This window comes from Anabas testudineus, chromosome 5 (genome assembly GCF_900324465.2).
Source record: "Anabas testudineus chromosome 5, fAnaTes1.2, whole genome shotgun sequence".
Taxonomy (NCBI): domain Eukaryota; kingdom Metazoa; phylum Chordata; class Actinopteri; order Anabantiformes; family Anabantidae; genus Anabas; species Anabas testudineus.
This window is the reverse complement of record NC_046614.1, coordinates 5,371,639-5,431,397: the sequence shown is the minus strand read 5'-3', so window position 1 is coordinate 5,431,397 and position 59,759 is coordinate 5,371,639. Positions and strand designations below refer to the sequence as shown.

General features: G+C 39.7%; 4 protein-coding genes across 4 annotated transcripts; 2 read left to right on the top strand and 2 right to left on the bottom strand.

Moving 5' to 3' along the window:
- The first annotated feature begins 4,126 nt into the window (after window positions 1-4,126).
- On the top strand, window positions 4,127-17,287 carry mitfa (melanocyte inducing transcription factor a). Its single transcript, XM_026348639.1, has 10 exons — window positions 4,127-4,172; window positions 6,098-6,341; window positions 13,897-14,109; window positions 14,209-14,310; window positions 14,414-14,522; window positions 14,874-14,957; window positions 15,319-15,375; window positions 15,481-15,556; window positions 15,786-15,933; window positions 16,388-17,287. The coding sequence occupies exons 1-10, from the start codon at window positions 4,159-4,161 to the stop codon at window positions 16,778-16,780; spliced, it is 1,440 nt and encodes a 479-aa protein (XP_026204424.1). The 5' UTR covers window positions 4,127-4,158; the 3' UTR covers window positions 16,781-17,287.
- Window positions 17,288-18,171: 884 nt separating this feature from the next.
- On the bottom strand, window positions 18,172-21,581 carry eevs (2-epi-5-epi-valiolone synthase). Its single transcript, XM_026349211.1, has 5 exons — window positions 21,439-21,581; window positions 19,527-20,160; window positions 19,196-19,435; window positions 18,807-19,059; window positions 18,172-18,482 (listed from the first exon to the last, which is right to left on the bottom strand). The coding sequence occupies exons 1-5, from the start codon at window positions 21,579-21,581 to the stop codon at window positions 18,385-18,387; spliced, it is 1,368 nt and encodes a 455-aa protein (XP_026204996.1). The 3' UTR covers window positions 18,172-18,384.
- Window positions 21,582-23,572: 1,991 nt separating this feature from the next.
- zgc:113054 (uncharacterized protein LOC541322 homolog) lies at window positions 23,573-33,353 on the top strand. The gene is made up of 11 exons (XM_026347125.1): window positions 23,573-23,717; window positions 24,633-24,822; window positions 24,908-24,999; window positions 25,081-25,313; window positions 25,457-25,693; window positions 25,785-25,859; window positions 25,969-26,185; window positions 27,431-27,639; window positions 28,395-28,467; window positions 30,908-31,025; window positions 32,543-33,353. The coding sequence occupies exons 1-11, from the start codon at window positions 23,702-23,704 to the stop codon at window positions 32,736-32,738; spliced, it is 1,656 nt and encodes a 551-aa protein (XP_026202910.1). The 5' UTR covers window positions 23,573-23,701; the 3' UTR covers window positions 32,739-33,353.
- A 14,418-nt stretch (window positions 33,354-47,771) lies between these two features.
- On the bottom strand, window positions 47,772-52,084 carry LOC113153363 (myoD family inhibitor domain-containing protein 2-like). The gene is made up of 3 exons (XM_026346954.1): window positions 51,988-52,084; window positions 49,249-49,470; window positions 47,772-48,019 (listed from the first exon to the last, which is right to left on the bottom strand). Exons 1-3 carry the CDS (start codon window positions 52,082-52,084, stop codon window positions 47,772-47,774), a joined length of 567 nt encoding a protein of 188 aa, XP_026202739.1.
- Window positions 52,085-59,759: the final 7,675 nt, after the last annotated feature.

Sequence of the window (59,759 nt, the reverse complement as noted above, 5' to 3'; positions counted from 1 at the left end):
TTGCCAATTTTCATTCTTCCTTCTGAGGCAAACTTTATGCATTCATGCCTAGCTTCAGCTAAACAAAAGGATGGATGACAATAAGTACCATCAACAATAAGTGAGCACTGACCTCGACGTCCCATCTCATACTCTCTCAAGCAGGTCAGCTGTTGTGCTGTTGTCCCCGTGCCACCAGTCTTCATTCTTCTTGATAGCTTGATAGCCTTTTCAGTGTGTCTTTAGTATTTTCCAGGTCAGGGTGAATGAATTAAGTAGTTCTTCACCATGTGATATATACCCCACCCCCTATATTTTCTTAAAAAACTCAAGGGAAGTATATGTTGAAATGTAAAACGTTATTAATACAACCCACAGCTCACGTGTAGTGAAGTGTAAAGTGTTTATTATGGAAAACCTTGGAAGCTAAACTAAATTAGAAACCGTAATTAACAAGACACATGCAAAGACAGATTGCACCAGCACCTAACGCCTTGGTAGGAAGCCACCTGAGAACATCTGTCTCTAAAAACTGCAATTAAAAAAATATTTCAGCCTAGTGGTATATGGCTTAATCTAGTTAATCACCACTCAAAATGTGCTCCAGAGAGAACCAGTTAAAGGGTCGGTCTGATGTCTTGTCTGGAGGATTACCTTGTAAACAATAAAGTGAGTTCAAATATTCCAAATAAATCTTAATCACCATGTAAAGTTGAAATGAAAGCACATACATATTTGGTTTATTCAAAGTCAGGGTAAAAATGCTCATGATCTTGAACGTTACAGCTGAAATTAATTGAATTATCTTCCCCTTTATCTATACTTTGTGATCTGCATTTGGCAGATTAAAAATTTCTTGGATGTGATTAGTAACAAGAGATGAGTTTGTGATGTTTGGTCATGCCTGGACATGGATGTGTACCATCGGCCTGTGTGACTCTGCTTTGTATAGAGGCTCAAAGGACCTTGGGTCTGCGTCCTCAAGTGTCCCGACTCCTCACGTTGCCTTCATGTAATTATGCAGCGTGAGGCGAGAGTTAGAGGGCAGGCTGCGTGAGATGTGTGTAGGACCGATGCAGTGAGACGTTTCTGCTCAATCACGTGTCATGATTTTGACTTTACTTGACTGTTTGCCGCACACATTGTGATCACACTGTGATAGAAGTGAAAACTTCAAGAAAGTTTCAAGGTCAGCTGGAAAGAAAGTGCTACACCAGAAAGCTGAGGAAGGATTCACACATCTATATAAAACAAATATTAAGATATGTCTGTAAGAGTATTTCACAATATATATTAAATTCTTTTTAATTGTCTTTTTCTTTTGTAAAATGCAACCGTGTTTATCTATGTTCCACCTAAATGTCACAAAATCTATTCCACTCACAGAGATACTGAAGCCACTTGTTACTGAATGAGTGAGCTGATACAGTACCACCATGTGGACTATGCTGGTTGTGCAGCCTCTAACCGCAGACAAGATAATTTTAGACAGCTTCTGTTTATTTTTTATACTTCTAGCCTTCTTGTACAAATATTGTAGTATTTTAGAAATTTTTATACAAGCAGATATTGCTTTAGATTGAGGGGTCAGAAGTAAAATACACTGGGAGCCACTGTCCTGGGAAATATCTTTTTACAGTATGTACATGTTTAAAATCTTGGCTAAAAGAGGTTTGGCTCCACACTCTAAACTGAGACAAATAACCTTATTCGGTGGCAATTATTAGCAGGTAAAGAAGGTTTTGGCCTACTTTTATTCTTAATGAAATAATCTTTTAATGAATTAGACATCACTAAATCCTGTCTTTGGCACCCTCTGGTGAATATCTCATGTTATAACTGCAGCAAGCTGTAACAGTCACCGTACTGCCACCACAGCACTGTACTGTTAAACGAATCATCGAAATAAACCAAAACCTTTGGTCTGACCAGATTCCAAGCTGTGCACTACAAACATGGGTTTCAGCTGTCTAACCTACCCTAACATTTGACTTTTTAAAAGCTGCAGTCTGATTGACCCTCCACCTCAACCACCCAGACAGAAAAAGCTCTTAAGATCACGGTTGATCCTTGTATCTTGGTATCTGAGGCCCTGGGGTCGTGATCGACTATTAGATGAACTCACTGCTCTGTCACATGCAGTATATGCAGAGTGCTAAGTAGCAGTGGAGACACGTGACCAAACCTAAAGTCACAGGAACATACACAGTTTCAAACTATAACCCACATCTTTTCCAAAAATGTTCATGTTTCTTAAAAAAAAAAAGAAAACAACAGAACGTTTTTGTTCCTGTGACCCAAAAAGAAAAATAAACAGATACTGCATGTACCTTTTAGTATTTTGAGTTTTTTGCTATACTTGCTGTGGAGAGGTGCTGTCAAAGCCTCCGGTGACTCAGTGAACAGCACTGATACAGAGATATTTGCTTATTTAAAACAGGGGTAAATATCTGATTATTTCCAAAGTTAAAAATATACCTTTTTCAAAAAACCTTAGTGGAACTTTTCCAGATGCACTGATTTCACAACTAATGTAGCCAACTATGCTACTTTATAACCCAAACAGACCACAAACCCAATTTTTTTCATTAAGCAGGATAAACCTTTTTGCCCCAATCTGCTGTGGGGCCAAAATGACCAGCAAAAGTGGCCAGCAAAGAAAATCTCTAAGGTCTCAGCTTGTGGCAGTCAGTAAATATTATGTGTACTGTTATAAAGAGAACAAGATACAAGATATTGCTTTGAACTGGCCTTTTGTGTGCAGGCAACAAGCTAAGCAACAAATAACATCCTCGCATACCAACCAACAAAATTAATTTCAAGGCTTCATCCAGTTATGGGGTGGAGAAAAATGGGAGGGGGGCTCTGTAGGGGGGGGGGGGGGGGGGGAATCCTGCATGAAGCAAAAACACATCTGACAAGCAATCGTTTTTTTTAACTCCATACAGTTGGTTTCAGGCATTTTTGTTTTTTGAAGTTCTAAATGGCGATTTTTCTTGCACTGTGAAGGTTTTCTGCTGGTATTTAAAAATTAGAAAGGGTATTTAAAAACACTTTCCTGTGCCAAAATTGAATGTTTCTCTAATGTAAAATCTCAAAAACCTAATTTGTTGAATAAAGTTGAAATACTGATACTCCTCAAATTGGTTTAGGACTACAGCCGCGTTGTGAAATCCTTAGTAAAGGCTAGTCACCAGCATCTCAACTCTCGCAACTGAAAGAAGGTGATGAAACAGGCTGGAAAAGAAAACGCCAATTTTAGAGCAAGAGGTTTCAGTATGGAAATTACTGAATCACAACACATGCTTCCTGTTTTCAACTGTGCTACATTTACAGTCTTGGAAAATTTAAGTTTATATATATATATATATATGTGTATATATATATATATATATATTTATACATATCTTTTGAACCATAAAATAAAATTCAATGACACATCCCAAGGAACATGCTATTGTTGCTGATGACTAGCGAGAATTTGGACTGTTACCTTTGGACAAGGTTGTTCCTCCTTCTTTAACCCTTAATGCTTATTTAAGATAGCAGAGCTGTAGCTCCCTATGTATTTACTATGCAGATGTGACAGAGCATAGGTTATTTGTTCTAACTCTCAGCAAGACAGTTCATTATATAAATACATATATATGCAAAACTGTCATTTTTAAAGTGTTTATTCAATGACTATTTTGCACTTTTTTTGCAGGATTCTGAATTTTGATATCTGACGTTCGTTTTCAGTATAATTTGGGTCTCTTCATGGTAAAATACCAAAGCACAGTTGTGGTATTTTTAGATGCAGAAACAACTCAATAGCCACAGTCCATGAGACACTGTGGTGTTCAGATCTTATAAAACCTCTTAACTAAAATACTTGGGTACTTAATCCACCGCTCAAATACAGTGGCTCCTATTAACAGCAGCAGCGACTGGAGACAGTGTACAAAATAACTGCTCCTCTTGCAAAACAGCAGAACTACTCGACCTCCTTCCCTAGACTGACATGTCCAATTAAACCACAAATGTCAAGACATATGGGACTTTGTCACTGTGTCAACTGGCAAGTGAGACATTATTGTGTCACACCAGGAAGTTCTGACATCCTAGAGCATTTTAAAAGGGACTAATTCCTCAAACCACAGGAACATTGAAGCAGGCACCCGTGAATCCCTCAGAAACATGAAAATAAAAAGGTAAGAAACCTTCCTTATACTGTAGTCTGAAAATGTGCGCTTCATTTTTATATTTTGCATTCAGCATTAGCATTTATTTGTCTTTACTTCAATAAAGGTGACAGTTTGCATTTTTCCATGTTTTGTGATACAAGTGACTCGATAATTGTGTGCACTTCACATCAGCTGTGTGCCTGAGCCACATCATTGTCAATGACCCGTTAATGCTGACTGTAGAGAACTGGCTTTGTGTGGTTTTCATATGGTCAACAGACTCTTGCTTGGACAGTACAGGCTCCACTGAATTTTTCAAAATGTGGAAAACACAGTTGAAATAACGGTAATGCAAACAGTAAGAGCTCAGTATTCTTCAACAGATGAATCAACAAGATAAAGTGACCCTGTGTCACTCTTTATGTGAAGACCCTTAACCCAATGGAACTGAACCAAGTCAGCTTTATAAAGTCAGGAGAAAGGAAGGGGAGAGGGGGAAAGGAAAGAATAGCCTGGAAAATAAATACTTTAAATAATAATGCATGAACGGTGTTATCCACAATGTACAAAATTAAAAAAACGAGAAGAAAAGAAAATGATTATTGACACTGGGTCTGTAAAAGTGTAGAATTTGTACAAGAGAAGTGGCACAATTAATAAACATTTCTTTTTTTAAATTTTAAGAACAAGGTGCAAATTATTATGAAAAATGGAAATATTCACAAAAAAAACAAAAAAAAAACAAAAACCCAACAAAGATCATAGAGTTTCTCTGCTGGTCCTGAAGCGCTGCCACCGGTGGTGATGTTGAAGCGATGGCTATAGACTGGGGCTGGATTTGACATGCCAGGCTAATTAGTGCGATTATCACCCAGCTGCACAGGCTGAGAGGATTTGAAGAGGTTTTATCAAAAGGATCATTTTCCTGGGGAATGCCTCATCTTGACAGCGTGTGCACTGCCAGGTCCATTTCAGGCTGGGATGTGCGGGCTCTGTCTGCTCAAATATGCTGCGTGTTTGAAAGAGTGAACCTAGATCGGACAAGGCTGCGTTTTTTGCTCACTGCATTATTGCACATGGTTAAAACTGTGAAGTGACTCGAATGAGGCTCAGACCTCACAACAGATCATTTATTACTGGTCTGGTGGCACATAAGCACACCAGCTAATCATATTGTGAGCTGGTGTGAATTTAGGACTAATGATCTTACCAAACTGTTTAGCTGCTGACAATAGCTAATCAACAGAATTAACACTTGATCTAATGCCTTAGTTCAACTATAGTCTTGCCTTTCTTTCCTAATGAAATAGGGCTAATTTGGAATTAGGGCATCCAAATTGTAACTTGCTGCTCTAATCATTTTTTATAAATGCAACAGTGGACCAAAAGACTATGTGTGTGAAAGCAGTGAGCATCTAGTGATGATGAATAATAATATATCTCAGTTTCTGATGGACGTATAGATAGCAAATAGTGTAAACATCTTTCCAACATGTTAACCATATAAACTTTGTAAAAGTATTTGTAAGTTGTTCAACCACGAGACCAAAAATAAAAGAATGTTTTTGCGTAATTTGTGTGATGGACACATTATCTATATTTGTACTTTTTATATTAAGAAATTCAGTCAATTTAGTACAAATAACTAAAATCAATGTAACTAACATCAGATCTGTTATTTATTAACCTACCCTCGTATTGCATAAACTCTCGAACCATAAATGCATCTTTCACCCTCACTTAAAGAACAATAACATATTCTTAGGAAAAGAATCTCTGGCTTCCTTCTCCCTCAATCATGATATTGTACTCCACTACAATACCACATATTGCTCACTGACTCAGGATGGCTCAGAGAAATACCACTGCTCATAAACTCCAGCACATTATTTAGCCTTGTCTGTTTAACTCCTCCTTCCTCTCTTTGTCCTTGGGTGGGCTGGGGTCCTCAGTGCTCCCCCAGACCTGCGTGGCCTCTACAAGTGCTCCCAGAGTTCTTCCCCTCTGCTGGCTGTTACGTCACAGATCTGGCTCCAAGAGCAGCCGGTGCTTGCCCGTCACCAGGGTCAAGAGCACAGGGAGGATCGAAAAAGGAGGACCGGCGACCTCCTGCACCACAGAACCCAACACACCATTCGTGGCACGCCTTCCCCCAGCCAGGTTGTCGTGAGCCAGCTGCCCACGAAAGTTCTCAAGGTAAGCTCACCATCACTCTGATGTACCTGTATGAGGAACAGCCATGACGTAAAGGGTGACAAAGGGTCCTTTAGGCAGCATCTTGGTGGATACTCACTAGGTTTTTATTTTGATGTCTTCCAAACGGTTTTAATAAAAATGACATATCTCTAAAAAAGCAATAGAACAAAATTATGGACTATGGCTACAGAAATTCCTACATCTGCGTCAGCTCTGAGAGACAAACGCAGTTCTTTGAGAGTGGACTGTGTTAAATCCATAGTGGGGATTATCTCTTGACAGAATTCCTGTTTCCAGACATTTGGCATTCAACTCATTTAATCCTATTTGCTCCACTACACTGAAACATTTTCATTCATTCGAGTCCTGGTATAACCAAATGAACCCTGAAATGAGAGAGAATACAAAGATGAGAATGTTTTCTGAAAAAGAAATAGATAAATAACTTAATAACTAAGTTTAAAAACTTGTTACTGACATTAGATCATTAAGATGATCTAATCATTGGGTTTTGAGGGTGTTTAAGATCATGTCCGACTCCAGTCTTCACCCCTCCCTGGAAATATTTAACAGTCAGATACTTGATGTTTAGTTACAGTTACATATCATTAGGTTTAATTTGTATTTCTGCTGTTTGGTGATGGAGACCTGAGGTCATGAATGACATCAGTTCTAAACTGATTGCTAACAGACTAACATAATCCTAGAGCACCGTACCACTTTTAAGTTACTCCTGCATGGATATCTGTGCTCCAGGGGAAAGCTGCACTAATAAGAGAGCAGGGAAACATATTTAGAGGAACAGTTTCTTGTACTGTATCATTCTTGCTGTACAGAATCCAGACAGCGATGCCAGCTTACCAGACTGAACACTTTCTGACAGTTTGAACCCAACCTGTCTGTGGATTATGAAAGACCCCCCTAAAGCTGAGCAGGGAAGGCAAAATTAGCTTAGAAGTACCAGGCAGAGCTGCTGGGCCATGAAAGTGAAAACATAAAGCTCAGATGAGGTTGTTCAAAAGGGAAGGGGGACCCTTTATTAGCCAAGTTACCCTTTGACCCCTGTGAGAATTAAGTGATCAGGGATTAAGGAAAGACAGACAGATTTTTATTATATGTTCTGTTCATAGCTCAGCAACAAAGTGTAAAGAAAAAAACTAATTGATACACTACAAGAAAATGAAAATTTGGGAATTCCGTAGCTTTACAGTGCAGCCAGTGCAGAGTTCTGGTGTAACTGAGTATTCGGTTAAAAAACTTGAAAGGATAAAATTATTATTATCATTATTTCTAGATGCATGGTAACCTGCACAGAAGGATGTTTGTTGTCTAATTTCAACTGATACGTGCATGGAAAGAGCAGAAATTCTTCCCATTCGTCCAATAAGGAAGGCTGCAGTGCTTGGTTGTCACATCTCAGTCAGCGTTGGTGACGCTTTAACACACACACACACACACACACACACACACAACACAACAGAGAAACTCTACAGATCAAGCAATGAAATTCTGTGTCCATGGAAACTAACCAGAGAAACACCATGTCCAATTAACACGATACAGATATTTAACCATAATATATTACTGGGGGCTTTATTGTTTCTATATATTAAGTTTTTACAACAGACCCATCACAGAAAGAACTTTTAAACCTTTACCATAAAATTGCTGGTCGGGGTTAAATAAGATCTTACTTTAAACAATGGGATCTTTTCTGTGCTTCCACAGAGCTTCTGCAGCTTGGAAAGTTTTCTTGCTCGCGCACTGCAACTGACCTCCTTGAAGATGAGTTTTGTGTATACCCGGGCTATTTTAGATTTTATCGGGGATGTTATAGAACAATGACCGCGGTAGAGCTTTAGCTGTGACGCTAGCACTTGAACTAAAACATCTTTCAGACGAAGATGACACAAAATGAGAAGTAGCTTTTTGATGGCAGATATTTTGACTTGTCATAGCAAGAAAAAATGTTCCAGTATGCCATGACTTTGTTAGTGAGCCAGCCTGCATAGTAACCCACAGCCGTGGAATGCATAGATAATGTTATTAATTATATACCTGTACCTGTTTCCTGCCCTGACATGCCAGAATGTGAGCTGAGAAAAGGTCATAATTAACGTTCTCATGGAACTTACTGTAACTTACATGATTGCATTTCCTTAGTTAAGTTTAAGTAGTTGACACCTATGATTTGATTCACTGTCAAATCATACAACTTTAATGGCTGCACTGAGGTAATCGCCGTGCTTAGTATGTAGGTAACAATGTAGGCATTAAATGAGATCAAAGACAGTCTTATATTTTTGATGGCCCTAAAAAACCCTGACGTTTAAAAAAATATCAGATTCAACTCCACGTGCAGACGTTGGCGGTTTACACTGACCTTTTCCTCAAACTCCAGGCACTTTGGGTTGAATAATGCTGCATCTTTGTGCTCTTTGCTCTTCGGCAGAGACTCTGAGGTCTCAAACTGAACTGAGGCTGAGCTAAGAGAGCCTTTTGTTAAATTCGTCCGAGTATACCTAGACCTCTGTTCTCAATTTCTAGTAGACCAATAGATTTTTCAAGATAACATTTTTTAAGAGAGAGAGACGTCTGCACAGCAAGAATTCTGTTTTTTCTCATCGGATTTGTTTTACTGTTTCACACTGCTGAGGCAAACTGGTAGTTCTATATTGGGCATGATAATGAGGTGTGTCTGTGTGTTTATGTAAGTAGTAAATTCAACTTTATTGTTTGTCACTTAAGCAAGTGCAAGTTTCTAATCCCACACAGACTGAACAATGTGCCTCATTCTTGGAAAGGATGTTACATTCTTGTTAATGTTACCCTGTAGCCACAGGGGAAAGAGTAGAGAAGACATCTCTTTGTCACAAGCTCCTCCTTTTTAAGAAAGTGGTTTGTCTCTGCAGTATGTGCTATTTGCTGTAGAGAATTGTCACTAACGGCATTGGCTGGAGAGGACAATCTACTTCCTTGAAGCGACTGCGGAACTGCACATGCAGTAGTCACTCATCTTGAAATCCATTTTTTAATATCTCTTTGGAGTGTTCTCCTTTGATGTCAGCGAGTTAAACGTGGTGGAAAATAAACATTTTCTACGGTGTGTTTTTCACTTTCGCAAAATGGGAAAGTGTAACGCTGCTAAAAAGAGCAGCATTGAAGAGAAAGCTGAGGAGGAAGAGTTCTAACTTGGGACTAAGATAGAGATGTTCTAGTTGAAACAGATGATTCATTCAGTGTGGGAAAAGTAATTAAAAAACTAATAATCTGTTGTTGTCTTTAACATTGCCTTTGAAGGCAGAATCTCCTTTTTCAATACACAATGTAAAACGCATGGCCACACAAATCTAAATAGCTGCTGAGGGCTAACAAGCAGTGTTTAACTGTAAAGCAACAGGCTTTTTAAAGTTCAGTAAAGCTGTTACACTTTCAAATCCCAGAATCACTCTGCTGTTTCTAGTGTAGGATGTGTTTCGGTGGCTGTGAATTGCCACAGAGCAACCAAATACAGAAATGTGCTGCGGATGGATCTCTCTACTACTGGATGCACTACTAATCTGTCTATCACACTGTGATACACTACACCACACTGTGCACTTGTGTTATTGACTCCTGTTTGTCTTTGAATTGATTTAAAAGCGACATGTTAGTGGTCAATAGCTGTACTGTAGCCCTCTCTTTAGCTTGAGCACACAGTAAATGTTTACCATCATTCTTTGGCCAAATGCCCTCAAGTGTGCCTCGTTGCCAAGGAAGTGAGAAACACAGTGGAGCTGGTCGAGAGATATGAATGGATCTATTTCTTTTCAGGGGTCAGGGAGTGACGACTATCTCTTAAAATGTTATTGGTCCTCAGGGCATAAGCCTAAAACACGGACCCATGTGCTCTCCTTGAGAAGGTAATAAACCCCTGTCTCACAAAGAGTCTATGAATAAAGTGAGAGTTTGGCTTGCTGTAGGGATAAATGAAATACATCCCTTGTTAATAGTTCCCCCTCAACCCAAAGGTTTTGCTGAAGGAAAAGGCCACACTATGGAGTGGAAACAAAGAAAAGCTCTACTATGAGCTTACAAAGAATGCTTTGTCTGTTTTTTTTTTTATCATGTAAGGCTCTGTCCAGCCAGGGGGCACTTCCCCTGTGTTTGTGTTCACCTCTCCAGCTACTTCATGAATTTCCAATAATCCGGACAAAGATGCGATGCTCCGAGACCTAGCAGCACTACACGAGATGAACAAACAGATCTTTGCATTAATTAGCTGCGTGACTTATAGTGCTTCATCACGTGTGAGGATCCCTGATAGGCCGTCTAATTCCTTGGATAAATGTTGAATTTGGGATGTAGTTTACTATTCAACATCATGAATAAAAAAAGCATAAAATCAGCTTTCATTGCAGTGTACGAGCGATTGCTTCTGTGTGTGCTATGCTGGTTAAAGAAAATTCACATCACCATTCACAATGACAAAATGTACATTCAAATACTGTAAATAATCAATAATCAATGCTTCAGTTTTTGTAAAGGCAAAACATTTTATGTACTTTCATACAGTACATTAATAATCTGCAGTTCTGTGACAAAGTAGTCAATGGCTAAATAACAGATCCCAAATTGGGAAAGAATTTGGCATGACATTGATGTTATCCATCTGTGGAGTATTAATCATAGCCTAAAAAGCTAAATTATTGTGTTGGTGGCACAAAAGCATACACGACTCATTTAGTGGTGATTCAAGCTTATAACAATTAAACTATTATGAGTAAAATGTCCTAAATAAACATTTGCTGTCGCAAACTGTCACTATACTTAAATACAACTGAAAAGTAGTTGGAATTTATTTATCCTGAAAAATAAATTTAACAGCCAGACTTATGGGCTTGAGAATATGTAGCTACTAAAAAATCTGTAAGTTTTTATCACTACAAATCAGTAAGTTATTTTTTTTTTCAAGAATTTTCTAGGACATGACATGTGTAGGTTGGCTATATTCCATTATATATTGTGTGCACACAAAGCCTTATATATGGAAGCATGGCATGCTGAGTCATACTGGAGGAACCTGCTGGCTACAAGGAAAAAAAACAAACAAACATCAATGCATAGTTTGGTAAAAACTCATGCCATTGTGTCCATTTTTTACTTCATAATATGATACATTATTTTCATTTACCCAGTAAACTCACACAAAGTGTCATGTAGAATTTAGGGTCCTCTACAAAGGCTAGAACGTCATGACTTCCTACAGCTACTTATACCACATTTAAATAAATTAATAGGATGATGACTTTATCTGACAGTAACTGACTTTGGACCAAGCCACGGATGGTAAAGGCCTGATCGTCATTACTGTCACTTTACTGCCGCTGCTACCTTGTTTCTTTTTTGTTTCAAATTAAAGCTCCCTGGTTTTCCTGGATACGTTTCCGATGCAATCTTTTTTTTTTTTTTTCAAGAATTCAAACTGCCTTGCTTAGGAACAAGTATTATAGTACGCAACAGAGACGAAGCTTCACAATACAAATCTTTGTGCATCAGCCCAAGGCTCCTGCAGGAATTTCCCCTTTAATTGATAAACACTTTTACTACTACGACATAAATGACACATTACCTAAATACGCTGTTTATTATGTAATAAGACTATATGATAGCTATGACACTGTTACTGTAGTAGTGGTAAGTAAGTCTACCTTATCCTCGGTTCAAAAAGCTATAAAGATAGAACAAACATAATTGAGAATCTTTTTGTTTCTGTTCTCTTTCTGTCTAAAGCCATTAAACGTGTTTACACTGGGCTATTAAACTTGTTATATTCACCTATGCTGATTTCACTTACAGTGCCATTTTTCATTATAGTTTGTACTAATTCATCCTCCTCCTACACAATGGCATCAGTGTCTGTTTTGGGATAATATATTATCCCTTCACTTGGACGTGAAGTGATGGGTCATAATCCCACCTTGTTTCCTGCAGAGCTGCAGTTTCACCATCCTTTGGCCCGCAACATTTATTATTTAAAATTCACCACGCCCCGTGGGCACCTTGCAGCGAGCCATTGATGGTGCCACGATCAACTGATTCACAAAAATAAATCTCAGTGCTAATAAAAAACAAAGCAAAATACTTTTACTGCTGCTCTATTCATATCAGAGTGAAAACACAAAGAACCCTAACTGAATAGTCACGTTCAGTATGTTTCTGTGAACCTGGAAACGAGCTGTTCATCATCTTCACCCTACAAATGTGACTGCATAACAAGTGCTGGTTAAACGTAATTAACCGCTAAAAATCAAAGAAACGTGTGGAGTTCGTAAACACACCATGCATTAGGGTTTTCAAATGGCTAGTGTGTAGTGAGACAGTAGTGTCGCTTGTGCTCCTGCTGCTCAGAACAAATAATGGTTTATACCAGAAGAGCAGAACTAAAGATTAAACATTAGTTGGCCTGAAGCAAGCTTCATTTCGCAGATTATTGGCCAATAATTAGAAAGACCCCTTTGTGAGTGGGAGGCGGTGACGTCAAATGGGCTGTATAAAGACATAAATTCATAGCTAAACTGGAACAACACAGTGGGAGGATGAGTTTCAGTGTCCTCCTCCATTTCTTAACTTGCATAACTAATTAGCTTTAAGGTCTAGATAAATTAAACAGGACTAGTGACTGTTCCCAGATTTGCACAAGCTAGCCTGTTGTCAGCACTGTACTGTATGCCAACAAGATAAAGGGATTATATACTACATGTAAATTATTCTTTATCTATTACTACTCAGAGAACATGCTGGAGATGCTTCAATACAGCCACTACCAGGTGAGATGGGTTGAGTTTTATTCTATATTGTATAATTGATGTAAACTGAGGAGTCGAAAAAGAAGCGTATTTCTTCTCTAGGTTGTAGACAAATTACATATGATTTATTTATGAATTGTTTAATTCTGTGTCATTAACCATGCTAGACCATTAACTGCTGTACACTCACTAACCACACTTTTTCTATAGGAAAACACACTGATGCTATGGAAAAGCTAATGGATGCTAATGTATTTTTATATTGCTCTGTGAGTTGCTGCAGCCACTTTATCTGCTCATAGATTGAGTGCCACAACCACAATTCTCTACAGTGAAGTACAATTGACAAGTATTAGTGAAAAACATAAAAAAAAAAGAAGCTTATTAAGAGTGATCAAACTGTTTTTGTCTACATTTTTAAACTTAGCATTGTAATGCAAAATGTGTTTCAGTGTTAAGTAGTAATACTGTATGTTCTATATAACACAGCAGAAATTAGTAACTCAGCTACAACGTAAAAGTAATACTTCATTTATTATTAAGGACTGGACAGAAACCAGGTTTTACTTATTTTAATTATTCTTTCATCGTCACATTCAAACAGGTGTGAAGTATTATTTCAAATCACCTCCCTTCATCCATGCTTTCTTTAAAAATGTTTTGACAGCTCATGAAGCACTCAATCCTCATTTTTTACCCCACAATACTAAAAGCATGTGCTCAATTTGATGAATCCCTCCAAAACCTTGGTTGTCTTGCTCATGTAGGTGCAGTCCCACCTGGAGAATCCCACCAAGTACCACATCCAGCAGGACCAGAGGCAGCAGGTGAGGCAGTACCTGTCCACCACACTGAGCGGCAAGGCCGGCAGCCAGTGCCCCAGCCAGCCCCCCGAGCACGGCATGCCGCCCGGGCCCGGCAGCAGCGCTCCCAACAGTCCTATGGCCCTGCTAACCCTTAGCTCCAACTGTGAGAAAGAGGTGCATCTACTGATTACCAATCGCATTAGATTCCATTAGAGTCACATGCTCTGACTTTGGCTGGAACCATGAAGTCAAACGCTGTTTTGTTCCTCACAGATCCAGATGGATGATGTCATTGATGATATTATTAGCTTGGAGTCAAGTTACAATGAAGATGTTCTTGGACTGATGGACCCAGCATTGCATATTAACAACCCGGTAAGCAGCCGCTGTTAAAAGGACACCCTGCATATTGTAAAAGGGTTCTTTAAAATATATAAAAAACATGAATGTTGATATGTCTTTGAATTTACATCTGCAGCTCCCTGTGTCTGGTAACTTACTGGATGTGTACGGTAATCAAGGACTTCCAATTCCGGGCCTTGCCATCAGCAGCTCGTGTCCACCCAACATTAAAAGGGAATACACAGGTAAACTACTGAGAAAAAACATTCACACTGTACACATGTATTCGTTGTATTTGCATATTCTTTACATTGCTGATCTGCTCGGATGATATTTGGGTTGAGTTTAGGTGGGAGTTGTGGACAATGAATGCTGTAAAAAACACACTAAGTAATGTTTGTACTTTCACTATGGCCTGTTGTAGTACTTTTGTAGTTATACTTTATGTTCATCGTGGTAAAATCCCATTCAAAGACTGCTTTAGACACATTTCTATCACAATATAGAAGGTATTGGAGGCCACTGTCAATATTGTGTGCAATTTGGAAGTGCACAAGGTACTATTAAGTCAATTATTTGCCAAATAATCACTCCAGCTCCTGGCATGAAGCAAGTACTGGACAAGCCTGGATCCTGTGGCCAGTATGAAAACTATCAAAGGCCAGAGGGCTTTCCAGTAGGTAAGCAAAGCAAACTGAAAAGAGTAAAGATGTAGAGATGATGTTTTGTAAACTAACAAAGTTTTACTGTGTATGAAGTGTTATATGTATGACTAAATTGCACACAATATAATTAAACCAACTACAGAAGCCGAAAAGCTAAATGACATGATCTTACTGTGATTTCTTACTGTAATCCCCAGAACATTTAAATATTTTACTGTGGCTGTGATTATGCAAGCATAACCAAATAATATAATTAATAAATTTAAACTGTACATTATGTGAAATACTGTAATTCAAATTATTGTGTAGCCTTAGTGTATATAACATTATGATTGACTCAGAGTAATGATATGTCATGTTTCTCGTTGCTCAACAGAGGCTGAGGTTCGTGCTCTTGCTAAAGAAAGACAGAAGAAGGACAACCATAACTTAAGTAAGTCTATAGGATAAAAGCTTTATAGCTCATTTATACATTTTTCGCTAAATAATGATGACCAGGCTTCTATACTTACTCAAAATTTGTTTTGACACACTGTAGTTGAACGAAGGCGGAGATTCAACATTAACGATCGCATCAAAGAGCTGGGAACTCTGATACCTAAGTCAAATGACCCGTAAGTATCTTTTGTCTATGCTTGCATGTGCATGTGAACACATGTGCCCATCCATTAATATATGTCTCTGTCTATTCATTAACCTTTTAGCATTCTCCTATTCATACGTTCAAGTGTCCTCTAAGTGTGATGGCTTATTTGCTTTGAGGGGCCGTAAAGAATCTTGTGCTGTTCTGGTCAGCTGGTCAGCTGAATCTGACTGTAGACCTTTGTCCCCTGTATACCCCAGAGACATGCGCTGGAATAAGGGCACCATTTTGAAAGCCTCTGTGGACTATATCAGGAAGCTTCAGCGGGAACAGCAGAAAGCCAAGGAGCTTGAGTGCAGACAGAGGAAGCTGGAGCACACAAACCGCCATCTGATGCTTCGCATACAGGTAGGTTATTCCAAGGTTGCTGCAAAAAAGAAGCCACAAAACAATTTAGACAGCACCAAAAAAAGCCAGAATAAACCTCATTGATTGCTAATTAGGTATGGTTGAACCAGAGATTACAAAGATCTGTACACACAGATGAGTTAGAGACCTTACTTACTGCTAGAACCATGGCTCCAAATAATCCAGCAGGCAGCATCACATGCACTTTACTCATTCATGTGACTTGGTGGTGTGGTTATTTTAATTTAGCTAAGGACAAAGTCTGCAAAAGGTGAAAGAACAAACCTGGTGCTGTCCCCTTAACTACCTAGTACATTAGTCACATTCCTCTATTATCATGCAACAAACTGAACTAATGAAATATATTCTTTATACTTTAATCTGTATTATATTTTTCCCAGTGTGAAAAGTGAGTCATGTATATCATATTGTGTTGATCTGTAAATTCGTCTAGGAGTTGGAGATCCAAGCCCGGGCTCATGGCCTTACAGTGGTGTCTTCCCCATCTGTCTGCACTTCAGAACTGATGGTCCGAGCTATTAAACAGGAACCCATCCTTGGCGACTGCCCCTCAGAGCTCTACCAGCATAGCTCAGCTCCCGACTCCCCTCCAACCACACTGGACCTCAACAACGGCACCATCACCTTCGACCAGATACCTGCAGATGCTGGGGATTCTTACGGTAACTCCAGGACCTGTAAAATGAAGGAGCTGGTAAGGGACAGCACCATGTCGCCGATTTCACCAAGTGATCCTCTGTTGTCCTCGATGTCGCCAGAAGGCTCCAACAATATGAGCAGTCACAGTTCTAGTTCTAGTATGGAGGAGAAGGAGCATGGCTGTTAGCGTTGTCACATGCCATGAGCCACACTGACACTTTCTACATGTAGCACCTATCAAGGAGCCACCTACATTAACGTGACTTAAAGCTAGACTGAGTGGACATTAAAGTGACTTAAAGCTAGACTGAGTGGATGAAGGAACTCAGAAGTTATTTTTTATTTTGATTCCATATTTCTTTCTTAATTTTTTGCCAATTTCTTGCTGTTAAAATGTGACTTTTCCAGTGCTCTGTTTTATACAGTCATCTCATCTTGACACCACATACTATGGATGAAAGAGTTCAGAATTATTCATATTAGTCTCAAATATTGTGTATTGAACTTTCCATGGCAAGAGTGGTTCAGAGGTTCCTTTGCAAGAAATTATTTAAATATTAAATGACCTACTATTAGAAATTGTTTCTAAACATATTTAAATTAATGTTATTGTTTGCCCCTATGACAGGAGTTACTATTACATGAGGTATTACATTATTATTGTCATTTATTTATTTTGTTTTGTATTTTATTAATCAAGGCCTCATTCTGTGTATCACTATGAAGAAAGTGTTCTTTTATAAAGACCCACAAAAAGTTTATTGTTCATTTCCTACTTTAACACGATCTTAGAGATTACAACTTTACCTAGCATGTGGATCGACACCAAACACTTTCATCATAATTAGAGTAAAATGAAACTCTGCTATCTTCACTGTCTATACAGAACTTGTTGGTAGTGGGATTTTTTTATGCTTGCTATCTATTGTTAATATTGTAAAATAAAACATTTGAGATGCCTATTTATTTGTATTGTACTTTATAAACCTTTCTTCTTTGTTAGTTAGTGAGTGAGTTAGTGAGTCTTAAGTGTAAAAACTACAGGAGATCAATAATCTACTTGTCCATGAATATTTAAATAATTTAATGTGCAGCATGTGACATACCAGATGCCTTTGGTAGAGGGGTATACTTGTTTGTGTTATGCAAATTTTTGTAAAATAAAAAAAATATATATATTGTAAAATATATGCAAATACAAAAAAAACAAAAACAAAAAACAAACACCAAACATTGGCTCCACCTTTAGCCTAGTAGCTGTTTTTTCTTATCTAACAGAGACTGTTAACCTTTATTTTTCTAAAAATATTTTAGTAATTTTATGAACTTTGCCATTGTTTTCACCAGTGTGAGGTTGTTTAACATATCTGGATTTGCACATTCTTGTCCTTTATGTTCTTTCCCAGTGCGAAAACAAGCTGAATGTTTACAAGCAAACCCAAATGTTAGCTCAGCTTAACGAAATTGTAACTTTTACTTGAGATTAGTGACCTTGGCTTATTACACACAAACACACACTTTTTGATAAACAATAAAAATATTTACTGAAACATACTTATTATATTTTACAGACAACATGCAAGGAGCTAGCAAGTGGTGTCATACATACATGGTAATTACAAACTGTTAAAATAAAGAAAAAAACAAATTCTGATCTGTTTTACGACCCCTCAAAATGTATCCACAAGGCAGGCAGCATTTAACCTTTGTTGCTGCATATTACAGTACTAAGAACTGACCATATATTAAACAGTTCCCTTTAAAATGTGAACTAAGATTGAACTGATACAGTTATGGGCCACAGTTGCTGTCAGAAGAAACATTGAGCTCATCACACCATTTTTCATAAGCTCTGTGCAGGATCTCATAAGATATGTTATTAAAAATTTCTGCAATGAAAGAAAGGAGAGAAAACAATAATTAAGCAATGATTATTAGCAATGATGTACATATAATATTTGACATACACACAGAGTAACATAATAACTAGTTCAAAAATCAATTTGTCCAATTAGTAACTGGGCTAATAGGTTGGGAGCATGATAATGCAGTAGATCACAGACTAGGCACACAAATAGTAATTACACGAGTCTCCAAACTTGCAGCTTAGTGTGTGCAATTTAACTGTGCTGCTTTCTAGTGTGAATAAGCACTTGTCACAGTCATTATGTCTTTGCTGACCCACCACCAATGCTGCTTTCAGTGATTCTTACCTGCTTCCCCAAGACCAACAGGCAGCGGCATTCGGACCAAGCCACCGGAGTGCTTTAGTCTGTCTTGCAGAGACTTCTGTATGAGCTCCATGGTACACTCCTCGTGCCAAACAGGCAGCTCCAGGCCTACCATGCAGTTGATGATCCTTTGCTTCTCTTCTCCTGTCAAAAACCCGCTCTCTTGACATACATAAACCATGTAAGACATATCAATGTTCACTGCTTCGCCGTGTAGCAGGGATGGTAGAACTTTCTATATTGAGAGGGAAAGTGACATTGAAAAGATGAAACATTATATCTGATACAATCTCAAAAGCATTCAAGACTGATAAATGTGTATTATTTATAGACTAAAGAATTATGTCTCTAAAATTTGATGAATGAATTACCATCTCTAATGCTGGGCTAATTAGGTGGCCAAAGTCCACAAGCCTGTTTAGGTCGTCTTCCCAAAGGTTAGGGGCAAGCTCCTCCAGCATCGTCGTGATGGCTAAACGAGTTACTTGTGATGCAGCCTGTACGCTGCTTCGCCCATACACACTTTTATCATCCTGGAACTTAGTGTCCAATAGCATACTCCCATGGTTCTCAAGGAGCTCAAAGAGGCCCCTGTGTTTCATCAAGGCCATCTGAAAGGACCATAACAGAATGCATTTAAACTTACTGGAATCATCACTGCCCAGTAGGTAAAATGTCCCACATACACGGACTTAAACATACCTTTAGCACCTCTGCCAGCCCGTTGCAAATGTGTCGTCGAGGAAGAGTTTGAATGAAGGACAGGTCGAGGAAAGCAGCAGTAGGTGGAATGTAGGCACCCAGCTTGTTCTTGCAGTTTGCAAAGTTGACCCCCGTCTTTGCCCCCACGCTTGCATCGATGTAGGAGAGCAGTGTGGTTGGAACCCTGATATAAGGCGTGCGTCTCCTGTAGAGCGAGGCAGCCAGACCCACTATATCCAGGCATACACCTCCACCAATAGCAATAATAGGCTCTGTGCGGCGATCAAGGCAGAAATTGTTGACCTCTTCTAGGATAGTCAAGGCTACCTCCATAGATTTGTTCTCTTCAGTTGTTGGTAGAGCCAGGATCTTGTACAGAACATTGTGGGATTCTAAATACTCAGTTATCTTGGTGCCGTAGATTTTGTAGACTTCTTGGTCAACGACCACAAAGCGTTTGAATGGCTTGTTTGATTTTTTCATTTCCTCCAGCTGCTGCGGGTCAGAGATGTGCCCCAACAGGAGTGTGTCATTGTTTGGGTCCAGCAAGTCTCGGGTCTCAGTCACCTTGTAAGTAAAGACGATGGGGCTGACCACCGTCCAAGTGGTGTCCTTCTCTGTGACGATTTCATAGCTGCCACACAAGTGAACAATATTTATTAAAATCTCAATTTTCTTGTTTGTTTGTTTTTGTTTCTATCAGTACATTACACTGCAGCACCTATTTTGTTTTGTGAATAATAATGCATCAGTCATTTAATTTATATAGTCAAAATGGTGGCTGTAGTATTTGGAATTAATAATTACTTTTTCAATTATGCAGCAGAACAGTAACAATACTCTAAATTAATGACTATAATAAGCTCTCTTTAAAATGCACTTTTAAAACTGTGCAACATGTTGGCACTTTGATATCAGCAACCTATACTCCAACTAGACGAAACCTCATTGAGCTGTAAACATCAAAAAACAACAGCTGATATCGACTGGAGCCTTGTCTGTTTTGCACCAGCTTCTTAAATAGTTTCTATTAGACAGGCGTCTGACTCCCAAGGACAATATTTAGCTAGATTAAAAGTCAATGCCTCCAAAACTTCTTGTCCCTGTTTTGGCTAGGAGATGAATAAATATTATCAGACCTCACTCTTCATACAGGAACAAACATGAAATAAAACACACAAAAAAAAAAAACTCTACAAAACTCACAGAATAGGCAGATGTTCGGTTTGGCTTTCCCTCTTAACCTTAAGGCGTTTGTTGTGTACTTGATAGGAATTCAGAGTCAAAGCAGAGACTTCCTCAGTATCTACTGCACACCTGTCGCAATGCTGAGGTAACCATATACTGTCAAGCACACGAGCTGCAGCTTTCTAAATGTGTCAGGCTGATTAACAGCAGAATTACTATTATGATATCCATGATGATATCCTGTAAAGATTGATTTATCAGTGGCTGTCAAATTGACACAGAATCGAATCAGCATGTAACATGAATAACTTCAGGCTATATTCCAACCTGAGTAAAATACCTGAGTCCCTAGTTTACTTTCATCTGTTTAACAAAAATATTCAACAGATTGAGCCTCCTGTCAAACACACAAGTCTCTAGAGCTGGAACCAGAGTCCTGCCCGGGGCACTTTGTAACATATGTTTAGAAAACTTCTCTATAAATACATTTACTATTATTATTATTATTATTATTATTATCCAATTTGCAAAACTGAACTGGCAAAGCTCGGCACCCAACCACGACCCAGGGCAGGAATCTAACTGCAATCCAAGGAATTCCTTCACATCTTGATCTTTCATTCAACCATATAATATGGTTATGATAATGGTGCCTGTGTGTTAAAAGAACCTTTTGCATCACCAATGTAAACAAACACCGAGATAGGAACAAAGTTATACTCACATTTTTGAAGCAGAGACACAGTCAACTTTGTCTTTATCGACCTTCTTTCCCGGCTTGCGCTTCCAGGTGTCTTTGACCCGCACTAAGCTAAATTCTGTTTTCTTTTCTTTTGTATCGTTGTCCCTCAGATGAACCTTTCCCATTCTTCAGGTGATGACTGAAAAGTATAAGAGTGAACTGAGCTGATCACTTTCTTAACGACTATCCCATTCGGGGACTCTATATATAAGTAAAGCATTTAGAGGATGCCCCTGAGAGAAGGGAGGAGCATTTTCTTTCAGTGTTTTTCACATGTCATTGCATGTGTTTTTTTTTTTCCTTATACAATTTTTGTGTAACTGTTTTGTGTAACACCTGCTCCTCTGACTACAAAAATAGCATTCCTTAATTATATGACATGTCAATCGTTGCATCAAGATAAATGTGTTCATGACTCAGAGAATGACATAAGATTCACGCGGTGTGGGTGGCTGAATGAAGGAGACAGGTTTGACTGGCTTTACTAAAGAGTAATAACCAAGGTGTGAAATATGATCGCGAAAGCTGTACTTTTCCATTCATTTGAGGAACATTCTTAAAGATTTTTTTTTAAATTAAGTTTAAGTATGTACAATATTTCTTACTTAATATGTCTCACTTAAATGTGCTGCTACCTTTGAATCATGTATCATGTATGGTATCACAAACAGAACACTCTGATGTGTATGTAAGGGATGAAACCGTGTGATTAAACTTGAATGGTGACACATCTACCTCAGTTCCCTTCTGCCTCCACTGAGAGCAGTACAGTGAAATGACAAACGGAAAATAGTTCTAAGAATGAACTGAGTCACCGTCAGTGCACAAAGACATGCATTACGTTTTTTGCGTAATGCAGTCAGGTGAACCCTGCGAACTTTAAGGTATATCTCAGCCTCAAAGTCACACGTGACAAATAGATGTATATCCAGTTTTCACAGTGCATTTAATATAAGCATGCACTGAGGTTTCATGGCTGATTCCCGAAGGAAGGCTATTTCAGAGTTGTGGAGGTTGTTGTGCGAATGTGCTGCTAACCTCTGCCTCAAGTCTTGCTTCTTGATCAACAGCAGCAGCTGTTCACAAAACATGATACAAGCAGTGGTGTAAAGGGTGAAGCGGGCATTATAGGATCAGTAGTGCAGTAGATTGTAACGAGAAAGAGATATGGCCAAGAAAAATACCAGTTTTTTTGTATCAAAATATACATCATTTATAGTTATAATCAAAAGTGGATCTACACAGCTGATGATGAAGCACTGTATATTATTCCAGTTCTAAATGTTTCTGTGTCTTTTCAAGTACGTTATAGTGCCAAACTTTGCTCAATCTCTTCTCCTATTGTGCTACTTGCACATTGCAATTATCCTGCAATTGTACAAAAGGACATGTATACAACTATAAGTTCTGCTTTAGCTAAACCCGTTCTTAACTACTACTACTACTAAGTAACACAGCCCAAAACAAGTTTCAACTTCATAATCTCTGATTGTTAAAGTTGATCAGTACAGAACATGTGGCTAGTGTCAAAATCACACAAATGTTTTGGTTGATTTACTGACTTTTCTTAATCATTGGTCTTAATCATCTGACAATTAGCTGAAAACCAGATACAATCCTGCCTTTGCGTACTACTAGTAACTTTGAATAGATTTTAATCAATTTGAAGAACCCAGTCAAATATGTTCCGTAGTTTGCAATGAAAAGCAGAAATGGAAAATAATAATGTGATGCCTATTTAGTCTGAATTTCTGCACCAATAACTTCATCATCTTACTGGTGTCTTGCTCCCTGTCTTCCCCCTTTCTCGGGGTCATGGGTCACAGTTACACTTAGCTTATCACGAGGCTCAAACTTCATAAAGCCTCTAAAAATCAATTTCCATGCGTGTTAGGCGGCTGCACAGTGAACCAGGAAGCCACCTGAGAACTCTGCCACGTGTGTTCCTTTCTGCAGAAGTCACCTCTGCCTCTCTTTGTCTGTTTGTCTGTCTCTGTCTTCTAGGTTTATGAAAATTCATGGACCCCCCCACCCCACCCTGCACCCCACCTCATGGACGCGTGCCACGTGCCGTTGGATAATGAGCATTTTTCACCTGTTGTGCAACTGAGCTCGGGATCCGGGTCACTCCCCCTTACTCAACAGTCTGCAGCTACATTTGCAGTGATATAACAGAAACTCCTCCAGCAGCTTTCCCCACTGACGCTGACAGCTGCCCCGCACTCGTCCCGCCCATACGCGCACCATGCCGGTCGATAAAGGTAAGATCGCAGCTTCCACTTTTATTGCGGGGTTAGTCTGGGTATCAACAGTCAACACGTGTGACCACTGTGGGACGCAGCGCGTCTCTGCGGCTTATTCATTCATTCAGACTAAATGTGTCTTACTACACACATCACACAAACACAAGGAGCCTGTCGGTCTGGTTCACGGTGCCAGGACAAATCTGCAGGGGCGATGGTTAGATTCCCAACCCCCGCGGCTCCTGTGAAGCGTCCTTGGGCAAGACACTGAGCTCCAAGTTGGTCCTGGCGTGTGTTCTTCACTAAGTCGTTTTGTGTAAAGGCATCTGCCAAAGGAAAATACATGCAAAATATGCAGAAAGACTGAAGCAGTGAGTTAATTAAATGAGCTACATTTTTGATCATAGATTAGTAATTGTAAATGTGCAGTGCTTTAATGCATTTTGGCTTTTCTCTCTGATGTGTCTGTAGGACTGTTGAGTGAGGAGAGCAAACTCATTCAACATGTCATGTTTGAGCTTTAACAAACCTAAATAAACACTTTCCAAGTTTTATTTATATGATTCCACCATTTGATACACCAAGGAACTGATTTGATATTTAATCAAATATTGATAGGTCACTGAATAATCTACATTATTTACAGTTCAAGCCAATGCTGGATTGTCAACCGGGCAAAAACACGAGTGTTAACATGTCAAATGGCTTTTGTTTGTTTGACCAACTGCCAGAAACCTAATGATGTTGAGGTTATTATCATAGAAAGTGATGGGAACTGGCAAATATGCTCATTTGACAGACTGCTTCCAAGAATTTTTAACTTTCGAACAAATCCTAGAACTTGCTTCAGGGCTCCTCCCTATTCCACCCAAGCCTGAAGCAGAAACCAGGTAGCTGATTACTAAATCCAAATACATTGTTTGATTCCCTTAGTTCCTGACACCCCAGTGGAAGTCCTTGTGGATCTCCTGACAAAAGCCAAAGACATAGCTACAGCAAGTGTTAATGTCCCAGAAGAGCTGAGAAGTCACTTGCAGAAGGCTCTGGACATAGCCAGTGGCCTGGATCCCTACCTGGAGAAAATGACCACACAGGAGAGTGAACCTCTGGCAGAGCTTTATCAGTATGTCTTGACCTTGAATACACAATCATCTGAAGCTCTAAATAAAAATAGTGTGTCTAATGTTTGTATTCATAATTCATTGTAGAAAAACAGTATCTCATGACTGGGACCAAGTGCACAAGGAGGGTAAGACAATGTTCCGGCTTCCTAGGGAGTGCATCACTGGACATGTTGAAGGTTAGACCTTTACAGGCTCATTGTCATTATACACACCCAATTTAACCTCCTATGATAATGTACTCGCTGGTGTGTCGGCAGGACAGACTCTGAAGATGCTGATCCACATGAGTCAAGCCAAGAGGGTCTTAGAAATTGGGATGTTCACTGGATACGGAGCCCTGTCCATGGCTGAAGGGCTTCCCGAAGACGGCTGCTTAATCGCATGCGAGTTGGAGCCGTACCTCAAAGAGTTTGCTCAACCCTTTTTTGACAAGTCCCCACATGGCAAGAAGATTATTGTCAAGACTGGATCAGCCATGGACACCCTAAAGGTAAGAGAACTATTGACATTTTAAAGTATGTATGTATGTATGTATGTAGCACAATTATAGTTACTGCAAGTTACATGAAATATTTTGCTTCAGAAGAGTCAAGAGCCACGAAAACAATACTTTTTTCTCCCCATCCCTTTCAGGAATTGGCCGCTGCAGGTGAACAGTTTGATATGGTCTTCATTGATGCTGACAAGAATAATTACATCAACTACTACAACTTTATCCTGGAGAACAACCTGCTGAGATTACAAGGGGTCATGTGTGTAGACAACTGCCTGTTCAAAGCCAAGGTTTATCTTAAAGACACCACAGACGACAATGGACTGGCGCTGCGAGATTTCAACCAGTATGTCTCTAAAGATCCACGTGTGGAGCAGGTACGTTTTTTAAATCTAATCTTCACATGATTGTGTATGTGCTGGACAGTTATTCCTTTTTTATGTTAACAATGTCCTTCTTGTTTCAAAGGTCATTATCCCCCTGAGAGATGGTATCAGTATTATACGCCGGGTATCTCTGGCCTCTGAGTGCTTGCAAGCACAGGTTAGATAACTGCAGTAATTAGACCCCACTGGGCCAGTTCTGACATGGAATCATACCTAAACTGATGAGCGTCGCTTATCACATCTGCTTATGTTGTTCTTTGTGTTAGGGTAAAATAACAGATGATGAGGTTTTCCGTGGGGTCAAGGGTCGCTCCATCCTAGATCGCATGCGTCTTGATGGAAAGGTGGCCTACGTGACGGGTGCTGGGCAGGGCATAGGCCGAGCATTTGCCCATGCCCTGGGAGAGGCTGGTGCGAAGGTGGCTGTGGTTGACCTGGATAAAGTGAAAGCTGGAACAGTGGCTACGGAGCTGTTTCTTAAAGGTACGACGTGTCAGCATGAGCTGAGTTTCCTCATTTTATCCTAACCATTTCAGAAATTTAGCTTCATATTTCTTCCAGGCTCGCTGGAGGAGAAATATATTCACTTGGCAAAACTCCCTAACTGCCTATACAACAGGTCCCGCGACAGAGCAACATTTTGACTTTACGTGGACGCAGTCACATCAGTGTTAATAGGACTTCTAATATGAAATTTTATACAGGAGTCATCAATAAAATGCACAATATTTACGTTCAGGTAATTTGCAGGACATAAGGTGCATGGGTAAGGTGTGCAAAACAACAGTGTTCAAGTCCAGGCAGGTTAGGTGCATGTAATGGAAGTTTCTACTGGCAGACTTATTAGTGTTGTGCTGGGTGCTGGGTACTGGTATCACGTTACAGCAGTGATAGTGTATGAGAGAAGGCAACAAAAGCCCACCAGCAGACCCAACAGTCTAAAAATATAAGCTGTTTATTTTACAGTAGTGTCAAGGGCATTATTGAGGCAGCAAATCCATTATCAACACAGTTACTGATTACTTTTCTGTCACTTTTTCCTGTTACTCATTTAGTATAGATGCAACTAAAAGCTTGTTGAATCATTTCATGTATTGCAAACTCAAAGATGCCTATACATATTTACCTACAGTAGCTCTTTGCTTCTCTCATAACATACACCATTCGCCTTGGACTGTCTTAGGAGCGGATGAATGACGTGACAGATACTAACCCAAGGTAACACGAAAATTAGAAAATCACAAGACTCCTCAGAGACGCCTCCTGTTTAAACCTGCAAGACTCATTGTTTTACATTGGCCGCAATCTGGTGAAACAGCTTAATTAGCAACAACAGATTGTTGCACTGATGAGTGATGCTCTTAATGCAGAAGCTTTTATGGGTCAATTATCAGCACATCCCAAACTAGAGTTTGTTCTGTTCATATTTGTGTCAAATGTCAGTTGTTGGGTTTTGGCCAGCAGATGGCAGCAGATTCAAGGCTAACACGTCCTTGGCCAAATATGTTCCATCATAACGATGAGTGATTTCTCACTTTTCCTTCTTTCTTTCAACATAATGAATACATAAAAAGAGCATTCAGTAGTATTTCTACTATATTTTATTGTTTTGTTCAATCATGTTCATGATTCTTTTTGTCATATTGCTGGAAATGCATTTCTAAGGATTGAGGTGTCTTACATTGCACACAGTATTCTAATTGAGTTTTTTTTTTTTTTTTAAAACAGGTATCAATGCCATTTCGATCACAGCTGACATAAGCAAATCAGGCGATGTCCAGAGGATGATTGACACTATTGTCTCCAAATGGGGAACGATCCACGTTGCATGTAACAACGCCGGCATCAACATGAACTCAGCTAGTGAAGATACTAGTCTAGAGGAGTGGGACCAAACCTTTAACGTCAACCTGAGGGGGACTTTCATGTGCTGTCAGGTTTGCATCACCTGATTAGTATAGAAATTCACTTTTATTTTTTTTTTTACTTTAAAAACAACTGTCTTTTTTTTTTCTTCTGCACCTTTTTTTTTGTTAAGAATATAAAACAATGCAGGACATTTATGATTAAAGTATAAAAAAAACTTCTGGTTGCATATACAACTGTCTTAACAGTCTGTCGTAACATTGAATGGGTTTTCAAAAGGACTTTAAAGCAGAGAAATTCTGTCAAGCCATAAATAGTCAACATTTTAACTGCAATTTTCAAAAGAAAAATGGCAAATTCATGTTGTATACTGGGCCTAATATTATTATAGACTCATTTGTACAGCTGTTAAAGTGATGCAAAGAGTTGTTTCATACTCTAAACTTAAAATTGGCAATGTATTTGCAGTCAGTTGCAAATACTTTTAATTATGGCATTACAACATGCTGAAAAACCAACTATATTCTGTATCACAAGTAGTCTATTTATGTATTTAAATTAAAATATGACCTAATTTCTAATTGTCCAACCAGCTTAAGCTACTCTGTCGTCACTAAATTTAGTCTAGTTGCTGTCAGTCAAGTACATATATGCCCCAATGTGCCTCACGCGCAGCTAACATGCACCAAATGTTGTTTAACCACTACATCTGTCTCTAAGGATAACCCACATGTTGTTGTGTTGATCTGTGCTCAGGCTCTTGGTTGCATATCAGTGCCATAACGCAGTGTTTAATGTGTCTCTTTCCTGTGAATCCTTGCCTTAGGCAGCAGGTAGAGTGATGTTGAAGCAAGGATATGGCAAGATTATCAACACAGCCTCCATGGCCAGTCTAATAGGTGAGTGATGATTCTATTCTATTCCCCCACCTTCTCTCTGGAGCCCCTCCATGTCTGCTTTTAATCTCTCCATTTGGCGTGGAGAGTTGCGCTGAGAGGAGGAGGGGGCGGAAGCGAGAGTTAAATACATTTGTGCTCAACAGCTATGTGCAGGACTACACATCACATTAAACAGTTTGTATCATGAGACAGAAAGACGTCATACATGACTTAGATGGCTGCAGCTGCAGTGTTGAAATGAGAAAGAAATCAGCTTGGATTTTGTCTCGCGGCGTCTCTGTTTATGTGACACAAAGAAAGAATTGAACCTGCACATTTAAAATAGGATTAAGCAGCTTTTCTCCTTTGTAACTTGTACCCTAGTTAAACTGTTCTATAGAGATGCATACAGTAAGCACAGCAGGAAGTTTTGTGATTGCATCTCACCGAGGCACTTTTGCATCATAATAAACATCCCCTCTCTGCGGAGCTGTCTGGAGGATGTGCAAGGCAACCTCAGGTCCAACTTGGGAAGGGAGGGTTCCTGAGCAGAGGCAAAACCCCAGCCTGTGCCAGCGGCCTTGTTTGAACAAGCGGAAGACACTTTTAGAGTTTAGTGAGAGCTTAGTAAAGCGCTTGTAATTCGCAGCACCAGTGTAATATTCCTTCTCCAACAGGTTCCTCCAGAGAAACAGCAACACTTCATCAGCAATACAGTCAAATCGCCCGTAAACCTCTGTGCCATATGGGCCCCAGTCCCGACTGCAGGGGCAATCTGTAAAACAGGAGCATGCTGGTAAATAGAGGCTGGTGTAAAAAAAATGATCAATTACTCACATTACGTACAGTCCTTCAGGAATTTACTTTATTGGTGTGGACATCTGTTATAATATTGTCATAATGTGTAATCAGATGGGACCTGTTCTAGCCAAGTGGAAGCCCAAAAAGCAGCCGTAAATGCCCAATTAAAATGCACAATGACAGCTTTTTGTCCATCTGCTGAATGGAATGTGTGCCTGTGCCCACTAACACTCCCGCCCCACACACACACACACACTCTCAACCATCAACAATGATTTTTTTTTTTTTTTTTTGTCTGAATGAGCATCTCAAAGACAGCCAGACAGGATCTATCTAAGTTGATATGGTCACTTTTTTTTTTTTTTTTTTTTTTTTTTTTTTTTTTTGTTTAAGCTGCACGATGACCTCGCTGAGGCATTTGTGACTCTCACGCCTGCAGATCTCAGCTGCATAGTAATGTATATTTCAACAGCAGCACCATTCTGGGAAAAAAGAGTGCATCATTTGAACTCCTTATCTGCTCTGAAGAATTCCAAATGTAAAGGCGTGCCTGATAAAGAGCATGTTTTCTCCCTCTTGAAATGGGCAATAAGCAGCAGGGTGAATGTTAAAGAAGGCTTTGGAGAATGCTCTCCTTCTACCTCCTTTTTCCCTTCTCTGGGGATTATTGCTCTTTAAGACGGCGAAAAACATCAATGCAGGTTTATTTAAAGGATGAAGGCATTTTCTGAATGGTATTTTGGGGCCGTATCATCAGGTCTTGAGCGAGGATTAGTGCTGTTAGGCATTTTGAGCTGTGTTTCCTGTCCTGATAAGTCGGATTTCACCTTCAATCTGCGTGTAAGCCCTGGGCTCTGCTCCTCCTCATCTGCTCCTCTGAGGTCCTAGCCTACACTTATCCAGCCCAGCCCAGCCCAGCCTAGCCTCACCTTCCTCTTCTATCTCGCCATGCTATACACAATCCTACTCAACCATGCTCTCGGCTCTGATGCCGATGTCCCGCCTGTTAACATCTCACTTCTCCAGCCTTTTCCAGCATCCATTTTTTCCTCCTTGCATACTAACAATATAGTCAGGATGCTCCAGCTTGTTCTCCCCAGGACCGGTCCCTGCCTCTCTGCAGCTGGCCAGTATTTATCATCTCGGCCTCACACTGAAGCCATTTGGCAGTCAGATCGGCGGGTGATGAGGTTAACTACTAAAGTTGTATGTAACTTGGAGCCTTCCTTGTGATGATTAATCAACCAGCAGAAAATGAGCCCCTGTCCCGGCATCCCATGCAGCGTGCAGCATCTGTGATGGTCAAGGCAAACAAATGGCTCCCTGCCTTTGTTGCTCAGGACAGAGCATAACTGGACATTATAAGCAATTAATTTTACATGGCCTCATCCGCCAGTCTCCAAGCAGCTAATGGAGGTGCTTTTATGTAGTATTCACAAGAAACTGCAGGAGTCGGGAGTATAAAGTGTGTAGGTTGTTAAGGGCCTGTTCATACTTAGCCTTTGTTAGTTTTTCTCTGGTTTTCAGGGATAAAAAGTGAAAAACAAATTACATACCATTATTAATGATGCACTAAATGTTATCTTTATCAGTGATTGTGTTTTGTTCATTTAGGGTTAACAGATTTTCATTTTTTTTATTTTTCTATTTTACCCTGCAGTCCCACATCCTCAGAAGCAGCTTTCCTACAACACATCCAAAGCCGGGGTGGTCAAACTGACTCAGACTCTGGGCACTGAATGGATTGACAGAGGAGTGCGTGTCAACTGCATCTCACCGTAAGTGCCGTCCGTTCTTGGCCTTCTTCTGTTTTACGCCGTCGTGCCAAGAAACACACCTTTGAGCGTTGCAAGGGAATTCAGCAGCTGAGGAAAGTGGTGATTAGTGTTTGCTTTCATATGAAGAGCCCCATTTGAGAATGATGCACTAATTTAAGTCCTCAAACAATGCATCAGTGCTTAATTAGATGACGTCTTGAGGGATGAATCGACCAAAGACTTGCTCTAATTGTTCTATTCAATTAGGGAATCAAATTTGCAACCTCACTCCAAGTGTCGGCGCAACAATAGCGCCTTGTTTGTATCCATTTGTCTGTGAAGCTGAGCAGGGCGAAGAAAAGAGAACACAGGAAGGGCTTGTGTGTTTGTGAGTGTAGGGGGGAGAGTGCGTGTTAAGTGAAGCATCCCATAGCCCCAGCCATCCCTGTGCAAATCCGTCTGGTGGCACCGGGCAAGCCAGGCCCAGTCACAGCCCCAGAACAAAGCCCTCACACACGCGCCGCGCTCAGCTTTATTTATCGGCAGCTTGTTTGCTAATTTTAATTTGCAAAGAAGCAATTCTGTCTCCCCCTCGCTAACTGGGTGTCTCAATGGGCCGCTGATTTCTTTGAAGTGACAGTCGGTAAATATGCATAAAAAAGGGACACAATTAGCGCTCACGAGGTTGACTGGAGCCTGATTCCATTGGCAACCTTAGCCGCAGCGGTGATAAGCTGCATTATCTAGAAAATTGGCTGAGGGAAAACAGTACCTCTGATTGCCAGGAAAGGTTCCAGATAACAGGGCAGCTGAAGAGAAATATAATTGAGGTGGAATATGTTAACCAAGGTGTCACACGCTCCTTGGAAGTGCTAATTTAGCCAAATGTTGGAATTCCATTTCAAGGCACTGGGATACATGATTCGGGCCCGAAAGCTTTTAGTCTTTCACGTCAATTGTGTGAAAAGTCAGAAGTCGTCTCGTACTAGACACAAGCGGACGTGTTGACATAATTTGCCAAACGTTTGGCCTGTGATATTTCACTGTACTAAAAGTAAGACGTGCATTTGTTGTGACAGGGTTGTACATTTAATCTAAACGCAGTTGTTTTCTCATGGTTTCCTACTAAATACTTTGCCTCAGCATCAAAGTGGTTCAGGCACATTTTAATCATGTATCGGGGGCGGGAATGTGAGGGCGTTACATATAATAAGTAGTTAACCAAAGGCTATGAGCAAATTATGCCAGACGTCCCCTCGTACCCATGAGCTCTTCCTGAGATGTGCCAGTCATTAAAGTGCCACCAGTCCCACAGTAAATATCATCAGAGATGCCATGCCATGCCCTTTCTTCAAAGGATAATTGGGTTTATTTTTGTCACCAAAGTGGTGGCTCTGAAACAACGCTGTCACTCCTGGCTCTCAACTGTGATGCCTTCTGATTCCATTGTGTGTGTGTGTGTGTGTGTTTGTGTGTGTGTGTGTGTGTGTGTCTGCTTTCCCCTTTCTCTGTCTTACTTTCTCTGTCTCTCTTTTCAGGGGGATTGTTGACACCCCTCTCATCCACTCGGAGAGTCTGAGGCCTCTGGTGCAGCGCTGGCTGTCAGATATCCCTGCTGGTAGACTGGCTCAAGTGACAGACCTGCAAGCTGCAGTGGTCTACTTGGCATCTGACGCCTCCGACTACATGACAGGGCATAACTTAGTCATAGAGGGTGGGCAAAGTCTGTGGTAGAGGGGACAGATGAAGAGATGAAAACTTTTTCCTCTGATTCCTTTTTTTTCCCCCATATATAAAATCATATTATCCTCTTTCACAGCAGAATTGGTTGAAATGTTACTGGATGTGTAACTTTTGGCCGGTTAACATCTCTTTTGCAGTATTATGAGATGACTGCTACATTTTAGTCCTTTGTGCTTCTTGTGCAGGTTTAGTCTGTCATGGGACTGTGACACATTGGACTCTTTAGTGCATACTTTATCATGTACAGGTAGAACAGCTGCCAGTCTTTTGTCCCACAGTGGGAATTTGTGTTGTTTGGCTGAGAAAAGTGAAAAGAAAAATCAACACTGCAACTCCAGACATGTCCACACAATGTTTCTTGGTATAAGTTTTGTACATTAATGCTGTGTAATCACAATTTTGGTGAATGTGATTACAGTGTAGTAGTAAATACAACATATAAACTGAGTCTGATTGAACTGCATTTGTGTGAAACTGTGCTGCAAAGTGCTTTATGTGATGGAACAAAAAAGCAACAACAGTTTTATACTGTGATAAACAAAGGGGCTTCTTTGCACAGTGTAAAGTGCATGCCTGACTGTATGTGTGATTTTTTGCATAACCAAATAAATTGGCATACGTAAGCTGTAGTATTAGCTTGAAATGATATAATGAGATATTGGCACCAAAACATAAAGTCTCTTTAAGTTAAATATTCTTTCAGAATCACAGAATGTACCCAACACAGTGATGGACCAGTTTGCCTTAGTAACCACAGGGCAATACTGAGTTGTATCAGGTACTGTGTGCGACTTGAGGTATCATTCCCAGTGGTCTAAGACTCTTGTGTACCATATGCAGAATTACAGCGTCCCAGTTCGCCTCTCTTCAGCTTTTTCTTGCCAAATGGTCCCCACAAGTGGTGCTTGTGAGCACCATCTTAATTGCTCCATTAACTGTTTGTGTGCTGAAAAACAATACTTAAAGGAGAGGTTAGCCGAGGACGTGACCCGAGTCGTGGCAATTATATGAAAAGTAGTGGCCAATTAGCACTCTCTGCAATGTGACACTGTTGGTGTTTATGTGAGCAACTTCAGCTTCTCACTGTTAGTGACCGTTCTCTGATTTACATAATTGGGGGATTGGTCATTAATGGGAATGGCCTGTGAGAGGATCCCATTAAGATATGGAGTGAGATCTGATCATCTCCTCTGCTCTGTGCCATTTATCTGCAGCTGCATTGGCACATTAGAAATTATTAGAATTCTTATCCTCACATTTTGTGGTGAAATATCAAACTTTGGCGCAGTGCGTGTATGCAAGATTCTGCACAATCGCTCCGAAGACGGCAACTTGACTTTTTGCAGGCAACTTCCGTGTCTTGCCACCGAGGGGCAGTATAAAGACAGGCAGATAGCAGCACCGGCACAAGGACACAAAGTTACAACAAGAGGTTATCACATTATTTGCTATCATCTAAAGGAAATGACACTGAACTCTGCCTTACATTTATGTGGGGAGATTATAATAAAGAAAGAGCACCTCTCCCATTCTAATATGCAAACAGCTCAACATTTGAGACAAAGAAATGCTGAATAAATAATACATTTTCAATTAAATGTGGTTTGATAGTGGCCGGTTACATTTCAGACACCTTCACAATGTAATTATAGTCATCATTTTTCAAGAGCAGATTGTAGTTGTTAAAGTTCACAGACAATGAAGTGCAAATATGAATCTATAACACTGGCTGGTAATGTGCAATATCCAGTAATATCTACAGACCAAATCTTTGCATTAGACAAATAGGATTACAGTTAACCCCACATTTTTTCTTTTCCCAGTTGAATAGAGGTGACACTGGGACGCAATGTGGCCAGTTCTGATAGCTACTGCATATCAAAGTGAGTATTCACTGTACTAGAAGGTGTGCAAGACCAAATTGCCCTGTAACCAGTGATTCTGTTCGCAGCTATTTACCATCATCATTCAGCTGCAGCTGTCTTAATTTGCACTTGTGTCAAACTCTAAACTCAAAGCCCTTTTGGAGAGGTCATGTGTTCTTTATAGTTGCAGCCAAAAGAGCCAAATCTATATAATTTGAGCAGCAAAACGTGATATCCCCTCGAATGGCAAAGCCTGCTTCATGAAGTGTAAGTGATCTTGAATCCATTATTTATGACCTCCTTTTGCTACCATTACACTGAAGAGTGGGACCCTGTTGTACATAGTGCTGTTGTGCCAAACAGTTCTCCAGCAGAAAAAGGCACTTGCGCCCTCACACATCATATCAACTTTGATTAATGTTCGGCTCTGTCACGGCATGCAACGTTTTACAGGAGCAGCCGTTCCGAGGGAGACCCGGGTCGATGCTGAACAACACGATGAGGCAATATGTGTTGCTGAGCAGTCTGTGGCCTGGTGACAAGAGGACCCAAGGGTTTATGGATGACATATTAACATTTGACAATATCAATACACTTTTATTGATGGATTACAGTGCCCTGTTACATACCCACTCAGAGAGGTGTTTGAAAATGAAATGTTACACCTTATAAATTGAGCCGAGTCCCCTGATGTTATCATCAGAGGTAGCACTGGGCAACAGCAAAAGGAAAATGTCAACATTTATCTTCTAACAAGGGCTGGTAGTAATGTGAACTTCAAACTTAATGACCCAAGATTATTTAATTTGACTAAATGCGTTAATGCAGCCAAAATAAGTTCACTTAGATTAATGTAAAATTTTAATATTGCTGTGCCCTATTGATTTAAAATCAAATTTCTTTAAAGAAAATGTCTTCAGTCCACTCAAGTTTCCAAAGTTCCCGTATCTTGCAGCTGTTACAATCTGTAGACTGATTACAGAGATCTTCATCCCTGTTCCCCTTTTCTTTTTTTTTTTAATGCACTGAATGCCGCGTTGTGCAACATTTTGATAAATACTCTTATTAGCGTTCTTGCAGAAACTCACACGAGAAGATCAATACCTCTGTGATGCCTGTATTGTAAGTATTGTATAAACTGCCAGCAGCCAGGTAGCATACTGTAGCTTAGCTTAGCACAACCTCGTGGTTTTACAATTAGTTAAATAAACAAAATAAATCAGGTTCACTTCAGAGGTGTTAGTGAAGGTTTTGTTATTTAAGTGAACATCCATACATATTCAAATGTATTTTCTTGGCCAGCTTGCCAACTATTGGTTGTTGTTTATTTTGATCATAAGAGGTTGCATCAGGTTTGATTGGGCCTCGTGTTCTCCAGTGATTATGTGCATTGGACCTGACTGGATGAAGGATCTGGATTATTGTCCAACATTTGATATTTCATGTGCTGTTGCTTTTGCTCACCTTGACATACCTGCTGACATCACATGGGGCCACTCATGTCTTCAGGACTGCCAACAGTCAAACTGCATTAGTGTATCGTATTCGCTGCGAATGCTTTCGAGGGTGACCTGCACAACCCATTTATAAAGAACTGTTTACACAATCATGTTTTTCATACTTTAGTTGTGTTCTCTCTTTATTTCTTGGCAGGATTTTTTTATAATCAAATCAAATATTTCATAATCAAATGAAAACAGACTTTTCATGAGGGCAGTAACACGGATTTGTTCCTTTTGCTTTGTCGGGGCTAAATTAGTGCTGGATTTTTGCTTTACTTACCTCTATTCAGTTCAATATATTTACCCAACACCATCTCTTTTTTTTTTTTTTACCAAAGATGCCTCCTATGACATCTCAAGAGGTGTCTAAAAAACAATTCAAATGTCCACATCCTGTATCCACATTGTAAATGTATCAGGCTTTTATTCAACATTAATACCGAGCCGGGGAAACATTGCACTTCCAGTTCTCTAATTACAATGCAGCTAATGTATTATTTCCCCCCCATGTGGGATTACTTTCATCTTTCCCATTAAGATGCACATTTTGTTTGGATACTCAAATTACAAACCCCATATTAAATCTGACTGTGCAAAAAGCATTGATCATAGCTCTGATAGCTGCACTCCAACTTTGATTTAATTTGCACTTCCATTAATATCTATGAGACGTCCGATTGTCGTCTTGGGCATATTGATGGTATTGTAAGCCCTGCCTTCATATAATGTTCCCCAGCGGCAATGAGGAAATGTTACAGAGAATTAGGCCGAGAAGCAGGCTCAGTGGAACTGGCACTGCAGTCGGAAATTCATTACCCTAATAAATAGAAGGGGGAAAAAAAGCGAGAATCTTAAGAGAAAGTCTTCTGTTCCTTTCTCTCTGTGTCTGTCTCTCTCACCCAAAAAACCCTCACTTGACCCTGAGAGTGGATGACTGTAACGTAGGTGCTTGTCATTATTGCTGCTCATGCACTCAAGGGTCTTCTTGGGACGCTGAAAAGTCTTTAAAAGGTGCCCGATGCTTCAATAGAATCGCAGTCACTTACTGCCTGTCGTTCAAGGTGCTTTGTGTCTACACGTGGAGCTATTTGGATATATCTCTGTGATTATTCCATTAATGAGAACGCAGCTTAAGTCTCATTAAAACCCTCAGAACAGAATGAAATGGGAATGGTTTAAAGGAAATGCAACTCGGGTAGTAGATTCATTGCAAGCTAGATAAGTGTCAAGCAATGCTGATTTCTTATGTTGATTAATGAAATGCCAACTGAGTATATGTTTCCTTCCTTCGTTGAAGGACATGCCGTGTTCTATGGGGAAAACACTACTGGAGCCAAGAGACATGAGTTATGCTGTAATTAATGCAATCATGAAGATGAAAATAGCTGTTGTTGCTAACAGAAAACGACAATGAAGAGCGTGTGAACTGCGGAGGAAGAAGATTCATTGTTAGATGACTGCGTTCAGAGACTGTACCATCCTCCAAGGCCCTGTACCTTTCAGTAAGAAGCATCTCTGAAACAAATATGCCTTACTGGATCCCTCACTTTGCGTGGCACCGCTTTTATTCCAGACATCTGCAAGCTCTTTTTCAGTGGATGGCACAATTTCCCTTTTTGTTTTCAAAAAGGGGGAGGGCTCCGCTTCACTTAGGATTCTGCCAGAGTGATTCATTTGCAGGTCATTAAAAAACTCGTCTTTTGAAAGCGTTAGGCTGCTCAGGTGGCGAAGCCTGTGCAGGGGCGACATGTCGTAAATAAAGGCAGCTACATTTCAAATGCCATAAATAGGGGACACCTAAGGACCTTGCATGATTGCAGACATCTAATCATTTAATTTATGCGTGTCTAAAGGAGCCCTCATTAACATTCAAGTAGCACTCATCTGTCTCGCGGGATCATTCCGAAGGCTGCATCACTCTCAGATGGAACGTATCTATTTGGGCAACACAGCATGGCTACACACTCAGCAAGCACCTTCTCGCTTTCTCCCTCAATGTCACGGGAGACACAGCATGTAACTCTCATAAGTTACAGTGTGTGATTTGTGATCCAGTGATTGTGTTGCTGCTGTTAATGTGGAGAACCTTTGACAAAGTTAAAGTCATATACTCTAGGTCACAGTACAGTGTTGGGACTAATGCTTGTGACTGAATTCATTTAACCTTTTCTCCAAGCTGCCTGGACTAAAGGTGCATCCTGAAGTGTATTTGCAGATGATCAGCAGCAGCCTTTTGATGAAGACAACTGAAGCCTGTGATGTTTATTTTTGAAGACTGTCTGAAGTCTTTGTTAGCACTGTGATACTGTAACACACCTCAGTGTCTGCACAGCAGATGTATGCATGACAGAAACTCAATAATAATTGGCGTGGATTGCTTTTGACACGTGCTGGTTGCTGACAGCTGCTTTGTTCTATGGTCAGATTTCATATTTAACACATCAAAGAGTTGGGATACTTCACACTCTGCTAAGGACTGATAGCAAGTCTGACACTTTGCTGTTATGAGAGGAGAGAGTTGGTCTTTCTATGGTGGAGAATAAAGTCAAGTTGCATTGTGTCTTTCTTTTTTTCTTACTTTCCTGCTAGATAGATGAAGTTAGACCAAGTCTTTTACAAGGAATGCAGTAAACACCACAGAGAAAGTGTCATGTTTACAGTGATAATGAAAGAGGTATTGGAAGGAAATTCCTGCAGCATGAAAGCATATTTAAAAATTGTACCTTGCATGAGTAATCTGTGAACATGTGGATTTCATAACTGCTGTGAACATGACGTGCCCCGGGCGTGACACTGTGCAAGTGTCTATACAGGAAGAATGAATGAACCTTAGATGATTTCCAGAAATGGGACAGTGACAAGGAAAAAATTAACATCTAGCAATAGGCTACCTCTCCCCCAAACACTGACTAGTCATAGCTTAGCTATACAGAGCAGGTTGCTCAAGTTTTAGCTTTGTCCAAGTGACAAAGTGATGTGCACGGGGCCATGGAAACTTGAAGCGGAGCAGGAAATCCTCCTTCAAAATCACTCACAAGTGTGTGGTCCCTTCATATGTTGAGATGCATGGTAATTGTAATTAGGTAAGTGGTAATTTAAAAAGTCAACAATCTCTATAATAGGCCAATTCAATTTGTAATTATATCTTTTTTCCTTCAATTTTGGCTTTCAGTCTAGTTTGAAACTGCATTTTTCTCCCACTAAAATGGAACTTTTCCAAAAACGGCCTCTGGAATGTGTAAACCCCAAACTGCTGGCGTGTTAGGTGTATAAATGCTGCTATACTGGTGTCCACAGATTGGTAGTTACACACGATTTCATTCTAAAAAGCAGTTTAAAAATGTAAATATCACATTTGAGTTTTCACTGAGGATATTCAGTTTGTTTTTGGTTTGCATTAACTAAGTGCTGTAATGTATACAGTGTGGTTGACATATATAATTTGTGGAGAATTACCTGCTTGGACTTAATTGGCAGATGTTATTACAGAAATAATCTGAAACACTTGGTGTGGATACACATCATGTTTGCACTAATACAGCATATTAGAATTTAGCTCGCCTAATGTTTATGATATTTGTTATTTGTTATTCTGGTTTTACATGAGCTGCAGTCTAGCGTGAAATCTCGATGTTTTTGGACAAAGGAGATTACAGATGCTAAATTGAAAACACACTAATTGGAAGACTAGCTTTGGTACATTATATGGACAAGGATGATACCAGATTACCCACTAGTAAAAAAAAAAAAAAAGCTTCAGATAGCCCAATGAAATGAAATAAAATTATTAATGACCTGTTTTTAGTCTGTGAAGAACCAAAAAACAATTAAATATGTGAACTGCAATAATTAGCAATTCATGCTAATTAGCCTATGGCCTACTAGCACATCCTTACCTCCCATGTCACAAACTATATAAGTTTGTTTGAGGTGTTGTTTTAATTACATTTACCAATACAATACAACAAGTCCGCTGGAATAATAAGATCATTATAAGACCAATTCTCTCTTCCCTTTTGGTAAATCTGCCACCATTATCATAATAAAGCAAAAATTAAATAGCAAATTGTAGGTCACGTGCGATCATCAGCACAGGCCTTGAAAACAAGGAGAGACCCAGACTAGTGCAACTCTCATTAGGTTTTAGTATAAACTGTGAGGGCCTGGAGGAAAATGGAAGCATTTTAGGGAAATGTGATAAGTCCCCTCATCAGCCCCGAAGACCTGTAACACCCCCACTTTACAAGGTGAAGCAAAGCAGGGTGGGGGCTTTTTAATGACTCTGAGTTAAACACCACATTTGAACTGATGCACAAAAGTCTGAGCGAGCCGTGCTCTTCTCTATAGGCAGTATCCAGCAGCATTTTGATGTCTCTAACAAGAACACAATAAATTGTTCCTCATTATTCAGTAATTAACTCCAATGCGCCGGGTCCCCATCCCCCTGCGCCACGCTCTAAATCACCACCTCCTCCCCTCTTTTCCTCCTGCTACACAGCTCTTTAATTTCCTCTATGCTGTGGGGGGTGGGGGCAAGAGAGGGTGGAGTGGACACACACACACATGCAGCTTGATGCACTCCATCATCCTCCTGCCACCGTCTCGTCACCCCCGACGCCCTGTCCCAGCCACACCCTCCTCCCCCTTCACTCCCTCCCAGCCCCCAGATGTGGGGTCTCCCTGCAGGATGCCACCTGGTTAAAGGAGGGAGAGGTCACCTGAGCCGGGACGACAGGCTCCACGTCACGTTCGACACACCGAGATAGCTGGCGCCTTGTACTATCAAGGCATCAAAACTCGCCCCCCGGCTCAATCTGCTGTCTTTTCGGAGGGCTTTCCCCTTCCTCCTCAGCTCTTAATTGTTAAAATTAGGTCATTAATTGGAGGCTGAGTCAAATCACCTGTCATTTCAGCTGGGAATCATCCTCTGATTGAAAGGTATCATAAAAACCTGCCTAGGGTCTGGTTTTTGTGGTGCCTGCTGGGAGCTCCCTTTGTGCCTTGACAATCTTCCGCCCATGGGCACACAGCTCACTTTACTTTCGGTGGCGGAGATTAGGCTGGTAGTCTTGGGTGACACACATCCACACGCGTGGCCCAAATATAGATTCAAGGGAGTCAGTAGTGTCAGGCGCAATTCCTGGAGGATGTTGTGGGGAGTGTTCGTTTTCCACTGTACTATTAATGCCCCTGACCTAATTGAGGATGATGCTCACACACACCGTTTCCCTATAAGGGAGTGAGGTCAGGTTCATTTAAGGGGGTAATTGTGAAACTGGCATGTAAACTAGGACAACAGAAGAAATGACAAAAAATGAGGACAGATGACAAATTTCTTGACAGATTCTTTATTAACTTTAGACATATCCCGCTGCATTCAGTGATGTAGGGGAGTAGCCCAGGGATAAAAGTAAATGTTATGAACTTAAAATGGTCAGTAACTGTGTTTTGTTATGGATATGTACCCTCATATAACATCATCCTTTGGTGGAGTTGATGTTATTTTCTTAGACGTCAGAGCGTATTTCTTTAACAGGGTTCTGCATTTATGGGTGTAGCTGAAAAAGAGGTTTATGAGAAACATGTGCATCTAATATTTGAAGTGACATCAACTTAAATGCACCCAAACATTCTTCATCTTGTGACAGCTACACTGCACAAGGCGAAAGTACAGAAAGCAGTACTCTCGCCCACTTAAAAAAAAAAAAAAAAGCTCCATTTACTTACAAAAATCACTGTGAATGTGTTGGCAATATTAACACAGAAAGACCATTAGGAAAATAGGCCTAAATTATTCTGAGGGCACAATGCTACATAAAGCTTCGGGACCCCCATTTTCCACATGGACTTAATCTTGAGGAACACTACATAAGATGCTGACAAACCCACTGTTTGAAATAAAAACCCTCTAAACACATGGTATTAATATTTAATGGTGCTGCTTCCTCTGGAGGCCACTCTGGGCTGCAGCGCTGTGTCTGAGGGGAGACGGTATTAGTGCTGTGCGCTCTGGAGGAAGAGCAGCTTCACACTAATGAAGCGATCAGGGCCTGAACTCTGAAGAAACCTCATATCCGATTAGTGAGCAGAGATGCGTGTAAACACGGCCGAGCAGCATGCGATTAGATCACTTTGTTAATGCGAGTCTTGTGTCGCTAAACACAACAGCGGAGCGGCACGCAGCGTTTTGAAGTGCTTTGCAAGCAACAACACATTTCACGTTTAATCATTTCAGTATTACAGTTTCTTTTTGACCCTCTGCACAAGTGTTTCAAATTAAGCTAGGAACTAGAGGAGTCATATCCGAGCTAATGGTTTAACACTATCCTCTGAGCAACCATTAAGGTGCATACATGTGTTGTGCAGCAGCAGCAGTGAAAACCAGCTGACCTTTTCCACATCCGCTTGGCTGGGATGGGACAGCATTTGAATCTGGCCAGTAAAGGACAGGCCACTTGGCTGTTATTAAAAAACATTAGAAGCCCATGCTACTCCCAAAGCCATCAGGTAATTTGAAAGAGATCCAGGGAGTTTAAGATGTGCAGATGTTTTCGCTTTAAAACTGGCATCTGTTTATGCAGACGCGCTTTATGTTCGAAAAACCACAAAGGACCACCAATAGGTTTTATGGAGCAGTATCAGCTTGAGCACTCAGCTTTGTAATTGTGCTGCGCCAGGTAATGAGAAAATTGGTCACAAGCAGTGTTCCCTGTAGATGTAACCCGCAACATACAATTTTGCACAGCATGTTCAGTGGCTACATTTATTTTCTGTAGCCTGAGCTCCGATGCCGCTTTCAGGAGGTCAAACATGTCACAGTTTAGAGAGTAATTCATATCAGAGGACTAATTGAATTTAAAAATACATGTGCAGATACAACAGTTTTCATTAACAGTAACTTTTCAAAACACAAAATTGCACATGCAGTAAGGGATACGTATCTTGACTTCTTAGGTATCCACTAGCTGTGTGTATATGGTAGTAAAGAGGACATTTGTAATTTTATGAATATCCAAATCTATGCCAGGAGAGACCATGGCTTTCATTTTCAAAGCAATTGATTCCATGAGGAGGTACTTTTTTTTTCTTTTTCATTTTCCAACAGCTTCAGTCTGGCTTTCATAAAATAACAGAGCTACAACATCCTTTTAGAGTTGCTGATGATTTCCTGATGAATGCAGATTAATCCTTGTGTGTGCTGTGGGACAGAAAATTCAACTTTCAACAATACTGATCAAAGTATTACAGTCGTTAAAACGTGGAGGATTTGATTATTATTTCTGCAGCTGCTACAGTCTGTTTTTCATGTTACCTGTCAAACAACGTTCAGCTTGTATTAGCAAATACTGCAAATGCAAAATATTTAGTAAAAATTATTTCTCATGGCTCAGTAAAATGTGTTATATAAAACAGAACACTGCCATATTTGTGTTTACCTCTTTGATGTGTATATATAAACTATGGAAAACAAATGTGGAGAAACATACAAAAAATAACAACAGTTCAACAGTTAGCTGTGGCAACTGGACCTTTAATCAAAATGAAAATCAATTACATTCACTTCCAATAATATCACAGATCTACCAACATGTTCAACAGGTAGGAACAGTCATGGGGATTATTTACTTTTCTTTACTCTTCTAACTTATGAGGAAGTCAATCTGTAGTCGCGTCATCCAAGCAGGGACGTGGCAAGATGGGTTGCCAGGGGTGGGCCACCCCCAAAATCTGAAATGAATCGTTTGCATTATAAATAATTTAAAATAAACTATATTTATTATGTACATTTAAGGTGTATATTATGTTTTGTCACTCTAGAAAGTTGTAATCAGCTGTTAATTAATATTTGTTGTATGAATATTTTGAGTAAAAAAATCCAAGTAAGCTTATGTATATGAGGATTCAAACTTTGGACGTTTGGAAAGAAATAATCTAAACCAACTGTTAGATCACGGATACTGTGTCCTATATGTTAACTACACTTTATAATAATTACGCTCCTATTAAAGTTACATTCTCTCTGTTTTAAAAATAAAATAATTTTAAAAATCATTTCCTGTGAATATGATAGTTATTGTGATGGATGACTGACTTTAATAACATACTAGCATTAATTTGTACTTTGCAAAATTACATTTACCTGACACAGCTAAAATGTGGCCGTCACCTTTTACAGCAGAGTAAGTGAATCGCTACTAACATAGATTGTTAACGAATTAATTAATATGGTACAGTATAAACCTTTCTCTTCCATTCGCTTTCAGTGATGTTTTTCATTGTTTTCATTTGACTCACAAAGGCTTTGGACTCTAGCACAACAGTGATTTGGAAAAAAAAAAAAACAAGAATAAACCGTTTCTGAGTTGAAACAATGATGACAGATTTACATGATTTATACAGCACTGTGTATAACTGGGACTACAGTAGATGGCAGTGCTTCTGACAATTGCCCTGTAATAGTCTCCTTGTTTGTAGAGTGAAATTACTCCATTGGTCTTTGTACAGTATGTAATGGTAGAAAACAAATGTTTGGTAATTGAACATAATCCAGTAACACTGTGTTTTACGCATCTGCTCCCACACTGACCTCTTTGGGAAACAGATGATGCTTAAGAACAATGTTGTCCTGTGTACTGTTCTCACACTGACATAGCAGTCATACTCTTGCGTCTATTTCCCATTATATGACAAGGACATATTTGAGACTCAAGTGATCCAAACAGTGATCTACCACTTGAGGGAACTGTCTTTGAGAACAGAGGTCGAGGGGAGTGACAAGGACGAGTGTCCTACAAATGCCACATCCAACAGCTCCTGTGTTTCCAGTGGCACTTGAGCTGAAATGGGCACGCTCAACAAGGGACAGGCAAGATTTTCTTTTTTCCATACTTCAGAGAGAATATCATGTTGAAGCTGAGGTGCTTGTTGGTGTGACAGTGTGTGTAACAACAGAACAGCAATGGAAGTTTCAGATCTCAATGCCAGTGTATTGTTTGTGATAGCACTGCTGCCTTGTTGCATAGATTTGGTACTGTTTAATATATTCAGCACTACTTTACTCAGGCTGTCAGGGCATTAATTCATTTAGCATCTACAGTGCATAGCGACCATTACAACCAAGTATGATAAGGTCAAAGATAAAGAACACAGCAGTTTGGGATGTACTTCCCATCTTTAAAGTGCCCATATTGTGCAAAATCCACTTAATTGTGGTACATTTATATGACTCTATGGTGCATGTAGATGTTTTTGGTTATTTCCGCTAACTATCCTGGTCCGATACTGATATAGCGATCACTACTACTCCATGCTCAAAATTACATATTGTCAAGTCTAAGGAACCCAATGTCATTGCCTATGACAACTTTGGCCGAACACTCGCAGTCCAACATTGTTTTTCCTGGCTGCAGCATAACAACAGCAAAGCACAGACACTGCTCACCTTTTAGATATATGGACAAACTCTGAAGTCTCTCTTCTTGCTCCATCCTCCCTGGGGCCGAAACGGTGGATTTATTTGTTTTTGACAGGGCGATCCTCACACGGGCGAGTCAAGCAGTATGTGTTGGTAAGATCCGACCGTTCATGGCTGCTGGATTCATTTCAAGACTGATGCTCAAAGATGCACTGATTGTGACTGTCTGAGACCCAAACCTTGATGTCAGTCAAATATTGAAGCCTTAAGTGCTAGAAACAGATTGCTTTGGAAACAATCTGTTTGCCCACAGTTTCAGACTTGCTGCTCCTATAATCTACCTGTTTTTTCCACATGACAGTATACAGGCACATTCTGGGGACCTGTTTTTTGAGCTTGAAAAGGGGCATAATATATGCACTTTAAAGCAGAAATATAAAAGTGTCTACTTTCTAATTAGATAGAAAGAACCATATTTTGTCTCAAGAGTACTTCTAAAATTAATTTGTCAGCCAGGAAATTTCTACTCCAGGAGTTACCATAACAAAACGCTAAATTAGTTGGGGACTCATATTTAAAACATTAAAGCAGGGCTATGTAATAAATAATAATTACATACTTTATTGATCCCCTTGGGGAAATTGTTGTTTGGACAGCTGTAGTATACGGTGGGGTGTCAGTATCTTGTCCAAGGACACCTCCACATATAGCCAGGAGGAGCCAGGAGGAGCCAGGAGTCGAACCACTGACCCTGGGGTTTATAGAGATGACATTAACAAAATGAAATACATTCAAATAAGTTAGAATGTAGCGTACAGCGATAAAATAAACTATGTGAGCCCCTTGGAATTTTCTGGTTTTCTACATATATTTGTTGTAAAATGTGATTTGATCTTTATCTATGTATCTACAAAATCTACAAACAAAAAACAAATAACACATTAAACCATAATAATAATAACAACAACAACAAACACTTCATGTCTTTATTGAAAAGTAAATGAACACTAATAGGAGTTGGGACTTGGCAAACCTGGAGTTCAACCAATGAAATTAGATTGAACGTGTGGATTAGTGCTACTCTGACTTTTCAGTTTGCTATTTAGAAAAAAGCATCTGTTAATATGAAACATGCCTCAATAAAAAGCAAACTCACATAACCTACAAGCTACAGTTGGTGATCTACATTTTTTCCAGTTGTCTCTAAATGGAGACAGTTTAGCACAGCGGCTACTCTCCATAAACGCATAGTGCAGGACGCTCAATAAGGCAAAAAAGAGAGAGAGCTGTAGAGGAACATGGAAAGGCTCAAAGGAATCATTTGGTTACATGGAAGATTAGAATTACTTCTATATGTCAGCTGAAGCACAGTGCATTTGTCAATGCAAACAGTTCCATTTTCACCTTTAACTCTGTGGTATTGCATCTACAAAGCTTCCACACATCCATTGTCCAATAGTTTTTCATTCAGTGTGGCTTGCTTTTACTTAAAGTTCAGAGTGACAGTGTATTTCCATGTTTGAATACACTGTATGCAACGTGCTGTAAGTGACGTTAGACAAAGGTTGCTGACAAATGAGACAGACAGCCCTTGTATGCATCCTTTACCATATGTCTCTTGACAAATTGCTCTTGCAAACTGTATTATATAAAACTGAGGTCATGCTAATATTAGCCAAAAAGAAATTATAGATTATTTGATAAATAACAGTTATAATGACCCTAGCCAACATTATAGCCACATGTTTCCAACAATCGCATTCAAATTCTATACCTAAAACATGTGGAACATCACTGGAAAGCCATTAGACCTTTTTCATAGCAAACATGTAATATGGCATACTGTAAGTAGCAGGAAACACCTAGGTATAAATATTAATAATGTCTGCATTCTGTTTAGTTTTGGACATGCTGGCTCACTGGCTACTTGGACATGAATGAATGAGCTATAATTAATGTTACTGGTTCCATATGTGCTTTTGGTGCTATGGCAAGTTAATGTCGGCAATGAAAAGGGTCTAGAGTCTCCACAAGTACATTTGTGAGACATATAAACACAAATTCACATGCTTACACAGATGGATCTGCATCTTGTTATTTTGATCAGAAACATTTTATGTTACACTTTGAATTTTCTTTGCATTGATGTGTGTTCAGTAATTTGAATCTACTTCACACTGGGCAGTCTGATTTTTGGTCATCCAACCAGTCCATAGTAATGGTGATTACTATGGATTTCCTATTAGTGGTAGCATAATTCAGAAACCTCCATAGCCAGCTCCAGGCAGTCATTTGCATCATGACAGGAAGTGAACAGACCACAGTCCAAGTCAGTCCAGAATTCATTGTCACTGCTGGGTGTTGACTCCACTGTTGGGATGACTTGTTTGTAGTTGGGGCAGCAGTGATTGGTGCAGGAGTCGGGTAGCATGAGCATCATATCGTAGAACTGGCAAAAGAGACAGTTCAGGACGATTCCTGCACATTCAACTGCGGGAGGCACACACAGACAGCAATATGGTATTTCACTGTATTTTTTTTTTGTGTCAAATAATAGTCTGTATAAAAGCCTGCATCCCTTTCACACTTTTATTCTGACCTCTTTGAAATATTGCATGATGAATTGTGTTTAAACCATATCTTGGGACATAAATCATTTGTGTTGCTATAAGAGCTGCAGGTCTTCACTTATATCTTATAACATTTTAAAAGCCTCCTTTCCTTCCTTTGCACATGCATAATTTAGGGAATCATACCTCACTCCCTCACAGAGAGACAGGCAAGAAAGCTGTTTGGAGACATAATCAATTACTAGAAGTCTCTCTTGTGTACTTTGCCAGGAGCATTTCCAACTTGCATTGTGGTTACAGTGAAACAATGCTATGCGTCTTCCCAACAACCTGTGCCAAATGGTGCTCCCATGGGTGCTATGAAGCGTGAGATCATCAAATGACACTGACCATGAACAGACAGTTACTCACCAAACAGTATAGGAAGGACTTTATGACTTGTGATGCAAAGGTTTTAGTGAAGGTATTTCTCCTTCCCAATGCAGCACAAGCCTCTGGTACTGAGATTCTTTATGAGTAGCTGTGATGATCTTTTGTGTTGATTTTTCTTTTAGAGACAAACTGCTGATTATTTGAATGTAGCAGGCTGCTTTAGAGCCAATTTTTATAATATTCTTTACTACGAATTCTATTATTATTCTTATAATGTCTCACAAACAATGTAGTAAGAGTATTTTATAAAATTTTCTATTTTCATTTCAATTAATTAAATGAAGGGTATCAGAATGTAAACAGCCTGTGGTGTAATCACTTATAATGGTGCATTTACAGTAACACCTCTACTTTGGTGGCCATTTTCGTGCATTAGTCTTTCTTATTTTTGCTGCTGTTTCAGTTTTTAAATTATTCACACATTTTCATAATTGATTACATGAACTGTATTTAAGCATTTTTCACAGCATGGCGAGAAATGAAGCTTGCTATTTGTCAAATTTGTTATTCCCTCTATGGCATTATTAGTGTGAATATTAATCATTGTTTATTTCATCTGTAGTAAAGCTGTGTTTGGATGTTGGAAGTTCAATTCATACCAGTGTTATTGAGCAGTCACATACAAGATTTTGTTTTTCCCTTACAGAAGAGTTTGGCAGATTTGTGTGCAAAGAGACGACTGATCAGTCCTGACTGGTGATGAGGTGCTTCACTAACCTCCTGTGTTGCTCTGCTGGGAAGACGACAGAGAGCCTTCGGTGGAAGACTCAGTGGAGGAAGATCTCCTCAGGTACATTTTCAAAGAGAACAGAGGGGAAGAGGATCGGTCACACTTTCTGGGCTGCTGAGCATCTGTGTCTGCATTGGTCTCCTCAGGCTTAGATTCAGTTGTTGTACTGGGTCTCCTGGCATTGACTTGACTCTCAGTTTGGATCCTTTCTGTTCAAGAGACAATATTTTAAAAGAGACACATCAGTTAGCAACTGGAACATTTTGATTATAACATACACCAGTATTTAAAAATACAACCCCAATGTTAACATACATACACTACAGGCACTGGTTCAACTTGCCTTATTATCAGATATTTTAAAATCAAAATGCGACATGGAAAAATACAATATAATAATTCCAACTCGTTTTTCCTTGGTTGCACTGGGCAGAGACTGTTTTTCTGTATAATATGACGGGATATGGCTGTATTATACATAACAGCATTATGTAGCATTTAAAACACACCAACTTTTGTGCCTAAACCCAATCAAGCTATTATGTTTGCCTAGTTGTAATCCAACATTTTAAACTGTTCAGGACGAATGTGCCAGCCACAATTTTGCCGCCATTGTAACATCCAGCTCCAGGCATTTTGGTGTCTGCTGTTGTGGGTGCACTCTTTCAACAAAAAGACAAACAATAAGGAAGGCAGAGACAGAGCATTTATGCTGTAGTCCCACTGGAAAATGTGAACAAAACCCTTATCCCAGCCTTTAAAATAACATTGAAATTGAGAAACAATATCAAATAGTATCATTTAATTGCATCAGGGTGGTTAGCTTAGCACAAAAAAACAGATGTATCACCCAGCTCATTTCAAACTTAAGTATAAGTATGTTTCCTGACTACTTCTTCAAAGTTACCCACCATATCACATGCCTATCTGATATAGGTAAAGTGCCAGTTTTGTACTACTATATATACATTGCCTGTTCACACACACATATTTTGTTGGACCGCCTTTAGCTTTGTGGGATCTTTCGATAAGTTTTTGTGCAATGTCACAACACATATATTTTGTTTTTTACATTTTGTATCTTGTTTTGATGATGGGAATGATGATGCCAAAAATTTGACCCTTCTGAAATAGATCCACATCTTTTCCACGACCACAGCATGTGTCTTCTGACATGTTTGCTTAAGAAACGAAAAGCTACTCACTGCATCAGTTAGGGTTGTTGCGAGCTGCAACGTAATGATCCATGCAGTAATTATCTAGTGGGAGGCTCTTACCTATTTGCTTAGTTAAATCCAGGTGGTGACTTTTGTTTTGGACCCGCAGTGTATGTTGTTTACCTTATCAGCCAGCCTAGATTCTGATTACCTCACCAGCTGCTGCTGATGGTGACTCACCAGCACATGTAGAACAGAAAGTTTTGATTGACATAGATTTGATAATCTGTTGTCTGCTGGGGTTGACAAACAGCGTTTTTTTTTTCACAGAGAAACGGATCGGCAGAGCTTCGTGATGTGGCAAGTGGAATCTCCTAGCCAAAGTCAGCTGCGTTTTTTCCATTGCTCCTGAAAAGACTGATAAGTGACCGGACTGACCTCATGAAAAATGACATTTCCAGAAAATCCGAGTCTGGGGATGAGGCTGTGAAATTTCTCGAGCGCAGAAGTAGATCTGTTTGTTAACATCTGATTTAAATAGATATTAATGAATTATTTGCGCAAGCTGCAGACTGTTTACTTTTCCACCACCTTTTTGAAATGAATTATTCACCATCCCATTCTCTGTTTTATTTAACATTTAATGCCTAATGATTTATTCACACTCTGGACACATTTTTGAAAGTCCAATAAACTGCATTTGTCTTACCTAAATGGTTGAAAGAGTGATACAAATGGACGTTGCTCAGGGCTGTATTGGCCATTTTCGAAGATTTCACTGGCTGTTTTTTAATACATATGAAATAACAAAGTTCAGCATAGTCTCTCATGTTATCACCTTTTGTCAGCTGGATGTTTCCTGTTATCTCTAATTGGAATGGTTTGTGTTTTATCAGTCATGTTTCAGTGATTGAGTGAGAAGCAAAGAAGGCAGGAATTGGTATTAGACATACAACAAGTTGAAACAACTTCAAAATCAGTGCAGTCTGTGTGTATGTTTGAGCTGAGAAGCAGCATGATGCTCCCGGGTTATCTAATGAATTAAGAAAGAAGTGCAGCTGGTCCATGCCCATGACCATTAGCTGATAGAGAAATAAGGCCTGCAGGCATACTATGCATTTTTCAGGTTTTGTTCCAGTGTTTCGCTGAGCGTTTCCCTACACTCACTCATTAGAGTTCATCTGAGCAGTGGATCTGAAGATAATTTCACTTCATGTTTCAAATCAAAATGCAAACTGGAATTTGCTGCAAATCAGAACTATCGAACAGACAACTAAACAGTTTAAAAAAAACAACTATGTAAGCAAGTGACTGACAAAATCAATTAGTTTCACTGCTGCAAAATATGATTTGTTGGGGAAATTGCTCTGCAAAATTTTTACGAGTGATATATTCGACACTAATAGTATGATGTACTATCTAGGTAGACTCATGAAATCACTTCAGTACCAGGAACAGGAAGAATGACATTGACAACTGAACATTATCATAACAGAGATTTACAAGAACACAATGACTCAATACTGGTGCTCGGATGTTTTTCCACAGACCTGAGTAATGTTAACTTACCTCCTCTCACCCACGCAGCGCTCTCTTCAGCGGTGTTTACTCTCTCTTTGTCTTTCACATCGGCTCTCAGAGTAATTTCATCTGCCATCTGGTCCATTGCATCACAAATAAAAAATGCACTTAGTATGACAAACCTGATTACCTCAAGACAAAAATATGAGGCCGCGCACAACTGAGGCCAACGTGAGTTAATGTCTAACACAGCTTGGTGTCTTTGTGCACTTGTCAGCTCTCAGGATTAGGTTCTCACGCAGTCGGCTGCAACACAGTCTTGTGGTCCTGGCTGTGGAGGCAGCTGTTTACTTCAGCAGCGCAGAGAGCATCCAGGAGAGATTATCCTTTGCATTGCACAGGGTCCATTTGGCCTGCTGCCTACTGTACTGTAAGCCTCTTCAATGTTCCAGTGACGTTAGCAAAAATACTGGAGATCCACTCCTATCAAAATATCACTGGGACAAAGTCAGCAACATTTTATTAGTTTGACTTATTTCGCTCTATGAAGTGCTAACGATGCCAAAGGCAAAAGCAGAGCATCAGATAATTTGAAGGAAATACCACTTCTTTAAAACTTTAAGTCCCTTTACAAATGCATTATTAAGCAATCACGACAGACTATAAGAGAATTTGTAATGTAATAATAATTATAATTATTATTGTATTAGGAAAGATAACACAGCACATTTGAACACACCTACTGTATTCCCACACACACACACACACACACACACACATACACACAAGGGCGAGTGTCTGTTGAACATATGTATGAGGCAGTGAGTGCCAGTTTGTTTATTGGGGCGAAACATGGATGGCGAGCTGCATTCAGATATCTGCGAACACAAGCCAGCCAATTTACTCTAATTAGGCTCAACACTAGAGTTGCATTTTAATAGACGCCCCGCTGTGTTTGCATAGGTTTAGAGAACAAGAGCCATGCTAATTGAAAAATTAGATGTGAGAGTATTTGTCTACTGAGCTCCCACTATGCTGCACACAGTGTAAATACAACTCCTGAAGAAAACTTCCACTGAGAGCCTCTGCGTTTTTTCTCCCTCCTCTTCCTACTTCATTGTTTCTCTGTGTTGTGACAATGATACATTGTGAGAACGAGAAGACAAATGAAGTTCCGGTTCTTGTGTGATCATGTGACAACACCGTATTCCTACTCCTTGGCCTCGTTGTTGTCTTGATTCTTTCTCAGCGACGGCCCGGCTTTTGTTTCACTGATCAACATCAATCACAGCCTCACAAAGGTTCATGCAGGTTACAGTGTTTAATTTGGCTGCCATGGAAATGTGCTCTCTATGAAATGAGCTACGCGGCCCTGTGTCTGCAGAAGAGTCACCGTGGCTGACATTCCACACCATTAGAGCTTTCCCTAATGCACAGCGAAGTGACAGCCTGAGATCAAGTTCAGGTACAAATTACGCTATGCTCCTGACAGCTTTCTGACCCCCTTTGCTGCACTTACAGTCCACTCCATTATTTACAGTTGTAAACAACCACTCATACACATCAACCGCGGCTTCACATCTGAGCCTCAGTCTTACTGTGTTTTTGTGTTAGTTGAGGCTCAGGGTTGAACTCCTCCTGACCTCTCCATCTTTTTTTTGCCTTTGCTAAGTTTTTGGGATGTTTTGACACAACAAGAGTTAGCCAATGGTAATATGGTTATAATCAAAGTGGGGCAGTGCTCGGTCAACATAGTCTAAATAACTCTTTGAATTAGTCATATTTCTGTTGGTGTTTTGATACTGCTCACATGCACCAAAGTTCAGAATGTGAACCAGAGCAGAGGATAGAACTAGTAATTTGGGAGTGGGCAGGGTCAGAAACATATGTATCAGAGTTTGTATTACAAGAATTTATAAATTCACGCACTTGAAAAATAATGCAGGCAACATCAAAAACTCTGCTTATTGTTTAGAGTAAAGTATGTCAAATATTTTATCATTAACTAAAACCCTAAATGGCTTAATCTTGCAAGTCCAAAGAACCTAGAGTAGATGCAGAACATCCTGCATGTGTCCTCAGAAAAATTGCTTAATTCTAACATTTTAGCATGAAAAGAGTTGTTGCATCTTTTAAAGTATATGTTATAAGTACAAGGTAACAGTTTGATGCGTAAAACAAAAATTTTCACAATTAGTTTTTTGATTGTAGTACTTACTTTTTAAAATTTATAATTAAATTCATCATGTGAAATTATTTTATCCTGCTGACGTTGGAATATTTAACAAATACAGTTTATGCCACTTTTATTGATGCATTTTCATAATTTTCCTTTTGTATCCTCTACAGATTGAAAAGTCCGATATTTGTGATGAGTGATATAGGCTGTATGAAAAGTAGTATAAAAGTATTATATCTCACAGGTATTCCATACATTATGCCATCAGCTAACTGCTTAAATGCAGCACCAAGGTATAATTAAATCATGTTAAAGTCATGCAGAAAGTATGTTTCCTCTTATTCTGCCTCATTTTGTCCAAATCACCTTGGAAGGGCAACTGAACACTTACACCATGCATGTGTGTGGCCCTGGCAGGTGTTTCATTGAGCTGAACTGAGTAACTGTGATTTTTTTTTTCTGGTTTTAGTAAAATGTCTTAGTTTGGTGAACATGCTGCCGGTGCAGAGGTCCCCTTTGCCCCTTAATTAGTTCCACAGAGAATAAGTGTCATAGTCGGCTCTGGTGATGAGAGCAGAGTCCCATGTCACCTTGAGGCCAGCAAAGACAAAGGGAAAGCGACACTTGATGTCATATTCATTCGCTCCTGTTTGAAGTGGTTAACCCTGGTGGACTGGGTTTACTTTTATAGGCAGATGTCACTATCATTATCATTACATGAGGAGACTGTGGATGCTTTGTTAAAATTATTATTACATGATAATATTCATACTTAATGCTGCTGTTATTTTATTTGATGTTGGATTTTCTTAAATCAATACTGGGGAAAAATTGTATATACATGGTCAAAAAGTGAAATGTGTTATTGGGTGTCGTTGTAGTGTTGGAACAGTCTAGTTTATCGATATGGTTATGGTGAAGAATTCTCACTTCTTCTTTATTCCATCCACTTTAAACAATGTACAATGTCCAATGACAGATGAATGAGTCTACCACCAACTGAATAGTTTACCTTGACTTGTCGGTAAAGATTCTCAGTCGTCCAGCTGAAGCTATCTGGAAGTAGCTTCTTCAGTCTAAAGATAGTTGGTTAGAGCCCACACATTTATGCTCCAGGTTTGGTTTCACTCCACCTCTTAGCCTGAATAGCCTCATTAGAAACAATGGAAGGGGAGGATGTGAAGGATGTAATAGTCAAACCTCTGCCAACCCCTCTTATCTTATCTTATTTACCTTTACTGGTCCATGCAAACCTCAGGTCACTGTGGCCAAACAACACAATCTTTGTCTCACCTGACCATAAAACGTTCCTCTGCACTTTTTGAAGTTAAATTAAAGGTGTCAGTTTTGGAGTGGAGGCTATTTTTCATATGGACTTTTAATCCATTTCTAAAACTGTTCCACGAAGGCACTGCCATGAACGTTGTGGTGGTGTGTGGGTTGTTCCTGGGAGTCTGAATCAATGTCCTCTCAGCTGAGGGGGACATTTCATCTCACTTTTATTTACATACAATATTGTTTGGACTCTTGGATTCTGCAATTGTTTAGAAATGGCCCCCGTAGACGCAGCTGTCTATGTAAATCTTCTCCCCTTTCTTAGATCTGCATTGAGCTCTTTGAACTTCCCCATTGTACTGTGGGTCGGTTAACTGAATGAATGCTGTCAAACAATCCCTTTTTATGTTTGCACAAAGAAGCTACCAGCTGAAGTCAATTATGATAACTAACAGGAAGTTAAGAGGCCTTGAACCTGACAGTCGAAAAAGAACCATATATTAATAAATAAAAAACTACATGAACTGAAACCTGTTCACCAGATTCTTGGAGTTGTCTTTTAACCGTTGTGCCTCAGCGAAAACAGTTTGAAGAAATCAATTAAAACTTGATATTGCCATGACAGACATGTCTGTGATGAGTATGTAAACGTCCGACCGCAACTGTATAACGAGAACAGGCTGTTAGCAGGCATATTGAATAGATCAGAAAGTAAAGATCTATCGTCAAGAAAATGTGTCGCTTTCCAAAAATATGTTAAACTAACCCAAGTCAGCTGTCTTTTGTTAAACTAATTTCTTAAAGTAGTCTTGTAAACATTTGTCGTGTTTCAACTTACTGTTAAACTTCAGTGGAAAAGATGTGGGAGCGCTTGCCTCCGAAAGCTATTTCCTCACAAGATTAGGTGATAATCCTGAAAAATCACGGCTGAGAAACTTGAGAAATGATGAAATATGAAATCAAACAATCCCTTTGTGACCGACTGCTCTACTATTACAAAGAAACATGTGGAGATATCTTTAAGAGGATACTTTTCTGGAATTATTCATGGTCTTCATTAAGTACCACGGAGTTTACGGTGGAGCAGTTTGTTCTGATCCACTTAAAGTGCTCTACCTTAAATCAGAGCTCACCTCGTGTGCTCTGGGGAGTGTTTCTGCTCAACCCATTAAGAGCAAAATCATTCATTTTCAAGATAATTTTGTTCTAATTGAACATGTCTGTAATATTTAATTTTTTCAACATCTTTAAGGACACCTGCCTACCTTTATGACAATCAAGCAATAGGGGAGGGGGGGGGGACTCCTGCTGCTTGTCACAGAGGGAAGAAATCATAGTTTCCAAATTAAGATTGCAGATAAATGACCTTACAAAGCAAAGGAAATCAAAGAAGTATGGGAATGGGGTAAATTGGATTCTTTGGCGTCTAACAGTATATGACTTAAACCAACTGGGGATTCTCTCCACAGTGGAGGAAGTGAGAGTTTCCTAAGGCAACAGTCCCACCTGGGACCTTCCTGATGATCCATGGGTGTTCGTAAAAAGCCTTGAAGTTATTCAACCCACTAAAAGGCTAAATAGATTTTTTTTTCTATTAACATTTAGGCTGTGGTGCTCTGATTTCAGAGCTTCTATATTGGTTTCAGGCAGTTTATTTCATTTTACTCAGTCAATATTCTGTATTTAATTTGCATATGGTAAGGTTCGTTAACGTCTGAGGTCTTATTGTGTCCCACTGGATATCAATAAGGATCAAACAATGACAAACCACATGCATGCTTGAGCACATCCTTTGTTACAGACTTTTTTTTACTTTTTATTTGTGATTGCTTACGATTTGTTCCTTAGAATTTATGTTGTAAAGAAGTGTAAATGATTTGCTCATGGAAAATAGTCTAATGAGAGCAAATATATGAATAAATATTAAAAATTAAAGTGGTGGATAATAAAAAGATAGACAGAAACAAAAATATTTAAAGAGGCTAACATAGATGTCTCTCTAGATTCATATGACTGCAAGTGATTACTTTGATATGATATGTAACAATTTGATACCTTAGATTTCCACTGTAACAATAAATTAATTGCAGTTACTTTTTAAAGTTTCTGCAGTTCGAAGAAACAGCTACACTAACCAATGTTAATAAGTTAAAAGCATTAGTGGCACAAGAAAGGTACATACAACATCAATAAAGATAATTTAAACTAAAATTGCATAGAATTTTCCATTTGAGCAGCATTCATACAAATTGAAGAATCTTTGCATTTTTACAGAGGTGTCATGAGAAAAAACTATTATTATGGAGCAATTTGCTCTTTCAGATAATCAATGTTGGCACTGACTCAAGCCCTGCTCCACGGGCTAAATGCTTGAATTGATCATTGACGCTTTCTCACCAATAAGCAGTTTAAAATGACTAATTGGGTGGGGCCAAGCGTAGCCCGGGATTTTGCTATTAGTGTAATGATGATATGACATCAGACGTTTTCTGTAAAGCATTGTCTTGTTGTTATTGGGCAAGACAGATTATGATTGGGTTTAGTCGGTGCACATTATGAGATGCTCCTTAAGTAGTGTTCATAAAGCAAAGCTCCTTGCTGTGTCAGAGTGATAATAAGGGTAGTGATTCATATATACTTTAGGAGTCAAGGGGAGCCCCGTGTTAGACCTGTCTTTTCTTTTATTTGTCCTTGGTGTTGGGGATCAGGGATCTCGTGCTTCCTTTGTCCCCGCATACATCAGAGTTTTGTCTGGCAAGTCATTGATATGCCCACTCTGTTTTTACACATTGTCATTTTATCTTTCTCATTACTGTCATTACTGCATATGAGATACATCTCATTACACAAGGGTAATTGGGACAAACTAAAAACCATCCCCCCCCCCCCCCCCCCCCCCCCCCCCCCCCCCCCCCCCCCCCCCCCCCCCCCCCCCCCCCCCCCCCCTCCCCACACTCCCCTTTTTAAGTTGGATATCTTTCAAATGCTCAGAGCAGATAACTGCTGTGTTAGGTCCACAACAGCTGTTAATATTTCATGATAATGTAGCTTTATTCCCTCTGATATCTTTTGGACTTTGTGTTTCTCGTGACGGCGCCTTAAAATAGAAACATTAAAGTCAGTTTATCAGTCTATACATCCAAACTTTTCTGTAAAATGTCACACACCTACACTGTACTAGTCATATACTGTACATGGACACTTGCTGGACTGAGCAGACACACACACACGCGCTGCGAACACCCGTGTGTGCCATTATATCGAGCTGGTTTCAACTTTTGATGTAATTTTATTTTTAGCCAGTTCTCTTTCATGGAGCCCATGAAGTCTTTTCCATCTACAACTTAGTTCCTTAACCAAATATTGACTTTGGGATCTGATTATTAAGCAATTTCCACAAAACTTCAAATTACTATCTGAACAATTATTTTAAAGATGTTACAAGACCCAGTAGACCCCCAAGGTCTTGAAACCGATTATGCAAAAAGATAATTGCTATGAAGATTTAAAAAGAATGAAATTGGTTTGACAAACCTATAAGTTGTTAACTACTGCTCAGTGCAAAAGAATACATTTGCTGACAAGGCCACAAAGAATCAGAGCAGAGGAGGCTTTTCCCGTGTGCTCAGGTGGGGGGAGGTATCGCTCTCTTTATTATCACAGCTAATGGCGTTCCAGATCTGTCCTCTATACAGGATGAAATGAACTATTAATTAATAATTCTTCTGATAGATAAATTGTGCCATGTTCAGCAGATGTGCACTTCTTAGAGATGAGAAGAGCCACAGATGGAGGCTATTGACCAACAGTGGCCCCATTCGGTGTCTGCCTTTATAGATGTGTGAGCTTTATCTCGGCTTGACACCTTGTTATGCTCCCTGTCCTCTGTCCCCCGTCCCCCTGTCCTGCTTTAACTGTCCACGTACCGTCATCAGGCGCCTGTGTTTTCCTGATTTACTGTGTGCAAAGCCAATGTTGCATAATTTGTGTTTTAAGAAATGATATTAATCCTTCTTTACATTGTGGAAAAGGGTTATTTTTCTTTTACCTCCCAGGTTAAACGTACACTGCCTGAAAAGTGACACATTGTCAAAGTACTTTTGAGCAAATGCTCACCAGTTGTATAATTTTCCCATAAGCTTAAAGCATTTAAGTGTAGAAAGGAGGAATTATATGGCTATGAATGGCTTCCTTAATAGTGATATCACTTCCGAGAACAAAAGAAGGGGGCTCTTGGAGGAGCCGGGGAGTGCGGACGTTTGCTCGATTGGCCATTTCTGTGGCCTCCATTAAGGTCGCGCACTCGCCACTGTGCCCGAAGCGCATGAGTGACAACACGGCCAAGATGAATGGAGCACTTTCCCAC

Bases quoted from the DNA above. Each gene is read 5' to 3' on its own strand.
- mitfa (XM_026348639.1), top strand. The intron at 14,523-14,873 runs GTAAACTACTGA...TAATCACTCCAG, and splicing joins CATTAAAAGGGAATACACAG to CTCCTGGCATGAAGCAAGTA. The intron at 14,958-15,318 runs GTAAGCAAAGCA...GTTGCTCAACAG, and splicing joins GCCAGAGGGCTTTCCAGTAG to AGGCTGAGGTTCGTGCTCTT.
- eevs (XM_026349211.1), bottom strand. From the start codon at position 21,581: ATGGGAAAGGTTCATCTGAGGGACAACGATACAAAAGAAAAGAAAACA. The intron at 19,436-19,526 runs GTATGTTTAAGT...TGGTCCTTTCAG, and splicing joins GGCTGGCAGAGGTGCTAAAG to ATGGCCTTGATGAAACACAG. The intron at 18,483-18,806 runs GTAAGAATCACT...CTTTCATTGCAG, and splicing joins TGTTGGTCTTGGGGAAGCAG to AAATTTTTAATAACATATCT.
- zgc:113054 (XM_026347125.1), top strand. The intron at 25,694-25,784 runs GTACGTTTTTTA...CTTGTTTCAAAG, and splicing joins AAGATCCACGTGTGGAGCAG to GTCATTATCCCCCTGAGAGA. The intron at 25,860-25,968 runs GTTAGATAACTG...TCTTTGTGTTAG, and splicing joins CTGAGTGCTTGCAAGCACAG to GGTAAAATAACAGATGATGA.
- LOC113153363 (XM_026346954.1), bottom strand. From the start codon at position 52,084: ATGGACCAGATGGCAGATGAAATTACTCTGAGAGCCGATGTGAAAGAC. The intron at 49,471-51,987 runs GTAAGTTAACAT...TCTCTTGAACAG, and splicing joins CGCTGCGTGGGTGAGAGGAG to AAAGGATCCAAACTGAGAGT. The intron at 48,020-49,248 runs GTTAGTGAAGCA...TGCCTCCCGCAG, and splicing joins CCAGCAGAGCAACACAGGAG to TTGAATGTGCAGGAATCGTC.